This window comes from Ranitomeya variabilis, chromosome 3, assembly GCF_051348905.1.
Source record: "Ranitomeya variabilis isolate aRanVar5 chromosome 3, aRanVar5.hap1, whole genome shotgun sequence".
In the NCBI taxonomy this organism is placed as follows: Eukaryota; Metazoa; Chordata; class Amphibia; order Anura; family Dendrobatidae; genus Ranitomeya; species Ranitomeya variabilis.
Window position 1 is genome coordinate 507,337,664 of NC_135234.1, and position 72,089 is coordinate 507,409,752.

Genomic DNA, 72,089 nt, shown 5'->3' on the forward strand with positions numbered 1-72,089 from the left:
TCTGCTGATGATCTGTCTAATTGGGGCTGTGTAGAGGGAGAAGAGAAGGGGGCCAAGGACTGAGCCCTGAGGTACCCCGACAGCGAGAGGAAGAGGAGAGGAAGTGGAGCCAGAGAACAGAACACTGAAGTAGCAGTCAGAAAGGTAGGAAGAGAACTAGGAGAGAGCAGTGTCCTTAATGCCTAGTGACTGGAGCCTAGAGAGTAGGAAAGGGTGGTCAACAGTGTCGAAAGCTGCAGAAAGGTTGTGAAGAATGAGCAGAGAGTGGTCACCGTTACATTTTGCTGTCAGAAGGTCATTGGTCACTTTGATGAGTGCAGTTTCAGTCGAATGTAGGGGGCGGAAACCGGACTGTGAAGGGTCTAGGAGGGAGTGAATGGAGAGGGAAGGGGGTCGGTGGTGCATGTAGTCGGAAGAGAAGAGGAGCCTGGAGACTTCTTCTTCTGTGATGGGATCGAATGTGGAGAGTGAGCCAGGGGAAATGCAGGGGGGATGGGAGTCACTGAACTTTGTGAACTATAGTGAAGGAACATTATCATTATAGGGAAGCAAATGGGTATTATAATTATTATTAGTAGTAGTATTATTATCATCATCATAAGCAAGCGAGGGATGACATTTGTATTGTTTAAAGAAAGTACAGGATTATTATTATAAAGCATCATAGAGAAGTTCTTTTTAAATGATTATTATAAGGCAGCACAGGGGTCACTTATATATGATGCTACAGTGGGTACGGAAAGTATTTAGATCACTTTAAATTTTTCAATCTTTGTTTCATTGCAGCCATTTGGTAAATTCAAAAAAGTTCATTTTTTTCTCATTAATGTACACTCTGCACCCCATCTTTACTGAAAAAAGCAGAAATGTAGTAATTTTTGCAAATTTATTAAAAAAGAAAAACTGAATTATCATATGGTCATAACTATTCAGACCCTTTGCTCAGTATTGAGTAGAAACACCCTTTTGAGCTAGTACAGCCATGAGTCTTCTTGGGAATGATGCAACACGTTTTTCACACCTGGATTTGGGGATCCTTTGCCATTCTTCCTTGCAGATCCTCTCCAGTTCTGTCAGGTTGGATGGTGAATGCTGGTGGACAGCCATTTTCAGGTCTCTCCAGAGATGCTCAATTGGGTTTAGGTCAGGGCTATGGCTGGGCCAGTCAAGTATGGTCACAGAGTTGTTCTGAAGCCACTCCTTTGTTACTTTAGCTATGTGCTTAGGGTCATTGTCTTGTTGGAAGGTGAATCTTCGGCCAAGTATGACATCCTGAGTACTCTGGAAGAGGTTTTCATCCAGGATATCTCTGTATTTGGCTGCATTCATGTTTCCTTCAATGACAACCAGTCATCCTGTCCCTGCAGCTGAAAAACATCCCCATATCATGATGCTGCCACCACCATGTTTCACTGTTGGGATTGTATTGGGCAGGTGATGAGCAGTGCCTGATTTTCTCCACACATACCGCTTAGAATTATCACCAAAAAGGTCTATCGTAATCTCATCAGACCAGAGAATCTTATGTCTCATAGTTTGGGAGTCCTTCATGTGTTTTTATAGCAAACTCTATGCCGGCTTTCATATGTCTTGCACTGTGGAGAGGCTTCCGTCGGGCCACTCTGCCATAAAGACCTGACTGGTGGAGGGCTGCAGTGATAGTTGACTTTGTGGAACTTTCTCCCATCTCCCTACTGCATCTCTGGAGCTCAGCCACAGTGATCTTGGGGGTCTTCTTTACCTCTCTCACCAAGGCTCTTTTCCCATGATTGCTCAGTTTGTCTGAATGGCCAGGTCTAGGAGGACTTCTGGTGGTCCCAAACTTCTTCCATTTAAAGATTATGGAGGCCACTGTTCTCTTAGGAACCTTGAGTACTGCAGAAATTCTGTTGTAACCTTGGCCAGATCTGTGCCACAATTCTGTTTCTGAGCTCCTTGGCCAGTTCATTTGACCTCATGATTCTCATTTGGTCTGACATGCACTGTGAGCTGTGAGGTGTTATATAGACAAGTGTGTGTGTCTTTCCAAATCAAGTCCAATCGGTTTAACTAAACACAGCTGTACTCCAATGAAGGAGTAGAACTATCTCAAGGAAGATCATAAGGAAATGAACAGCATGTAACTTAAGTATGAGTGTCTGAGCAAAGGGTCTGAATACTTATGACCATGCGATATTTCAGTTTTTCTTTTTATTAAATTTGCAAAAATTTCTACATTTCTGATTTTTTTTGCAGTCAAGATGGGGTTCAGAGTGTACATTAATGTGGAATAAAATGAACTTTTTTGAATTTACCAAATGGCTGCAATGAAACAAAGAGTGAAAAATTTAAAGAGGTGTGAACACTTTCCATCCCCACTGTATATAAAAGACAAAATACAAAGAGGGGCATTATTGCTATTCTATTACTACACATAATAGAGGATGCATTATTACTGTATAGGGCATAGAAGGGGCACAGTTATTTTGTAGTGAACAAAAGAATGGCACTGTGGCATTAAAGTGGAATTAAAACTCTCTATAGCACAAGCTACAGCAATATGTGGTTTGTGTACGGGTCAAACATGAGAAGAGGGTGCTCGAAAAGCAGTAGGCCAAAAATGTCTGCAAATTTCATTTTTAAAGGATATGTTATGGATAGAAAATATAGTCATAGTGGTCTGGGTCAAATGATAGCATAAAAGGAAAATGAATGACTACAATAAGCAAGAACATCACTTGTATCTGTACAGTAAACATATACTATATATGGTCTGTTGACTACTGCTGTAAAACTGATATAACCATTATATGGTCATGCATGGTGGTAATATCAGTCCTAGTACTTTGACTTTGGTTAATGATCAGTGTAGCAGTATTATCGCTGATGTATATGCTGGTAATATTTAGTTATTTACTGGTGGCATTATTTGTCTCCCATATTGTAATATGATGCTAATATTGGTTTTGGTACAGTCCTGTTTGTTAAAATAGTTGTAGCCCTTTTTACTAAATTGTCAGCATGCACAATAGCTTGCTGAATCCTAATGTTGTGTAGGATTGTAGCAGTTGTCAATTGATCACAAGTATGCAATGTGCTGACTGGAATAGAAAAATTGAGCAATGAGGCTGAGATTCCAGCTAGCATGCGACTAGAGATGAGCGTACCTGAATGCTAAAGTTCAGGGTCCGTATCGAACACCTACTGTTCGAGCACAAACCCCCAAACATGGACTTCTCTAGGAAGTCTGTGTTGCTGTTTGGGTTCGACACCACTAACATCAGGTCTTTCCCATGCTGTCTTCTGCATGACAGTGCAAGAAACACCGGTGGCTCTGATTAGAGTTAAGATTATTACCACTGGTCAGAGTGCTGCTGCTTCCATGCTGTCAAGTGACAGTGTGAGCCAGCAGCTATGACCAGAGGTAAAAAGTTTACCTCCAGTCACAGGAATCGGCTGATGAGAGAGTACTACTTCCATCAGCCTACGTCTGTTGCCGCTGATAACAGCAAGAGCAGATGCTGGCTCATGGGAGTATCCCTCAGCCGGTGCCTGTGCTATGAATAAATTAAAAAAACAATGTGGGGTCTTTTCTAATTTTGATAACCAGTATGACAAAACTGACAGCTGTGGGTTGCAACCCTCAGCTGTCAGCTTTATCATGGCTGGTTATCAAGAAAAGAGGGGTATCCAAGTCATTTATTTTAACGACTTGGGTCATTTTTGACAACCAGTCAAACTAAAGCAGGCAGATGGGGGCTGGTATTCTCAGGCTTTGAAGGTGCCATGGCTCTTCCTACTTTCTCTGTAGCGGTGGCAAATGGGGTTAATATTTTGATGGATTGATGTCAGCTATTTTATGGCTGCTGACTTCAAGACCTTAAGTCGTCTCTCCATTATTAGCCCAATAGTGAGATTGTAAATAAACACACAGCCAGAATAAAGTCCTTTATTTGAAAAAAATACACACCATTTAACATTTTTATTTAAAAATAAAAAACAAAGTTATACTCACCTGATGCTCTTTCCATTTAAACCCTGATCCCCTGTAACAAACAGAAAATAATAAACAACAATTATACTCACCTAACGCCCACTCCATTGAAGCACTAGTCTCCTGTACAAAACAAAAATTAAAAACAACCACACTCCTCCCCTGTCTTACATACTGTCCCATGCCGTAATCCATGTCTGTGATAAGTGGTTTTCAACCTGGATGGTGCCAAGATGCGACTGTCCAGGCTGAAATCCATGGCTAGAATGAGTTGCTGTGAGCGCAGTATCAGTAACAAGCAGTGGCATCGCTGAGGTCACCACAGGTCACTGAGGCTGTGATCCCATGTCAATTGGCTTTAAGCCAGGCCAATGAAATATGGTGACCTTAGTGAGATCACCACTAGCAAAAAGTCTCATGGTGCAGCTCTGAGCTCAGTGAGTTTAACCCTGAGACATTTCTTATGGTGAACTGCGGTGATCTCTCTGAGCTTGGTGCTGCTCCATGAGACTTTTTATTTTAGTTTTATTTTACAGGAGACCAGGGCTTCAGTGGATCGGCAATTAGGTGAGTATTATTGATGTCTATTATTTTCAGTTTTTCTCTTTACAGGGGACGAGGGCTTCAATGGAATGGGCATAAGGTAAGTATAGTTATGATGATGACACCATCATCAGTGCTAACAATCTTAGTAGCTATTTCAAAACTGTGCAGTGATTTGTACCTTGTCTGTACTGTGTTGACCCTGGCTATGCTAAATTACATACTGCACCAGGACTCATCACTGCTGCCACAGTCGCTGCAACATGTACAGAGTGGAATTCCAGTGTGACGGCACATCGCATATCAACCGGTTAACTGGTAGGCCGAAAGACCTCTGTAGCAATGCATGTCAATTACCCTCGGGGGGCGAACTGCAGAAGTGAGAACACAGCGATCGTGCTTTCTGCAGCAGCGCATAATTGCCAGGATAGTGGTGGAGAAATTGCTGTACCACCAGGTTGAGGACATGAGCTATGCAACTCACATATGTGAGGCTGGTGTAGGGACACCACCAGGTTCGCACCATTATTGCACACAGCATTCCCTTGACCAGGTTCATTGGAGACAACCATTGCTCAATCTTAGCCTGGATAGCTGTCCATAACTTTTGAGCTGTGTGACTGCGATCTCCAAGGCATATTAATTTAAACACTGCCTGATTGTGTTGAGTTCTGGTTGTGCAATATGGAGGTGGGGGATTCTGTTTGCACTGTTAAAATGAGTGTCTCATTAAAGGAGAGGTGGAGGGTGTAGTGGAAACCCTGGAGGAGGTGGAGGAGAAATAATTAGTGGAGGAAGTGTTAGATACATAGGTTTGTCCCACAAACCTTGGGGATTTCAAGACTTGTGGAGCAGCCCCTTCTTCTCATACCCCAGCAGCCACCAGAGCTACCCAGAGCCCATTCAGAGAGATATAAAGCACCTGGCCATGCTTGGTGTCCAGGTATCAGTGGTGAAATGCACCCTGTCAGACACAGATTTTTTCAGGGAATAGGTGATGTTGTCTAGCATAGCATAGGCATAGCTTTCTTAGAGAAGTAATGGCAACTGGGCAACTGGTACTGGGGGAGTGGGTAAGAAAGCCATATTGAAGATGGGAGGCTGCTGTGCCTCAAGTGTAGAAATGTGGGTGGAGCAGACTGGGTTTGATGTAAAACTTCCAAAAGTCACAAAACGTTTTCACAACATTGAGATGCCCCCAAATTTTGTGACAATTCAAGAAGCTTTACTCCAGAATTCTAGTGAAAATTGCTTAATGAATTGGATCCTATGACTACAGACATCAGATGTCATATATAGGATATTATGTGATGGTATTTATATACCTATGGTATTTATATCCTATCATCATATTTACTATGATGATAGGATATTGGTTACCACAATCACATATTATAGCACATCCAGCATGCAGAACTATACATGACCAGTATACAGTATGTGAATACATATGTATGTGTATTGTGGAAGGTTGACTCAGCTGCTCCTCAAAGTAGACACAGAACCACGTTTGGGTAATGTTTTTGGGTGGTTTATTGCATCATAAACCAAAAACCCAAACTGGTAACAGAAAAACAGCCTTTTTGGCTCAAAAGAAAGTAAACAGTTTATACAAAGTCCTGCCCAGTACTTCTGGGACAACACATATGGCCGCTCTCACAGGAGTGTCAGTTTGGAGGCTTCCTTTCCGACACACCCACACAGAAAAAAAAATGGTTGGACATTTAACTTCCTCCAGCCACACCCTGGAGGTGGAAAAATGGTGGGTACGCGTCCCACCCATCTCTGACCTACCCACCATGAAAGTTAGGCCCAAATAGCAACTGGATTGCTCTGAGCATATATCATGCTGGAGAAAACACTTATGGCTCTCACATCACTCAGGAAAGCAGCCTTTGTGACACATATCTCCCCTCCCTTATGGCACCAGTGACCCTTTCACACTATATATATATATATATATATATATATATATATATATATATATATATATATATATATATATATATATATATATATATATATATATATATATATATATATATATATATACTATATATATATATATATATATATATACTATATATATATATATATATATATATATATATATATATATATATATATATATATATATATATATATATATATATATAGTATATATTACATACATACACATATTAGAGATGAGAAAATTGATTTGCTTGACCCTAGTCCAGTGGTCACCAAATGGTAGCATTTTCAGTTTTTATTCATTTTGGAGATTATACTGTTATCATTGTGAATTTTTTTCAATAAATTTCGATGTATACTCTAACGGGTGATGACTTTTATTAGACTGACTGTCATTTGCACCGACTAGAGTTTAGCGACTTTTACTTTTTTCGGATCGAGTCGGGTTTAGCGAAACCCGACTTTGTCAAAAGTCGGGTCGGGTGAAATTGGCCGATTATTGCGTAAAGTCGGGGGCCGAATGAAACACGAAACCCAATGCAAGTCAATGGGGAATCAAAGTCGGCAGTGAGTGGAGGACAGGAAGACACCTACAGTGCCCATTTTAATGCCAAAAACATCAATTCTTATTACTGAAACTTGTCAACCTTAATTTACTTTTTAATAATAGTTAGGCATTGAAAACTGGGGGTCATTTGGCTAAAGTTGGGGGGAGGTAGGGCTGGCTCAAGTTTTTCATCGGCCCAGGAAACGCGGAATCCATCACAGTGGTGGAGCAGGGAGAGGTCAGTATTTCAACTTTGCAAGTGCTGTGATCCTGAGCAAGCGGGGGGCCCACTCGTTGGCATTGGCACTGGCACAGGGCCCCTCATAGTACGGCGGTGTGTTTGACGGCAGGTGGCGCCTACCACCGGCAGAGACACTTTTGCGTACTATGAGGGGCCCTGTGCCAGTGACGTCGCCAACGAGTATGCCCCCCCACCTGATGAAGGAACCTGCACTTTCATCTGCACCTTCTTCTTTGTCCCCATGTAATGTGGTATAGTATGCGGGAAGGGGAACCTGACTTTCAGCAGGGTCAGATTCTGGCTGTGTAGAGTGAAAGGGGAATGTAGTGGTCTGGGTCAATGTACCAGCAGACTCATCTAGCAGTGGCTGGGCAATGGGCAGGATGAGGAGGAGACACAGATATAGGCCCAAATAATAAAGTGGGCTAAATGCAGTTCAAAACTGGTAAGAGGACTAACCAGGCGGCATTACTTTGTTCAGTGGAGGACAACTGTAAGGAGAGGCTGACACAGTGAGTGGGCCCAAATAAGTAAGTAGGCTAAATGCAGTTCAAAATTGGTAACAGGACTAAACAGGCGGCATTGCTTTGTTCAGTGGAGGATAACTGTAATGAGAGGCTGACACAGTGAGTAGGCCCAAATAAGTAAGTAGGCTAAATGCAGTTCAAAATTGGTAACAGGACTAACCAGGCGGCATTGCTTTGTTCAGCGGAGGACAACTGTAAGAAGAGGCTGACACAAATAAGTAAGTAGGCTAAATGCAGTTCAAAATTGGTAACAGGACTAAACAGGCGGCATTGCTTTGTTCAGTGGAGGACAACTGTAAAGAGAGGCTGACACAGTGAGTAGGCCCAAATATGTAAGTAGGCTAAATGCAGTTCAAAATTGGTAACGGGTCTAAACTGGCGGCATTGCTTTGTTCAGCGGAGGACAACAGTAAGGAGAGGTTGACACAGTGAGTAGGCCCAAATAAGTAGGCTATATGCAGCTCAAAAATGGTAACAGGACTAACCAGGCGGCATTGCTTTGTCCAGTGGAGGACAACTGTAATGAGAAGCTGACACAGTGAGTAGGCCCAAATAAATAAGTAAGCTAAATGCAGTTCATAAATGGTAACAGGACTAGCCAGGCGGCATTGCTTTGTTTAGTGGAGGACAACTGTAATGAGAAGCTGACACAGTGAGTAGGCCCAAATAAGTAAGTAGGCTAAATGCAGTTCAAAATTGGTTACAGGACTAAACTGGTGGCATTGCTTTTTTCAGTGGAGGACAACTGTAAGGAGAGGCTAACACAGTGAGTAGGTCCAAATAAGTAAGTAGGCTAAATGCAGTTCAAAATTGGTAACAGGACTAACCAGGCGTTGCTTTGTTCAGTGGAGGACAACTGTAAGGAGAGGCTGACACAGAAAGTAGGCCCAAATAAGTAGGCTAACTGTCTGCTGAAAATTGTTTCATAAATAAACAGGTGGCATAGCTAGGTACAGGGGTGGGCTCCTTTGCTGAGTAGCAGACAGTGGTAGTAGACGCAAAGTATTAACTGGTCTAAATGGAGGCCAGGGCCCTTGTATATTTTAACTATCATCTATCATTTCAACAAATTTGTATTGCCAGTGCCATTGAAGGATTTAACAGCACAGACTACGCAGTGGTGGAGCAGGAAGAGGTAAGTTTTGCAAGTGGTAGAGCACTGTTCGAGCTGGGGGGAACACTCTCTTGTGGGGGGCAGTACTGGCACAGGGCCCCTCATTTTACGACGGTGTGTCTGACGTTGGTTGTGCACCACCACCATCCGAGATACTTCATTGTACTATGAGGGACCCTGTACCAGTGCCGTCACCCAAGAGTGGGCACACCCACCTGTCCAAGCAAATGGCACTTGCACGGGTGCTTGCGCTAGGTGATGACCATGGCCCTGTGGGGGGAGTCAGCCCATTTAGGGAGGTAAAAAAATGGCCTATGGTGGACATTCAGCAGCCAAGAGGAGGCCAAAAGCAAGACATTTTTCAGGCAAGCTATGTGTCAGCAGGGGAAGGTGGGGCCAAATAATTTGAAATCCATGATTGGTTCATTTTAATGAAGGTTAGATCATCAAAATTTCGGGTAGCCAGACGTGTCCTTTTTTCGGTCAGTATTGAACCAGCAGCACTGAATACTCTTTCTGATAGCACAATAGCAGCAGCACATGCAAGCTCCTGTAATGCATATTCTGCCAATTCAGGCCAGGTGTCTATTTTAGATGCCCAGGGAGTGACCTGTGAGGGAGAACATCGATAAGGGTGGAAAAGTAGTTCATAACCATACTGGAAAAATTCTGTCTCCTGTCACTTTGGATCGATGCAGCAGTACCTGTCGTGTCTGCAGTCGTTGAGAAATCACTCCACAACCTGGTCATAAAACCCCTCTGTCCAACGCCACTTTGGATTTGTGCACCTCTAACACCTCTGCCATGTTGCCCCCTACGGCTCGTGTGAGAACCATCACCGCCGCTGTGTGCTGGGAATGCCTGAACCAAACGGTCTACAAGAGTTGCTTGTTTGGTAGCAAATAGGGTTGAGCGAAACGGGTCGTTCATTTTCAAAAGTCGCCGACTTTTGGCTAAGTCGGTGTCTCATGAAACCCGATCCGACCCCTGTGCTTGTCGGCCATGCGGTACGCGACTTTCGCGCCAAAGTCGCGTTTCAATGATGCGAAAAGCGCCATTTCTCAGCCAATGAAGGTGAACGCAGAGTGTGGGCAGCGTGATGACATAGGTCCTGGTCCCCACCATCTTAGAGAAGGGCATTGCAGTGATTGGCTTGCTGTCTGCGGCGTCACAGGGGCTATAAAGGGGCGTTCCCGCCGACCGCCATCTCACTGCTGCTGATCTGAGCTTAGGGAGAACTTGCTGCCGCTTCGTCAGAAGCAGGGATAGCGTTAGGCAGGGTCCACTAACCACCAAACTGCTTGTGCTGTAGCGATTTCCACTGTCCAACACCACCTTCAGTGTGCAGGGACAGTGGAAGCTACATTTTTTTATTTTTTTTTTCTCTCAGCGCTGTAGCTCATTGGGCTGCCGTAGAAGGCTCCGTGATAGCTGTATTGCTGTGTGTACGCCACTGTGTAAACCAACTGCTTTTTTCAAAGCACATATCCTCTTGTTCCTTCCTTTCTGCACAGCTATCTTTTTTGTTTGTCCACACTTTTTATTTAATATGTGCATCAGTCCACTCCTGTTGCTGCCTGCCATACCTGGCTGAGATTACTGCAGGGAGATAGTAATTGTAGGACAGTCCCTGTTTTTTTTTTTGTTTTTTTTTGTGGTAGATTAAGATTTGCATTTCTGCTAGAGTGCCATCCCTGTGTGTGCCATCTCTCACTGAGTGGGCCATAGAAAGCCTATTTATTTTTTTCCTTGATTTGGGTTCGAAAATCTACCTCACCAAAAAAACACTACATCAATCAGTGGAAGAAAAATATTGGCCTCAGTCAGGGCTTGTGTGCCACTTCAGTGTGTGCCATCTCTCACTCAGTGGGCCATAGAAAGCCTATTTATTTTTTTCCTTGATTTGGGTTCGAAAATCTACCTTAAAAAAAAACACTACATCAATCAGTGGGAGAAAAATATTGGCCTCAGTCAGGGCTTGTGTGCCACTCCTGTGTGTGCCATCTCTCATTCAGTGGGCCATAGAAAGCCTTTTTTTTTTTTTTTTTTTTTTAATTTGGTTTCTAAAGTCTCCCTTAAAAAAAAAATAAATAAATAAAAAAACAGTGGGAGAGTAATATTGCCCTTTCAGCTTGTGTGCCAGTCTTGACTCCTGGGTGTGCCACCTCTCTCTCTCAAATTGTGGGCCATAGAAAGCCTATTTATTTTTTTCCTTGATTTGGGTTCGAAAATCTACCTTAAAAAAAAAACACTACATCAATCAGTGGGAGAAAACTATTGGCCTCAGTCAGGGCTTGTGTGCCACTCCTGTGTGTGCCATCTCTCACTTAGTGGGCCATAGAAAGCCTATTTATTTTTTTCCTTGATTTGGGTTCGAAAATCTACCTTAAAAAAAACACTACATCAATCAGTGGGAGAAAAATATTGGCCTCAGTCAGGGCTTGTGTGCCACTCATGTGTGTGCCATCTCTCATTCAGTGGGCCATAGAAAGCCTTTTTTTTTTTTTTATTATTATTTGGTTTCTAAAGTCTCCCTTAAAAAAATGAATAAATTAAAAAACAGTGGGAGAGTAATATTGCCCTTTCAGCTTGTGTGCCAGTCTTGACTCCTGGGTGTGCCACCTCTCTCTCTCAAATTGTGGGCCATAGAAAGCCTATTTATTTTTTTCCTTGATTTGGGTTCTAAAATCTACCTCAACAAAAAAACACTACATCAATCAGTGGGAGAAAAATATTGGCCTCAGTCAGGGCTTGTGTGCCACTCCTGTGTGTGCCATCTCTCATTCAGTGGGCCATAAAAAGCCTTTTTTTTTTTTTTTTTTTTATTATTTGGTTTCTAAAGTCTCCCTTAAAAAAAATAAATAAATAAAAAAACAGTGGGAGAGTAATATTGCCCTTTCAGCTTGTGTGCCAGTCTTGACTCCTGGGTTTGCCACCTCTCTCTCTCAAATTGTGGGCCATAGAAAGCCTATTTATTTTTTTCCTTGATTTGGGTTTGAAAATCTACCTTAAAAAAAAACACTACATCAATCAGTGGGAGAAAAATATTGGCCTCAGTCAGGGCTTGTGTGCCACTCCTGTGTGTGCCATCTCTCACTCAGTGGGCCATAGAAAGTCTATTTATTTTTTTCCTTGATTTGGGTTCGAAAATCTACCTTAAAAAAAAAACACTACATCAATCAGTGGGAGAAAAATATTGGCCTCAGTCAGGGCTTGTGTGCCACTCCTGTGTGTGCCATCTCTCACTTAGTGGGCCATAGAAAGCCTATTTATTTTTTTCCTTGATTTGGGTTCGAAAATCTACCTAAAAAAAAACACTACATCAATCAGTGGGAGAAAAATATTGCCCTCAGTCAGGGCTTGTGTGCCACTCCTGTGTGTGCCATCTCTCATTCAGTGGGCCATAAAAAGCCTTTTTTTTTTATTATTTGGTTTCTAAAGTCTCCCTTAAAAAAAAAAAATAAATAAAAAAACAGTGGGAGAGTAATATTGCCCTTTCAGCTTGTGTGCCAGTCTTGACTCCTGGGTTTGCCACCTCTCTCTCTCAAATTGTGGGCCATAGAAAGCCTATTTATTTTTTTCCTTGATTTGGGTTTGAAAATCTACCTTAAAAAAAAACACTACATCAATCAGTGGGAGAAAAATATTGGCCTCAGTCAGGGCTTGTGTGCCACTCCTGTGTGTGCCATCTCTCACTCAGTGGGCCATAGAAAGTCTATTTATTTTTTTCCTTGATTTGGGTTCGAAAATCTACCTTAAAAAAAAAACACTACATCAATCAGTGGGAGAAAAATATTGGCCTCAGTCAGGGCTTGTGTGCCACTCCTGTGTGTGCCATCTCTCACTTAGTGGGCCATAGAAAGCCTATTTATTTTTTTCCTTGATTTGGGTTCGAAAATCTACCTAAAAAAAAACACTACATCAATCAGTGGGAGAAAAATATTGGCCTCAGTCAGGGCTTGTGTGCCACTCCTGTGTGTGCCATCTCTCATTCAGTGGGCCATAGAAAGCCTTTTTTATTATTATTATTTGGTTTCTAAAGTCTCCCTTAAAAAAAAAAAAAAAAAAAACAGTGGGAGAGTAATATTGCCCTTTCAGCTTGTGTGTCAGTCTTGACTCCTGGGTGTGTCACCTCTCTCTCTCAAATTGTGGGCCATAGAAAGCCTATTTATTTTTTTCCTTGATTTGGGTTCTAAAATCTACCTCAACAAAAAAACACTACATCAATCAGTGGGAGAAAAATATTGGCCTCAGTCAGGGCTTGTGTGCCACTCCTGTGTGTGCCATCTCTCACTCAGTGGGCCATAGAAAGCCTATTTATTTTTTTCCTTGATTTGGGTTCGAAAATCTACCTTAAAAAAAAACACTACATCAATCAGTGGGAGAAAAATATTGGCCTCAGTCAGGGCTTGTGTGCCACTCCTGTGTGTGCCATCTCTCACTCAGTGGGCCATAGAAAGCCTATTTATTTTTTTCCTTGATTTGGGTTCGAAAATCTACCTTAAAAAAAACACTACATCAATCAGTGGGAGAAAAATATTGGCCTCAGTCAGGGCTTGTGTGCCACTCCTGTGCGTGCCATCTCTCACTTAGTGGGCCATAGAAAGCCTATTTATTTTTTTCCTTGATTTGGGTTCGAAAATCTACCTTAAAAAAAAAACACTACATCAATCAGTGGGAGAAAAATATTGGCCTCAGTCAGGGCTTGTGTGCCACTCCTGTGTGTGCCATCTCTCATTCAGTGGGCCATAGAAAGCCTTTTTTTATTATTATTATTATTTGGTTTCTAAAGTCTCCCTTAAAAAAATAAATAAATAAAAAAACAGTGGGAGAGTAATATTGCCCTTTCAGCTTGTGTGCCAGTCTTGACTCCTGGGTGTGCCACCTCTCTCTCTCAAATTGTGGGCCATAGAAAGCCTATTTATTTTTTTCCTTGATTTGGGTTCTAAAATCTACCTCAACAAAAAAACACTACATCAATCAGTGGGAGAAAAATATTGGCCTCAGTCAGGGCTTGTGTGCCACTCCTGTGTGTGCCATCTCTCACTCAGTGGGCCATAGAAAGCCTATTTATTTTTTTCCTTGATTTGGGTTCGAAAATCTACCTTAAAAAAAAACACTACATCAATCAGTGGGAGAAAAATATCGGCCTCAGTCAGGGCTTGTGTGCCACTCCTGTGTGTGCCATCTCTCATTCAGTGGGCCATAGAAAGCCTTTTTTTATTATTATTATTATTTGGTTTCTAAAGTCTCCCTTAAAAAAATAAATAAATAAAAAAACAGTGGGAGAGTAATATTGCCCTTTCAGCTTGTGTGCCAGTCTTGACTCCTGGGTGTGCCACCTCTCTCTCTCAAATTGTGGGCCATAGAAAGCCTATTTATTTTTTTCCTTGATTTGGGTTCTAAAATCTACCTCAACAAAAAAACACTACATCAATCAGTGGGAGAAAAATATTGGCCTCAGTCAGGGCTTGTGTGCCACTCCTGTGTGTGCCATCTCTCACTCAGTGGGCCATAGAAAGCCTATTTATTTTTTTCCTTGATTTGGGTTCGAAAATCTACCTTAAAAAAAAACACTACATCAATCAGTGGGAGAAAAATATCGGCCTCAGTCAGGGCTTGTGTGCCACTCCTGTGTGTGCCATCTCTCATTCAGTGGGCCATAAAAAGCCATTTTTTTTTTTTATTTTTTTTTTTAATTATTTGGTTTCTAAAGTCTCCCTAAAAAAAAAACAAAAAAAAAAAACAGTGGGAGAGTAATATTGCCCTTTCAGCTTGTGTGCCAGTCTTGACTCCTGGGTGTGCCACCTCTCTCTCTCAAATAGTGGGCCATAGAAAGCCTATTTATTTTTTTCCTTGATTTGGGTTCTAAAATCTACCTTAAAAAAAAACACTACATCAATCAGTGGGAGAAAAATATTGGCCTCAGTCAGGGCTTGTGTGCCACTCCTGTGTGTGCCATCTCTCACTCAGTGGGCCATAGAAAGCCTATTTATTTTTTTCCTTGATTTGGGTTCGAAAATCTACCTTAAAAAAAAACACTACATCAATCAGTGGGAGAAAAATATTGGCCTCAGTCAGGGCTTGTGTGCCACTCCTGTGTGTGCCATCTCTCATTCAGTGGGCCATAAAAAGCCTTTTTTTTTTTTTTTTATTATTTGGTTTCTAAAGTCTCCCTTAAAAAAAAAAATAAATAAAAAAACAGTGGGAGAGTAATATTGCCCTTTCAGCTTGTGTGCCAGTCTTGACTCCTGGGTGTGCCACCTCTCTCTCTCAAATTGTGGGCCATAGAAAGCCTATTTATTTTTTTCCTTGATTTGGGTTCGAAAATCTACCTTAAAAAAAAACACTACATCAATCAGTGGGAGAAAAATATTGGCCTCAGTCAGGGCTTGTGTGCCACTCCTGTGTGTGCCATCTCTCACTCAGTGGGCCATAGAAAGCCTATTTATTTTTTTCCTTGATTTGGGTTCGAAAATCTACCTTAAAAAAAAACACTACATCAATCAGTGGGAGAAAAATATTGGCCTCAGTCAGGGCTTGTGTGCCACTCCTGTGTGTGCCATCTCTCATTCAGTGGGCCATAAAAAGCCTTTTTTTTTTTTTTTTTTTTTTATTATTTGGTTTCTAAAGTCTCCCTTAAAAAAAAAAAATAAATAAAAAAACAGTGGGAGAGTAATATTGCCCTTTCAGCTTGTGTGCCAGTCTTGACTCCTGGGTGTGCCACCTCTCTCTCTCAAATTGTGGGCCATAGAAAGCCTATTTAATTTTTTCCTTGATTTGGGTTCGAAAATCTACCTTAAAAAAAAACACTACATCAATCAGTGGGAGAAAAATATTGGCCTCAGTCAGGGCTTGTGTGCCACTCCTGTGTGTGCCATCTCTCATTCAGTGGGCCATAGAAAGCCTTTTTTTATTATTATTATTATTTGGTTTCTAAAGTCTCCCTTAAAAAAATAAATAAATAAAAAAACAGTGGGAGAGTAATATTGCCCTTTCAGCTTGTGTGCCAGTCTTGACTCCTGGGTGTGCCACCTCTCTCTCTCAAATTGTGGGCCATAGAAAGCCTATTTATTTTTTTCCTTGATTTGGGTTCTAAAATCTACCTCAACAAAAAAACACTACATCAATCAGTGGGAGAAAAATATTGGCCTCAGTCAGGGCTTGTGTGCCACTCCTGTGTGTGCCATCTCTCACTCAGTGGGCCATAGAAAGCCTATTTATTTTTTTCCTTGATTTGGGTTCGAAAATCTACCTTAAAAAAAAACACTACATCAATCAGTGGGAGAAAAATATCGGCCTCAGTCAGGGCTTGTGTGCCACTCCTGTGTGTGCCATCTCTCATTCAGTGGGCCATAAAAAGCCATTTTTTTTTTTTATTTTTTTTTTTAATTATTTGGTTTCTAAAGTCTCCCTAAAAAAAAAACAAAAAAAAAAAACAGTGGGAGAGTAATATTGCCCTTTCAGCTTGTGTGCCAGTCTTGACTCCTGGGTGTGCCACCTCTCTCTCTCAAATAGTGGGCCATAGAAAGCCTATTTATTTTTTTCCTTGATTTGGGTTCTAAAATCTACCTTAAAAAAAAACACTACATCAATCAGTGGGAGAAAAATATTGGCCTCAGTCAGGGCTTGTGTGCCACTCCTGTGTGTGCCATCTCTCACTCAGTGGGCCATAGAAAGCCTATTTATTTTTTTCCTTGATTTGGGTTCGAAAATCTACCTTAAAAAAAAACACTACATCAATCAGTGGGAGAAAAATATTGGCCTCAGTCAGGGCTTGTGTGCCACTCCTGTGTGTGCCATCTCTCATTCAGTGGGCCATAAAAAGCCTTTTTTTTTTTTTTTTATTATTTGGTTTCTAAAGTCTCCCTTAAAAAAAAAAATAAATAAAAAAACAGTGGGAGAGTAATATTGCCCTTTCAGCTTGTGTGCCAGTCTTGACTCCTGGGTGTGCCACCTCTCTCTCTCAAATTGTGGGCCATAGAAAGCCTATTTATTTTTTTCCTTGATTTGGGTTCGAAAATCTACCTTAAAAAAAAACACTACATCAATCAGTGGGAGAAAAATATTGGCCTCAGTCAGGGCTTGTGTGCCACTCCTGTGTGTGCCATCTCTCACTCAGTGGGCCATAGAAAGCCTATTTATTTTTTTCCTTGATTTGGGTTCGAAAATCTACCTTAAAAAAAAACACTACATCAATCAGTGGGAGAAAAATATTGGCCTCAGTCAGGGCTTGTGTGCCACTCCTGTGTGTGCCATCTCTCATTCAGTGGGCCATAAAAAGCCTTTTTTTTTTTTTTTATTTTTTATTATTTGGTTTCTAAAGTCTCCCTTAAAAAAAAAAAATAAATAAAAAAACAGTGGGAGAGTAATATTGCCCTTTCAGCTTGTGTGCCAGTCTTGACTCCTGGGTGTGCCACCTCTCTCTCTCAAATTGTGGGCCATAGAAAGCCTATTTAATTTTTTCCTTGATTTGGGTTCGAAAATCTACCTTAAAAAAAAACACTACATCAATCAGTGGGAGAAAAATATTGGCCTCAGTCAGGGCTTGTGTGCCACTCCTGTGTGTGCCATCTCTCACTCAGTGGGCCATAGAAAGCCTATTTATTTTTTTCCTTGATTTGGGTTCGAAAATCTACCTTAAAAAAAAACACTACATCAATCAGTGGGAGAAAAATATTGGCCTCAGTCAGGGCTTGTGTGCCACTCCTGTGTGTGCCATCTCTCACTCAGTGGGCCATAGAAAGCCTATTTATTTTTTTCCTTGATTTGGGTTCTAAAATCTACCTTAAAAAAAAACACTACATCAATCAGTGGGAGAAAAATATTGGCCTCAGTCAGGGCTTGTGTGCCACTCCTGTGTGTGCCATCTCTCACTCAGTGGGCCATAGAAAGCCTATTTATTTTTTTCCTTGATTTGGGTTCGAAAATCTACCTTAAAAAAAAACACTACATCAATCAGTGGGAGAAAAATATTGGCCTCAGTCAGGGCTTGTGTGCCACTCCTGTGTGTGCCATCTCTCACTCAGTGGGCCATAGAAAGCCTATTTATTTTTTTCCTTGATTTGGGTTCTAAAATCTACCTTAAAAAAAAACACTACATCAATCAGTGGGAGAAAAATATTGGCCTCAGTCAGGGCTTGTGTGCCACTCCTGTGTGTGCCATCTCTCACTCAGTGGGCCATAGAAAGCCTATTTATTTTTTTCCTTGATTTGGGTTCGAAAATCTACCTTAAAAAAAAACACTACATCAATCAGTGGGAGAAAAATATTGGCCTCAGTCAGGGCTTGTGTGCCACTCCTGTGTGTGCCATCTCTCACTCAGTGGGCCATAGAAAGCCTTTTTTTATTATTATTTGGTTTCTAAAGTCTCCCTTAAAAAAAATAAATAAATAAAAAAACAGTGGGAGAGTAATATTGCCCTTTCAGCTTGTGTGCCAGTCTTGACTCCGGGGTTTGCCACCTCTCTCTCTCAAATTGTGGGCCATAGAAAGCCTATTTATTTTTTTCCTTGATTTGGGTTCTAAAATATACCTCAACAAAAAAACACTACATCAATCAGTGGGAGAAAAATATTGGCCTCAGTCAGGGCTTGTGTGCCACTCCTGTGTGTGCCATCTCTCACTCAGTGGGCCATAGAAAGCCTATTTATTTTTTTCCTTGATTTGGGTTCGAAAATCTACCTTAAAAAAACACTACATCAATCAGTGGGAGAAAAATATTGGCCTCAGTCAGGGCTTGTGTGCCACTCATGTGTGTGCCATCTCTCATTCAGTGGGCCATAGAAAGCCTTTTTTTTTTTTTTATTATTATTTGGTTTCTAAAGTCTCCCTTAAAAAAATGAATAAATTAAAAAACAGTGGGAGAGTAATATTGCCCTTTCAGCTTGTGTGCCAGTCTTGACTCCTGGGTGTGCCACCTCTCTCTCTCAAATTGTGGGCCATAGAAAGCCTATTTATTTTTTTCCTTGATTTGGGTTCTAAAATCTACCTCAACAAAAAAACACTACATCAATCAGTGGGAGAAAAATATTGGCCTCAGTCAGGGCTTGTGTGCCACTCCTGTGTGTGCCATCTCTCATTCAGTGGGCCATAAAAAGCCTTTTTTTTTTTTTTTTTTTATTATTTGGTTTCTAAAGTCTCCCTTAAAAAAAATAAATAAATAAAAAAACAGTGGGAGAGTAATATTGCCCTTTCAGCTTGTGTGCCAGTCTTGACTCCTGGGTTTGCCACCTCTCTCTCTCAAATTGTGGGCCATAGAAAGCCTATTTATTTTTTTCCTTGATTTGGGTTTGAAAATCTACCTTAAAAAAAAACACTACATCAATCAGTGGGAGAAAAATATTGGCCTCAGTCAGGGCTTGTGTGCCACTCCTGTGTGTGCCATCTCTCACTCAGTGGGCCATAGAAAGTCTATTTATTTTTTTCCTTGATTTGGGTTCGAAAATCTACCTTAAAAAAAAAACACTACATCAATCAGTGGGAGAAAAATATTGGCCTCAGTCAGGGCTTGTGTGCCACTCCTGTGTGTGCCATCTCTCACTTAGTGGGCCATAGAAAGCCTATTTATTTTTTTCCTTGATTTGGGTTCGAAAATCTACCTAAAAAAAAACACTACATCAATCAGTGGGAGAAAAATATTGCCCTCAGTCAGGGCTTGTGTGCCACTCCTGTGTGTGCCATCTCTCATTCAGTGGGCCATAAAAAGCCTTTTTTTTTTATTATTTGGTTTCTAAAGTCTCCCTTAAAAAAAAAAAATAAATAAAAAAACAGTGGGAGAGTAATATTGCCCTTTCAGCTTGTGTGCCAGTCTTGACTCCTGGGTTTGCCACCTCTCTCTCTCAAATTGTGGGCCATAGAAAGCCTATTTATTTTTTTCCTTGATTTGGGTTTGAAAATCTACCTTAAAAAAAAACACTACATCAATCAGTGGGAGAAAAATATTGGCCTCAGTCAGGGCTTGTGTGCCACTCCTGTGTGTGCCATCTCTCACTCAGTGGGCCATAGAAAGTCTATTTATTTTTTTCCTTGATTTGGGTTCGAAAATCTACCTTAAAAAAAAAACACTACATCAATCAGTGGGAGAAAAATATTGGCCTCAGTCAGGGCTTGTGTGCCACTCCTGTGTGTGCCATCTCTCACTTAGTGGGCCATAGAAAGCCTATTTATTTTTTTCCTTGATTTGGGTTCGAAAATCTACCTAAAAAAAAACACTACATCAATCAGTGGGAGAAAAATATTGGCCTCAGTCAGGGCTTGTGTGCCACTCCTGTGTGTGCCATCTCTCATTCAGTGGGCCATAGAAAGCCTTTTTTATTATTATTATTTGGTTTCTAAAGTCTCCCTTAAAAAAAAAAAAAAAAAAAACAGTGGGAGAGTAATATTGCCCTTTCAGCTTGTGTGTCAGTCTTGACTCCTGGGTGTGTCACCTCTCTCTCTCAAATTGTGGGCCATAGAAAGCCTATTTATTTTTTTCCTTGATTTGGGTTCTAAAATCTACCTCAACAAAAAAACACTACATCAATCAGTGGGAGAAAAATATTGGCCTCAGTCAGGGCTTGTGTGCCACTCCTGTGTGTGCCATCTCTCACTCAGTGGGCCATAGAAAGCCTATTTATTTTTTTCCTTGATTTGGGTTCGAAAATCTACCTTAAAAAAAAACACTACATCAATCAGTGGGAGAAAAATATTGGCCTCAGTCAGGGCTTGTGTGCCACTCCTGTGTGTGCCATCTCTCACTCAGTGGGCCATAGAAAGCCTATTTATTTTTTTCCTTGATTTGGGTTCGAAAATCTACCTTAAAAAAAACACTACATCAATCAGTGGGAGAAAAATATTGGCCTCAGTCAGGGCTTGTGTGCCACTCCTGTGCGTGCCATCTCTCACTTAGTGGGCCATAGAAAGCCTATTTATTTTTTTCCTTGATTTGGGTTCGAAAATCTACCTTAAAAAAAAAACACTACATCAATCAGTGGGAGAAAAATATTGGCCTCAGTCAGGGCTTGTGTGCCACTCCTGTGTGTGCCATCTCTCATTCAGTGGGCCATAGAAAGCCTTTTTTTATTATTATTATTATTTGGTTTCTAAAGTCTCCCTTAAAAAAATAAATAAATAAAAAAACAGTGGGAGAGTAATATTGCCCTTTCAGCTTGTGTGCCAGTCTTGACTCCTGGGTGTGCCACCTCTCTCTCTCAAATTGTGGGCCATAGAAAGCCTATTTATTTTTTTCCTTGATTTGGGTTCTAAAATCTACCTCAACAAAAAAACACTACATCAATCAGTGGGAGAAAAATATTGGCCTCAGTCAGGGCTTGTGTGCCACTCCTGTGTGTGCCATCTCTCACTCAGTGGGCCATAGAAAGCCTATTTATTTTTTTCCTTGATTTGGGTTCGAAAATCTACCTTAAAAAAAAACACTACATCAATCAGTGGGAGAAAAATATCGGCCTCAGTCAGGGCTTGTGTGCCACTCCTGTGTGTGCCATCTCTCATTCAGTGGGCCATAAAAAGCCATTTTTTTTTTTTATTTTTTTTTTTAATTATTTGGTTTCTAAAGTCTCCCTAAAAAAAAAACAAAAAAAAAAAACAGTGGGAGAGTAATATTGCCCTTTCAGCTTGTGTGCCAGTCTTGACTCCTGGGTGTGCCACCTCTCTCTCTCAAATAGTGGGCCATAGAAAGCCTATTTATTTTTTTCCTTGATTTGGGTTCTAAAATCTACCTTAAAAAAAAACACTACATCAATCAGTGGGAGAAAAATATTGGCCTCAGTCAGGGCTTGTGTGCCACTCCTGTGTGTGCCATCTCTCACTCAGTGGGCCATAGAAAGCCTATTTATTTTTTTCCTTGATTTGGGTTCGAAAATCTACCTTAAAAAAAAACACTACATCAATCAGTGGGAGAAAAATATTGGCCTCAGTCAGGGCTTGTGTGCCACTCCTGTGTGTGCCATCTCTCATTCAGTGGGCCATAAAAAGCCTTTTTTTTTTTTTTTTATTATTTGGTTTCTAAAGTCTCCCTTAAAAAAAAAAATAAATAAAAAAACAGTGGGAGAGTAATATTGCCCTTTCAGCTTGTGTGCCAGTCTTGACTCCTGGGTGTGCCACCTCTCTCTCTCAAATTGTGGGCCATAGAAAGCCTATTTATTTTTTTCCTTGATTTGGGTTCGAAAATCTACCTTAAAAAAAAACACTACATCAATCAGTGGGAGAAAAATATTGGCCTCAGTCAGGGCTTGTGTGCCACTCCTGTGTGTGCCATCTCTCACTCAGTGGGCCATAGAAAGCCTATTTATTTTTTTCCTTGATTTGGGTTCGAAAATCTACCTTAAAAAAAAACACTACATCAATCAGTGGGAGAAAAATATTGGCCTCAGTCAGGGCTTGTGTGCCACTCCTGTGTGTGCCATCTCTCATTCAGTGGGCCATAAAAAGCCTTTTTTTTTTTTTTTATTTTTTATTATTTGGTTTCTAAAGTCTCCCTTAAAAAAAAAAAATAAATAAAAAAACAGTGGGAGAGTAATATTGCCCTTTCAGCTTGTGTGCCAGTCTTGACTCCTGGGTGTGCCACCTCTCTCTCTCAAATTGTGGGCCATAGAAAGCCTATTTAATTTTTTCCTTGATTTGGGTTCGAAAATCTACCTTAAAAAAAAACACTACATCAATCAGTGGGAGAAAAATATTGGCCTCAGTCAGGGCTTGTGTGCCACTCCTGTGTGTGCCATCTCTCACTCAGTGGGCCATAGAAAGCCTATTTATTTTTTTCCTTGATTTGGGTTCGAAAATCTACCTTAAAAAAAAACACTACATCAATCAGTGGGAGAAAAATATTGGCCTCAGTCAGGGCTTGTGTGCCACTCCTGTGTGTGCCATCTCTCACTCAGTGGGCCATAGAAAGCCTATTTATTTTTTTCCTTGATTTGGGTTCTAAAATCTACCTTAAAAAAAAACACTACATCAATCAGTGGGAGAAAAATATTGGCCTCAGTCAGGGCTTGTGTGCCACTCCTGTGTGTGCCATCTCTCACTCAGTGGGCCATAGAAAGCCTATTTATTTTTTTCCTTGATTTGGGTTCGAAAATCTACCTTAAAAAAAAACACTACATCAATCAGTGGGAGAAAAATATTGGCCTCAGTCAGGGCTTGTGTGCCACTCCTGTGTGTGCCATCTCTCACTCAGTGGGCCATAGAAAGCCTATTTATTTTTTTCCTTGATTTGGGTTCTAAAATCTACCTTAAAAAAAAACACTACATCAATCAGTGGGAGAAAAATATTGGCCTCAGTCAGGGCTTGTGTGCCACTCCTGTGTGTGCCATCTCTCACTCAGTGGGCCATAGAAAGCCTATTTATTTTTTTCCTTGATTTGGGTTCGAAAATCTACCTTAAAAAAAAACACTACATCAATCAGTGGGAGAAAAATATTGGCCTCAGTCAGGGCTTGTGTGCCACTCCTGTGTGTGCCATCTCTCACTCAGTGGGCCATAGAAAGCCTTTTTTTATTATTATTTGGTTTCTAAAGTCTCCCTTAAAAAAAATAAATAAATAAAAAAACAGTGGGAGAGTAATATTGCCCTTTCAGCTTGTGTGCCAGTCTTGACTCCGGGGTTTGCCACCTCTCTCTCTCAAATTGTGGGCCATAGAAAGCCTATTTATTTTTTTCCTTGATTTGGGTTCTAAAATATACCTCAACAAAAAAACACTACATCAATCAGTGGGAGAAAAATATTGGCCTCAGTCAGGGCTTGTGTGCCACTCCTGTGTGTGCCATCTCTCACTCAGTGGGCCATAGAAAGCCTATTTATTTTTTTCCTTGATTTGGGTTCGAAAATCTACCTTAAAAAAACACTACATCAATCAGTGGGAGAAAAATATTGGCCTCAGTCAGGGCTTGTGTGTTGTGAATTTGGATTCTGGGCTCCCCCGGTGGCTACTGGTGGAATTGAACTTGTGACATCATCTTCCCTGTTCACCTGTTCTGATTAGATCTGGGTGTCGCTATATAACCTGGCTTCTCTGTTAGATGCTTGCCGGTCAACAATGTTATCAGAAGCCTCTCTGTGCTTGTTCCTGCTCCCAGACATCTACTAGATAAGTTGGACATTCGTCCATGTTTTGTTTTTGTATTTTGGTTCCAGTTCACAGCTGCAGTTTCGTTACTGTGTCTGGAAAGCTCTTGTTGATCAGGAATTGCCACTCTGGTATTATGAGTTAATGCCAGAGTCCTAAAGTAATTTCTGGATGTGTTTTGTTAGGGTTTTCTACTGACCATGAAAGTATGCTTTCTGTCTTCTGCTATCTAGAAAGCGGACCTCAAATTTGCTAAAACTATTTTCCTGCTGCGTTTGTTGTTTCATCTCATATCACCGCCAATATATGTGGGGGGCTTCTGTCTCCTTTTTGGGCATTTCTCTAGAGGTGAGTCAGGTCTTATATTTCCCTCTGCTAGCATTATTTAGTTCTCCGGCCGGCGCTGGGCATATAGGGATAAAAAGTAGGACATGCTACCTGGCTACTTCTAGATGATGCGGTAGGTTTAGTTCATGGTCAGTACAGTTACATCTTCCAAGAGCTTGTTCCTATTGAGGCTTATGCTAGTTCTCTGGCCATGGAGATCATGACAGTTTGACCGGCCCACTAAAGGGTTAAAATCCTTGGCTGAGAAAGGAGAGAAATAAGAAGTCTGCTGAAAATTTTTTTTTTTTTTTTTTTTTTCTCTAGTAGTTAGTGTGCTCTTAATTGGATCACTTGCCAGTCTGTCTATGCTGCAGTCTTTCTTTTTTTTCTCTCTCCTTCTAATCTTTGAATGGCTCTATGTTCACCTGTCTATAATGGATCTACAGAGTGTAACTGCAGGTTTGAATAATCTCGCCACGAAAGTACAAAGTTTGCAAGATTTTGTTGTTCATGCTCCGGTATCAGAGCCGAGAATTCCTTTGCCGGAATTCTTCTCAGGGAATAGATCTAGCTTTCAGAATTTTAGAAATAATTGTAAGTTATTTTTGTCCCTGAAATCTCGTTCTGCTGGAGACCCTGCACAGCAGGTTGGGATTGTGATTTCCTTGCTCCGCGGCGACCCTCAAGATTGGGCTTTTGCATTGGCACCAGGGGATCCTGCGTTGCGCAATGTGGATGCGTTTTTTCTGGCCTTGGGCTTGCTTTATGAGGAACCTCATTTGGAACTTCAGGCAGAAAAAACTTTGATGTCCCTATCGCAGGGGCAAGATGAAGCTGAAATTTACTGCCAAAGATTCCGTAAATGGTCTGTGCTTACTCAGTGGAATGAGTGTGCCTTGGCGGCTACTTTCAGAGAGGGTCTTTCTGATGCCATTAAGGATGTTATGGTGGGGTTCCCTGTGCCTGCAAGTCTGAATGAGTCCATGACAATGGCCATTCAGATCGATAGGCGTCTGCGGGAGCGCAAACCAGTGCACCATCTGGCGGTGTCCACTGAGAAGACGCCAGAAAACATGCAGTGTGATAGAATTCTGTCCAGAAGCGAGCGGCAGAATTTTAGACGGAAAAATGGGTTGTGTTTCTATTGTGGGAATCCTCGGATTGTCCTGGAGTGGATGCGGTGGTGGAGAGATTGCATCATATCTGGGGGCAGGTGATGGACAATTTAAAGTTGTTCCAGGAGAAGACTCAGCTTTTTGCCAACCGTCACCGTCGTGTTGGTCCTCGGCTTTGTGTTGGAGATTTGGTGTGGTTGTCTTCTCGTTTTGTCCCTATGAGGGTCTCATCTCCTAAGTTTAAGCCTCGGTTCATCGGTCCGTATAAAATATTGGAGATTCTTAACCCTGTTTCCTTCCGTTTGGACCTCCCTGCATCCTTTTCTATTCATAACGTTTTTCATCGGTCGTTATTGCGCAGGTATGAGGCACCGGTTGTGCCTTCCGTTGAGCCTCCTGCTCCGGTGTTGGTTGAGGGTGAGTTGGAGTACGTTGTGGAAAAAATCCTGGACTCCCGTGTTTCCAGACGGAGACTCCAGTATCTGGTCAAGTGGAAGGGATACGGCCAGGAGGATAATTCTTGGGTCACTGCATCTGATGTTCATGCCTCTGATCTGGTTCGTGCCTTTCATAGGGCCCATCCTGATCGCCCTGGTGGTTCTGGTGAGGGTTCGGTGCCCCCTCCTTGAGGGGGGGGTACTGTTGTGAATTTGGATTCTGGGCTCCCCCGGTGGCTACTGGTGGAATTGAACTTGTGACATCATCTTCCCTGTTCACCTGTTCTGATTAGATCTGGGTGTCGCTATATAACCTGGCTTCTCTGTTAGATGCTTGCCGGTCAACAATGTTATCAGAAGCCTCTCTGTGCTTGTTCCTGCTCCCAGACATCTACTAGATAAGTTGGACATTCGTCCATGTTTTGTTTTTGTATTTTGGTTCCAGTTCACAGCTGCAGTTTCGTTACTGTGTCTGGAAAGCTCTTGTTGATCAGGAATTGCCACTCTGGTATTATGAGTTAATGCCAGAGTCCTAAAGTAATTTCTGGATGTGTTTTGTTAGGGTTTTCTACTGACCATGAAAGTATGCTTTCTGTCTTCTGCTATCTAGAAAGCGGACCTCAAATTTGCTAAAACTATTTTCCTGCTGCGTTTGTTGTTTCATCTCATATCACCGCCAATATATGTGGGGGGCTTCTGTCTCCTTTTTGGGCATTTCTCTAGAGGTGAGTCAGGTCTTATATTTCCCTCTGCTAGCATTATTTAGTTCTCCGGCCGGCGCTGGGCATATAGGGATAAAAAGTAGGACATGCTACCTGGCTACTTCTAGATGATGCGGTAGGTTTAGTTCATGGTCAGTACAGTTACATCTTCCAAGAGCTTGTTCCTATTGAGGCTTATGCTAGTTCTCTGGCCATGGAGATCATGACACTTGTGTGCCACTCCTGTGTGTGCCATCTCTCATTCAGTGGGCCATAAAAAGCCTTTTTTTTTTTTTTTTTTTTTATTATTTGGTTTCTAAAGTCTCCCTTAAAAAAAATAAATAAATTAAAAAACAGTGGGAGAGTAATATTGCCCTTTCAGCTTGTGTGCCAGTCTTGACTCCTGGGTGTGCCACCTCTCTCTCTCAAATTGTGGGCCATAGAAAGCCTATTTATTTTTTTCCTTGATTTGGGTTCAAAAATCTACCTTAAAAAAAAACACTACATCAATCAGTGGGAGAAAAATATTGGCCTCAGTCAGGGCTTGTGTGCCACTCCTGTGTGTGCCATCTCTCACTCAGTGGGCCATAGAAAGCCTATTTATTTTTTTCCTTGATTTGGGTTCTAAAATCTACCTTAAAAAAAAACACTACATCAATCAGTGGGAGAAAAATATTGGCCTCAGTCAGGGCTTGTGTGCCACTCCTGTGTGTGCCATCTCTCACTCAGTGGGCCATAGAAAGCCTATTTATTTTTTTCCTTGATTTGGGTTCGAAAATCTACCTTAAAAAAAACACTACATCAATCAGTGGGAGAAAAATATTGGCCTCAGTCAGGGCTTGTGTGCCACTCCTGTGTGTGCCATCTCTCACTCAGTGGGCCATAGAAAGCCTATTTATTTTTTTCCTTGATTTGGGTTCGAAAATCTACCTTAAAAAAAAACACTACATCAATCAGTGGGAGAAAAATATTGGCCTCAGTCAGGGCTTGTGTGCCACTCCTGTGTGTGCCATCTCTCACTCAGTGGGCCATAGAAAGCCTATTTATTTTTTTCCTTGATTTGGGTTCGAAAATCTACCTTAAAAAAACACTACATCAATCAGTGGGAGAAAAATATTGGCCTCAGTCAGGGCTTGTGTGCCACTCCTGTGTGTGCCATCTCTCATTCAGTGGGCCATAAAAAGCCTTTTTTTTTTTTTTTTTATTATTTGGTTTCTAAAGTCTCCCTTAAAAAAAATAAATAAATTAAAAAACAGTGGGAGAGTAATATTGCCCTTTCAGCTTGTGTGCCAGTCTTGACTCCTGGGTGTGCCACCTCTCTCTCTCAAATTGTGGGCCATAGAAAGCCTATTTATTTTTTTCCTTGATTTGGGTTCAAAAATCTACCTTAAAAAAAAAAACACTACATCAATCAGTGGGAGAAAAATATTGGCCTCAGTCAGGGCTTGTGTGCCACTCCTGTGTGTGCCATCTCTCACTCAGTGGGCCATAGAAAGCCTATTTATTTTTTTCCTTGATTTGGGTTCTAAAATCTACCTTAAAAAAAACACTACATCAATCAGTGGGAGAAAAATATTGGCCTCAGTCAGGGCTTGTGTGCCACTCCTGTGTGTGCCATCTCTCACTTAGTGGGCCATAGAAAGCCTATTTATTTTTTTCCTTGATTTGGGTTCGAAAATCTACCTTAAAAAAAACACTACATCAATCAGTGGGAGAAAAATATTGGCCTCAGTCAGGGCTTGTGTGCCACTCCTGTGTGTGCCATCTCTCACTCAATGGGCCACAGAAAGCCTTTTTTTTTATTATTATTTTGTTTCTAAAGTCTCCCTTAAAAAAAAAAAAATAAATAAAAAAACAGTGGGAGAGTAATATTGCCCTTTCAGCTTGTGTGCCAGTCTTGACTCCTGGGTTTGCCACCTCTCTCTCTCAAATTGTGGGCCATAGAAAGCCTATTTATTTTTTTCCTTGATTTGGGTTCTAAAATCTGCCTCAACAAAAAAACACTACATCAATCAGTGGGAGAAAAATATTGGCCTCAGTCAGGGCTTGTGTGCCACTCCTGTGTGTGCCATCTCTCACTCAGTGGGCCATAGAAAGCCTATTTATTTTTTTCCTTGATTTGGGTTCGAAAATCTACCTTAAAAAAAAACACTACATCAATCAGTGGGAGAAAAATATTGGCCTCAGTCAGGGCTTGTGTGCCACTCCTGTGTGTGCCATCTCTCACTCAGTGGGCCATAGAAAGCCTATTTATTTTTTTCCTTGATTTGGGTTCGAAAATCTACCTTAAAAAAAAACACTACATCAATCAGTGGGAGAAAAATATTGGCCTCAGTCAGGGCTTGTGTGCCACTCCTGTGTGTGCCATCTCTCACTCAGTGGGCCATAGAAAGCCTATTTATTTTTTTCCTTGATTTGGGTTCAAAAATCTACCTTAAAAAAAAACACTACATCAATCAGTGGGAGAAAAATATTGGCCTCAGTCAGGGCTTGTGTGCCACTCCTGTGTGTGCCATCTCTCACTCAGTGGGCCATAGAAAGCCTATTTATTTTTTTCCTTGATTTGGGTTCGAAAATCTACCTTAAAAAAAACACTACATCAATCAGTGGGAGAAAAATATTGGCCTCAGTCAGGGCTTGTGTGCCACTCCTGTGTGTGCCATCTCTCACTCAGTGGGCCATAGAAAGCCTATTTATTTTTTTCCTTGATTTGGGTTCGAAAATCTACCTTAAAAAAAACACTACATCAATCAGTGGGAGAAAAATATTGGCCTCAGTCAGGGCTTGTGTGCCACTCCTGTGTGTGCCATCTCTCACTCAGTGGGCCATAGAAAGCCTATTTATTTTTTTCCTTGATTTGGGTTCGAAAATCTACCTTAAAAAAAACACTACATCAATCAGTGGGAGAAAAATATTGGCCTCAGTCAGGGCTTGTGTGCCACTCCTGTGTGTGCCATCTCTCACTCAGTGAGCCATAGAAAGCCTATTTATTTTTTTCCTTGATTTGGGTTCGAAAATCTACCTTAAAAAAAAACACTACATCAATCAGTGGGAGAAAAATATTGGCCTCAGTCAGGGCTTGTGTGCCACTCCTGTGTGTGCCATCTCTCAATCAGTGGGCCATAGAAAGCCTATTTATTTTTTTCCTTGATTTGGGTTCGAAAATCTACCTTAAAAAAAACACTACATCAATCAGTGGGAGAAAAATATTGGCCTCAGTCAGGGCTTGTGTGCCACTCCTGTGTGTGCCATCTCTCACTCAGTGGGCCATAGAAAGCCTATTTATTTTTTTCCTTGATTTGGGTTCGAAAATCTACCTTAAAAAAAACACTACATCAATCAGTGGGAGAAAAATATTGGCCTCAGTCAGGGCTTGTGTGCCACTCCTGTGTGTGCCATCTCTCACTCAGTGGGCCATAGAAAGCCTATTTATTTTTTTCCTTGATTTGGGTTCGAAAATCTACCTTAAAAAAAAACACTACATCAATCAGTGGGAGAAAAATATTGGCCTCAGTCAGGGCTTGTGTGCCACTCCTGTGTGTGCCATCTCTCACTTAGTGGGCCATAGAAAGCCTATTTATTTTTTTCCTTGATTTGGGTTCGAAAATCTACCTTAAAAAAAAACACTACATCAATCAGTGGAAGAAAAATACTGGCCTCAGTCACGGCTTGTGTGCCACTCCTGTGTGTGCCATCTCTCATTCAGTGGGCCATAGAAAGCCTTTTTTTTTTTTTTTTTATTATTTGGTTTCTAAAGTCTCCCTTAAAAAAAAAATAAATAAAGAAAGAAACAGTGGGAGAGTAATATTGCCCTTTCAGCTTGTGTGCCAGTCTTGACTCCTGGGTGTGCCACCTCTCTCTCTCAAATTGTGGGCCATAGAAAGCCTATTTATTTTTTTCCTTGATTTGGGTTCGAAAATCTACCTTAAAAAAAAACACTACATCAATCAGTGGGAGAAAAATATTGGCCTCAGTCAGGGCTTGTGTGCCACTCCTGTGTGTGCCATCTCTCACTCAGTGGGCCATAGAAAGCCTATTTATTTTTTTCCTTGATTTGGGTTCGAAAATCTACCTTAAAAAAAACACTACATCAATCAGTGGGAGAAAAATATTGGCCTCAGTCAGGGCTTGTGTGCCACTCCTGTGTGTGCCATCTCTCACTCAGTGGGCCATAGAAAGCCTATTTATTTTTTTCCTTGATTTGGGTTCGAAAATCTACCTTAAAAAAAAACACTACATCAATCAGTGGGAGAAAAATATTGGCCTCAGTCAGGGCTTGTGTGCCACTCCTGTGTGTGCCATCTCTCACTCAGTGGGCCATAGAAAGCCTATTTATTTTTTTCCTTGATTTGGGTTCGAAAATCTACCTTAAAAAAAACCACTACATCAATCAGTGGGAGAAAAATATTGGCCTCAGTCAGGGCTTGTGTGCCACTCCTGTGTGTGCCATCTCTCACTCAGTGGGCCATAGAAAGCCTATTTATTTTTTTCCTTGATTTGGGTTCGAAAATCTACCTTAAAAAAAACACTACATCAATCAGTGGGAGAAAAATATTGGCCTCAGTCAGGGCTTGTGTGCCACTCCTGTGTGTGCCATCTCTCACTCAGTGGGCCATAGAAAGCCTATTTATTTTTTTCCTTGATTTGGGTTCGAAAATCTACCTTAAAAAAAACACTACATCAATCAGTGGGAGAAAAATATTGGCCTCAGTCAGGGCTTGTGTGCCACTCCTGTGTGTGCCATCTCTCACTCAGTGGGCCATAGAAAGCCTATTTATTTTTTTCCTTGATTTGGGTTCGAAAATCTACCTTAAAAAAAAACACTACATCAATCAGTGGGAGAAAAATATTGGCCTCAGTCAGGGCTTGTGTGCCACTCCTGTGTGTGCCATCTCTCACTCAGTGGGCCATAGAAAGCCTATTTATTTTTTTCCTTGATTTGGGTTCGAAAATCTACCTTAAAAAAAAACACTACATCAATCAGTGGGAGAAAAATATTGGCCTCAGTCAGGGCTTGTGTGCCACTCCTGTGTGTGCCATCTCTCACTTAGTGGGCCATAGAAAGTTTATTTATTTTTTTCCTTGATTTGGGTTCGAAAATCTACCTTAAAAAAAAACACTACATCAATCAGTGGGAGAAAAATACTGGCCTCAGTCAGGGCTTGTGTGCCACTCCTGTGTGTGCCATCTCTCATTCAGTGGGCCATAGAAAGCCTTTTTTTTTTTTTTGTTTTTTTTTTTTATTATTTGGTTTCTAAAGTCTCCTTTAAAAAAAAATAAATAAAGAAAGAAACAGTGGGAGAGTAATATTGCCCTTTCAGCTTGTGTGCCAGTCTTGACTCCTGGGTGTGCCACCTCTCTCTCTCAAATTGTGGGCCATAGAAAGCCTATTTATTTTTTTCCTTGATTTGGGTTCGAAAATCTACCTTAAAAAAAAACACTACATCAATCAGTGGGAGAAAAATATTGGCCTCAGTCAGGGCTTGTGTGCCACTCCTGTGTGTGCCATCTCTCACTCAGTGGGCCATAGAAAGCCTATTTATTTTTTTCCTTGATTTGGGTTCGAAAATCTACCTTAAAAAAAAACACTACATCAATCAGTGGGAGAAAAATATTGGCCTCAGTCAGGGCTTGTGTGCCACTCCTGTGTGTGCCATCTCTCATTCAGTGGGCCATAGAAAGCCTTTTTTTTTTTTTTTTTTTTTATTATTTGGTTTCTAAAGTCTCCCTTAAAAAAAATAAATAAATAAAAAAACAGTGGGAGAGTAATATTGCCCTTTCAGCTTGTGTGCCAGTCTTGACTCCTGGGTGTGCCACCTCTCTCTCTCAAATTGTGGGCCATAGAAAGCCTATTTATTTTTTTCCTTGATTTGGGTTCTAAAATCTACCTCAACAAAAAAACACTACATCAATCAGTGGGAGAAAAATATTGGCCTCAGTCAGGGCTTGTGTGCCACTCATGTGTGTGCCATCTCTCATTCAGTGGGCCATAGAAAGCCTTTTTTTTTTTTTTTTAGTATTTGGTTTCTAAAGTCTCCCTTAAAAAAAAAATAAAAAAACAGTGGGAGAGTAATATTGCCCTTTCAGCTTGTGTGCCAGTCTTGACTCCTGGGTGTGCCACCTCTCTCTCTCAAATTGTGGGCCATAGAAAGCCTATTTATTTTTTTCCTTGATTTGGGTTCGAAAATCTACCTTAAAAAAAAACACTACATCAATCAGTGGGAGAAAAATATTGGCCTCAGTCAGGGCTTGTGTGCCACTCCTGTGTGTGCCATCTCTCACTTAGTGGGCCATAGAAAGCCTATTTATTTTTTTCCTTGATTTGGGTTCGAAAATCTACCTTAAAAAAAAACACTACATCAATCAGTGGGAGAAAAATATTGGCCTCAGTCAGGGCTTGTGTGCCACTCCTGTGTGTGCCATCTCTCATTCAGTGGGCCATAGAAAGCCTTTTTTTTTTTTTTTATTATTTGGTTTCTAAAGTCTCCCTTAAAAAAAAATTAATAAATAAAAAAACAGTGGGAGAGTAATATTGCCCTTTCAGCTTGTGTGCCAGTCTTGACTCCTGGGTGTGCCACCTCTCTCTCTCAAATTGTGGGCCATAGAAAGCCTATTTATTTTTTTCCTTGATTTGGGTTCGAAAATCTACCTTAAAAAAAAACACTACATCAATCAGTGGGAGAAAAATATTGGCCTCAGTCAGGGCTTGTGTGCCACTCCTGTGTGTGCCATCTCTCACTTAGTGGGCCATAGAAAGCCTATTTATTTTTTTCCTTGATTTGGGTTCTAAAATCTACCTCAACAAAAAAACACTACATCAATCAGTGGGAGAAAAATATTGGCCTCAGTCAGGGCTTGTGTGCCACTCCTGTGTGTGCCATCTCTCACTCAGTGGGCCATAGAAAGCCTTTTTTTTATTATTATTATTTGGTTTCTAAAGTCTCCCTTAAAAAAAAAAAAAAAAAAAAACAGTGGGAGAGTAATATTGCCCTTTCAGCTTGTGTGCCAGTCTTGACTCCTGGGTGTGCCACCTCTCTCTCTCAAATTGTGGGCCATAGAAAGCCTATTTATTTTTTTCCTTGATTTGGGTCCTAAAATCTACCTCAACAAAAAAACACTACATCAATCAGTGGGAGAAAAATATTGGCCTCAGTCAGGGCTTGTGTGCCACTCCTGTGTGTGCCATCTCTCATTCAGTGGGCCATAGAAAGCCTTTTTTATTATTATTATTATTTGGTTTCTAAAGTCTCCCTTAAAAAAAATAAATAAATAAAAAAACAGTGGGAGAGTAATATTGCCCTTTCAGCTTGTGTGCCAGTCTTGACTCCTGGGTGTGCAACCTCTCTCTCTCAAATTGTGGGCCTTAGAAAGCCTATTTATTTTTTTCTTTGATTTGGGTTCTAAAATCTACCTCAACAAAAAAACACTACATCAATCAGTGGGAGAAAAATATTGGCCTCAGTCAGGGCTTGTGTGCCACTCCTGTGTGTGCCGTCTCTCATTCAGTGGGCCATAGAAAGCTTTTTTTTTTTTTTTTTTTTTATTATTTGGTTTCTAAAGTCTCCCTTAAAAAAATAAAAATAAATAAAAAAACAGTGGGAGAGTAATATTGCCCTTTCAGCTTGTGTGCCAGTCTTGACTCCTGGGTGTGCCACCTCTCTCTCTCAAATTGTGGGCCATAGAAAGCCTATTTATTTTTTTCCTTGATTTGGGTTCTAAAATCTACCTTAAAAAAAAACACTACATCAATCAGCGGGAGAAAAATATTGGCCTCAGTCAGGGCTTGTGTGCCACTCCTGTGTGTGCCATCTCTCACTCAGTGGGCCATAGAAAGCCTATTTATTTTTTTTCCTTGATTTGGGTTCGAAAATCTACCTTAAAAAAAAACACTACATCAATCAGTGGGAGAAAAATATCGGCCTCAGTCAGGGCTTGTGTGCCACTCCTGTGTGTGCCATCTCTCATTCAGTGGGCCATAAAAAGCCTTTTTTTTTTTTTTTTTTTAATTTGGTTTCTAAAGTCTCCCTTAAAAAAAAAAAATAAATAAAAAAACAGTGGGAGAGTAATATTGCCCTTTCAGCTTGTGTGCCAGTCTTGACTCCTGGGTGTGCCACCTCTCTCTCTCAAATTGTGGGCCATAGAAAGCCTATTTATTTTTTTCCTTGATTTGGGTTCGAAAATCTACCTAAAAAAAACCCTACATCAATCAGTGGGAGAAAAATATTGGCCTCAGTCAGGGCTTGTGTGCCACTCCTGTGTGTGCCATCTCTCATTCAGTGGGCCATAGAAAGCCTATTTATTTTTTTCCTTGATTTGGGTTCGAAAATCTACCTTAAAAAAAACACTACATCAATCAGTGGGAGAAAAATATTGGCCTCAGTCAGGGCTTTTGTGCCACTCCTGTGTGTGCCATCTCTCATTCAGTGGGCCATAAAAAGCCTTTTTTTTTTTTTTTTTTATTATTTGGTTTCTAAAGTCTCCCTTAAAAAAATAAATAAATAAAAAAACAGTGGGAGAGTAATATTGCCCTTTCAGCTTGTGTGCCAGTCTTGACTCCTGGGTGTGCCACCTCTCTCTCTCAAATTGTGGGCCATAGAAAGCCTATTTATTTTTTTCCTTGATTTGGGTTCGAAAATATACCTTAAAAAAAACACTACATCAATCAGTGGGAGAAAAATATTGGCCTCAGTCAGGGCTTGTGTGCCACTCCTGTGTGTGCCATCTCTCACTTAGTGGGCCATAGAAAGCCTATTTATTTTTTTCCTTGATTTGGGTTCGAAAATCTACCTTAAAAAAAAACACTATATCAATCAGTGGGAGAAAAATATTGGCCTCAGTCAGGGCTTGTGTGCCACTCCTGTGTGTGCCATCTCTCACTCAGTGGGCCATAGAAAGCCTTTTTTTTATTATTATTTGGTTTCTAAAGTCTCCCTTAAAAAAAATAAATAAATAAAAAAACAGTGGGAGAGTAATATTGCCCTTTCAGCTTGTGTGCCAGTCTTGACTCCTGGGTTTGCCACCTCTCTCTCTCAAATTGTGGGCCATAGAAAGCCTATTTATTTTTTTCCTTGATTTGGGTTCTAAAATCTACCTCAACAAAAAAACACTACATCAATCAGTGGGAGAAAAATATTGGCCTCAGTCAGGGCTTGTGTGCCACTCCTGTGTGTGCCATATCTCACTCAGTGGGCCATAGAAAGCCTATTTATTTTTTTCCTTGATTTGGGTTCGAAAATCTACCTTAAAAAAAAACACTACATCAATCAGTGGGAGAAAAATATTGGCCTCAGTCAGGGCTTGTGTGCCACTCCTGTGTGTGCCATCTCTCACTCAGTGGGCCATAGAAAGCCTATTTATTTTTTTCCTTGATTTGGGTTCGAAAATCTACCTTAAAAAAAAACACTACATCAATCAGTGGGAGAAAAATATTGGCCTCAGTCAGGGCTTGTGTGCCACTCCTGTGTGTGCCATCTCTCACTCAGTGGGCCATAGAAAGCCTATTTATTTTTTTCCTTGATTTGGGTTCGAAAATCTACCTTAAAAAAAAACACTACATCAATCAGTGGGAGAAAAATATTGGCCTCAGTCAGGGCTTGTGTGCCACTCCTGTGTGTGCCATCTCTCACTCAGTGGGCCATAGAAAGCCTATTTATTTTTTTCCTTGATTTGGGTTCGAAAATCTACCTTAAAAAAAACACTACATCAATCAGTGGGAGAAAAATATTTGCCTCAGTCAGGGCTTGTGTGCCACTCCTGTGTGTGCCATCTCTCACTCAGTGGGCCATAGAAAGCCTATTTATTTTTTTCCTTGATTTGGGTTCGAAAATCTACCTTAAAAAAAACACTACATCAATCAGTGGGAGAAAAATATTGGCCTCAGTCAGGGCTTGTGTGCCACTCCTGTGTGTGCCATCTCTCACTCAGTGGGCCATAGAAAGCCTATTTATTTTTTTCCTTGATTTGGGTTCGAAAATCTACCTTAAAAAAAAACACTACATCAATCAGTGGGAGAAAAATATTGGCCTCAGTCAGGGCTTGTGTGCCACTCCTGTGTGTGCCATCTCTCACTTAGTGGGCCATAGAAAGCCTATTTATTTTTTTCCTTGATTTGGGTTCGAAAATCTACCTTAAAAAAAACCACTACATCAATCAGTGGGAGAAAAATATTGGCCTCAGTCAGGGCTTGTGTGCCACTCCTGTGTGTGCCATCTCTCATTCAGTGGGCCATAGAAAGCCTTTTTTTTTTTTATTATTATTTGGTTTCTAAAGTCTCCCTTAAAAAAAATAAATAAATAAAGAAACAGTGGGAGAGTAATATTGCCCTTTCAGCTTGTGTGCCAGTCTTGACTCCTGGGTGTGCCACCTCTCTCTCTCAAATTGTGGGCCATAGAAAGCCTATTTATTTTTTTCCTTGATTTGGGTTCGAAAATCTACCTTAAAAAAAAACACTACATCAATCAGTGGGAGAAAAATATTGGCCTCAGTCAGGGCTTGTGTGCCACTCCTGTGTGTGCCATCTCTCACTTAGTGGGCCATAGAAAGCCTATTTATTTTTTTCCTTGATTTGGGTTCTAAAATCTACCTCAACAAAAAAACACTACTTCAATCAGTGGGAGAAAAATATTGGCCTCAGTCAGGGCTTGTGTGCCACTCCTGTGTGTGCCATCTCTCATTCAGTGGGCCATAGAAAGCTTTTTTTTTTTTTTTTTTATTATTTGGTTTCTAAAGTCTCCCTGAAAAAAATAAATAAATAAAAAAACAGTGGGAGATTAATATTGCCCTTTCAGCTTGTGTGCCAGTCTTGACTCCTGGGTGTGCCACCTCTCTCTCTCAAATTGTGGGCCATAAAAAAAATAAAAAAAATAAATAGGCTTTCTATTATTTGGTTTCTAAATTGTCCCTGAAAAAAACATTTTATCTTATTTGGTTTCTAAAGTCTCCCTGAGAAAAAAAAAAAAAAAAAAATAGGTGGGAGATTAATATTGACATTTGTGCTTGAGTGACAGTCCTGTGTGTGTGTCATCTCTGTGATTTGGTGCCACAGAAAACAGAGTGTGTAACATTGTGCCTGATTTTCCTTGTGGTCTCACCAACCTGTTAAGGGATATAGAAATCATACTGAAGTTATAGCTCACCGTGTAAGTTTTTTGACAGCAACAAATAAAGTTACTTTGGTTAAGTTTTTAAAACAATGAGGAAGTCTGGTGCAAGAGGTCGTGGCCGTGGGCGTTCATTGTCAGCTGGTAATGATGGTAGTGGTAGTGGAGCATCAGGTGGTCGTGGGGATAAAAATATTCCACCTAAGTCTGGAGCTGTGGAGCCAGTTTCGTCGCCTGGCTACACAAGGCCTCGAAAGCTTTCTTTTCTGGGAGTAGGAAAACCGCTTTTAAAGCCGGAGCAGCAACAGCAAGTTTTGGCTTACATTGCAGACTCAGCCTCTAGCTCTTTTGCCTCCTCTTCTGAAACTGGTAAATGTAAAAGCAGCGCGTCGCTTGTGGATGTTCACGGTCAGGGACAAGTCGCTTCCTTGTCCTCCTCAGCAAAAACAACAACAAGAGAGAAGGATGCAGCAGGCGACACAACGGGTTACTCCATGGAGCTCTTTACACATACCGTCCCTGGCTTAGAAAGTGAAACACTTAACAGGCCATGCCCATTACAAGTAGATTCTGACATGGAGTGCACTGATGCACAGCCACAGCCAGAGTACTATGCTGCTCCTTTGACTCAGACCACCACATTGCCCTCTCAGGGTACTGATCCACAATCAGACCCTGATGAAACTATGTTGCCCCGCCACGAATGCTATACCACCGACCGACACAGTGACACAGACGAAGTTGCACACAAGCTCGAAGAGGAGGTAATAGATGACCCGGTTGTTGACCCCGATTGGCAGCCATTGGGGGAACAGGGTGCAGGCGGCAGTAGTTCAGAAGCGGAGGTGGAGGAGGGGCCGCAGCAGGCATCAACATCGCAACAGGTTCCATCTGCCGGGCCCCTATCTGGCCCAAAACGCGTGTCAAAGCCAAAACCTGTTGGAGGACAGCGTGGCCATTCGGTTAAAGCTCAGTCTGCAATCCCTGAAAAGGGATCCGATGCTAGGAAGAGTGCAGTCTGGCATTTTTTTAAACAACATCCAATTGATCAGCGCAAAGTCATCTGTCAAAAATGTTCAACTAGCTTAAGCAGAGGTCAGAATCTGAAAAGTCTCAATACTAGTTGCATGCATAGACACTTAACCACCATGCATTTTCAAGCCTGGACTAACTACCAAACGTCCCTTAAGGTTGTAGCACCCTCAGCCAATGAAGCTAGTCAGCAACGCAACATCCCTTCCGTCACTGTAAGGCCACCATTTTCCGCACCACCGGCAGTATCTGTGCAGGTTTCTTTGACAGCCAAAAGCAGTCAGGGTCAGGGAATCACCAGTTTTGTAGGAGGAAATATTGCATCTAGGGCACCGGCGGAAACAATTCCTTCTCCAACCGTCTCTCAGTCTGCCATGTCCACCGGCACACCCGCAAGTTCCACGATCTCCATCTCTCCAGTTCAGCTCACACTACATGAGACTCTGGTTAGAAAAAGGAAGTACTTATCCTCGCATCCGCGTACATAGGGTTTTAACGCCCACATAGCTAGACTAATCTCGTTAGAGATGATGCCCTACCGGTTAGTTGAAAGCGAAGCTTTCAAAGCCCTGATGGAGTACGCTGAACCACGATACGAGCTACCCAGTCGACACTTTTTTTCAAGAAAAGCCATCCCAGCCCTGCACCAGCATGTTAAACAGCGCATCGTCCATGCACTCAGGCAATCTGTGAGTACAAAGGTGCACCTGACTACAGATGCATGGACCAGTAGGCATGGCCAGGGACGTTATGTGTCCATCACGGCACACTGGGTGAATGTGGTGGATGCAGGGTCCACAGGGGACATCAATTTCGGGACAGTTGTGCCTAGCCCACGGTCTAGGAAACAGTTGGCTGTAGGCATTCGCACCCCCTCCTCCTCCTCCTCCTCGTCCTCCTGCAGAAGCTACAGCTCTTCCACAGAGTGCAGTCGGCCAACCACTCCATCGGCAGATGACACTGTTGCACACCAGTTGTCCCATTATGGGCCAGCTACTGCCAAGCGTCAGCAGGCTGTATTGGCTATGAAGTGCTTGGGCGACAACAGACACACCGCGGAAGTTCTGTCCGAGTTCTTGCAACAAGAAACGCAGTCGTGGCTGGGCACAGTAGATCTTGAGGCAGGCAAGGTAGTGAGTGATAACGGAAGGAATTTCATGGCTGCCATCTCCCTTTCCCAACTGAAACACATTCCTTGCCTGGCTCACACCTTAAACCTGGTGGTGCAGTGCTTATTGAAAACTTATCCTGGGTTCTCCGACCTGCTCCTCAAAGTGCGTGGACTTTGCTCACATATCCGATGTTCGCCTGTACACGCCAGCCGTATGCAGACCTATCAGCGGTCTTTGAACCTTCCCCAGCATCGCCTAATCATAGACGTTGCAACAAGGTGGAACTCAACACTGCACATGCTTCAGAGACTGTGCCAACAGAGGCGGGCTGTTATGTTTTTGTGGGAGGATACACATACACGGGCAGGCAGTAGGATGGCAGACATGGAGTTGTCAGGTGTGCAGTGGTCCAAGATACAAGACATGTGTCAAGTCCTTCAGTGTTTTGAGGAATGCACACGGCTGGTTAGTGCAGACAACGCCGTAATAAGCATGAGCATCCCCCTAATGCGTCTGCTGATGCAAAGTTTGACGCACATAAAGGAGCAGGCGTCTGCACCAGAGGAAGAGGAAAGCCTTGATGACAGTCAGCCATTGTCTGGTCAGGGCAGTGTACAGGACGAGGTAGCGGGCGAAGAGGAGGTGGAGGACGAGGAGGATGATCGGGATGAGTATATTTTTAATGCGGAAGCTTTCCCGGGGGCACTGGAAATTGGTTGCGTGGCAAGGCCGGGTTCTGTTTTTTTGAGGGACACAAGTGACGTAGATTTGCCTGAAACTGCCCCTCAACCAATCACAACCGGAGATTTGACAACTGGAACTTTGGCCCACATGGCGGATTATGCCTTACGTATCCTAAAAAGGGACACACGCATTACGAAAATGATGAACGATGACGATTACTGGTTGGCCTGCCTCCTTGATCCATGCTATAAAGGCAAATTGCAAAATATTATGCCACATGAGAACTTGGAACTAATATTAGCAACCAAACAATCAACTCTTGTTGACCGTTTGCTTCAGGCATTCCCAGCACACAGCGCACGTGATCGTTCTCACACGAGCTCCAGGGGGCAGCAGACTAGGAGTGTTAGGGGTGCACACATCAGAAGTGGCGTTGGACAGAGGGGTTTTCTGACCAGGTTGTGGAGTGATTTTGCTATGACCGCAGACAGGACAGGTACTGCTGCATCAATTGAAAGTGACAGGAGACAACATTTGTCCAGTATGGTTACTAACTATTTTTCATCCCTTATCGATGTTCTCCCTCAACCGTCATTCCCATTTGATTACTGGGCATCAAAATTAGACACCTGGCCAGAATTGGCAGAATATGCATTGCAGGAGCTTGCTTGCCCGGCAGCAAGTGTCCTATCAAAAAGAGTATTCAGTGCTGCAGGTTCAATATTAACCGAAAAAAGGACTCGTCTGGCTACCCAAAATGTTGACGATCTAACATTCATTAAAATGAACCACAACTGGATTTCGAAATCTTTTGCCCCACCTTGCCCGGCCGACAACTAGCTTTCCTATGAAAAGCTCTTACCTGTGGACTACTGTGAATTACTTTTCTAATGTCTAATTTTCTGCAGCTGACTGTCCAGCCTACGACATGTTTACACCTCACTAAATGGCCAAACTCCCCACACGGGGCCTTGGTATCGCGACTTGGCGCAAGCACCCGTGAGACTGCTGTTTGTCTGAAGAGGTGGGTGTGCTCGCTTTTGGTCGACGGCATTGCTACTGGGTCCCTCATAGTACAATAAAGTGTCTCTGGCGGTGGTGGTGCGCACCCAACGTCAGACACACTGTTGTAACATGAGGGGCCCTGGGCCTGTACCGCCGGCCACAAGAGAGTTCACCCACCCCCAGGTCAAACATTGCTCTACCACTTCCACAGTTATCTCTCACACTTCCACCAATGTTTAGTCTATGCGCTGACATCCTTCCATACCTGCCACTGACAATACCATTGTGTTAACATGTATGATGGTACTTAACATAGTCAGGGGCAGTGTCCTCTATTTACCACAGTAAATACTTTGCGCTAAATTATTAGGTCTGAAACAACGCAGAGGATCCCACCCCTGAACCTAATGATTGCACCCTTTAGTGTTTTTGTTTTGTTTTAATGCGAGACATTCACATTTATTTGTTGTTTTGGACTACTAACTGGCAGACACTCATTACAATCGGCCTCCACTAACCAGACCACTGCTGCCCGTGTACCCCTGGAACCAATTATAAAGTGCCTACAGCCAGCCCATTTTATTATGTTAGGCCTTCGAAGCCTGTCTGCGGTCCCTCCTTCCACTAGGCCTCCACTGACCAGACCACTGCTGCCCGTGTAACCCTGGAACCAATTATAAAGTGCCTACAGCCAGCCCATTTTTTTATGTTAGGCCTTCGAAGCCTGTCTGCGGTCCCTCCTTCCACTAGGCCTCCACTGACCAGACCACTGCTGCCCGTGTACCCCTGGAACCAATTATAAAGTGCCTACAGCCAGCTTATTTTTTTATGTTAGGCCTTCGAAGCCTGTCTGCGGTCCCTCCTTCCACTAGGCCTCCACTGACCAGACCACTGCTGCCCGTGTAACCCTGGAATCTATTTTACAGTGCCTACAGCCAGCCCATTTTATTATGTTAGGCCTTCGAAGCCTGTCTGCGGTCCCTCCTTCCACTAGGCCTCCACTGACCAGACCACTGCTGCCCGTGTACCCCTGGAACCAATTATAAAGTGCCTACAGCCAGCCCATTTTATTATGTTAGGCCTTCGAAGCCTGTCTGTGGTCCCTCCTTCCACTAGGCCTCCACTGACCAGACCACTGCTGCCCGTGTACCCCTGGAACCAATTATAAAGTGCCTACAGCCAGCTTATTTTTTTATGTTAGGCCTTCGAAGCCTGTCTGCGGTCCCTCCTTCCACTAGGCCTCCACTGACCAGACCACTGCTGCCCGTGTACCCCTGGAACCAATTATAAAGTGCCTACAGCCAGCTCATTTTTTTATGTTAGGCCTTCGAAGCCTGTCTGCGGTCCCTCCTTCCACTAGGCCTCCACTGACCAGACCACTGCTGCCCGTGTACCCCTGGAACCTATTTTACAGTGCATAGAGCCTATTTTTTTATTTAATATTAATGAAGCCAGGATGGACTACGATGTACCACGCTATGAGCTACCCAGTTGACAATTCTTTTGCGAGAAAAGCCATCCCACCCTTCCACCAGCATGTTAAAGACCGCATTGTCCTTGCATTGTCAATCTGTGAGTCCAAAGGTACACCTGACAACAGATACATGGACCTGTAGGCATGGCCACGGAAGGTTACGTGTCCTTTGTGGCTCAATGGGTTAATGTATTGGATGCATGGTCCACACAGGGGACAGCCTGCTAAGTCTAATCCATAATGTAAAAAAGAGGACAGCGCCACAACGGTCAGTGATAAGAAAAAAACTTCAAGTGTGCTTGATAAAGGTTTATACCGAAACGTCGCCGCAGTTGGCAGATTAAAGCTGTAAGTTTTTTTCTTATCACTGACCGTTGTGGCGCTGTCCTCTTTTTTACATTATGGATTGGACTTTTTAGCTGGGCTGACCCCCTGGCAAGGACTTGCGTCCACAGGCCTAGGAAGGCTATAAGGGACATAGGGTGCGGTTTAACCTATTTTTTTGAGCCTGCTAAGTCTGTCTGCAGTCCCTAATTCATGTTGTCCTCAACTGAATAAAGCTGAGCTTCTACCTTCTGGTTCTGATTAACTGCTGTTTTTTTAAAAAAAATGGTGGTTCCGGCCTACTAAAGGTGTCTGCCCCTGCCTGGTGTTGTCCTCAACTGAATAAAGCTGAGCTTCTACCTTTCTGCCTCTTATTAACTGCTGTTTTTTTAAAAAATTGGCTGTTCCGGCCTACTAAAGGTGTCTGCCCCTGCCTTGTGTTGTCCTCAACTGAATAAAGCTGAGATTCTACCTTCTGCCTCTTATGAACTGCTGTTTTTTTTTTAAATTGGCTGTTCCGGCCTACTAAAGGTGTCTGCCCCTGCCTGGTGTTGTCCTCAACTGAAAAAAGCTGAGCTTCTACCTTCTGCCTCTTATTAACTGCTGTTTTTTTAAAAAATTGGCTGTTCCGGCCTACTAAAGGTGTCTGCCCCTGCCTGGTGTTGTCCTCAACTGAATAAAGCTGTGCTTCAACCTTCTGTTCCAAATTACGATTTTCAAAAATGAAATTGGCTGTTCCGGCCTACTAAAGGTGTCTGCCCCTGCCTGGTGTTGTCCTCAACTGAATAAAGCTGAGCTTCTACCTTCTGCCTCTTATTAACTGCTGTTTTTTTAAAAAATTGGCTGTTCCGGCCTACTAAAGGTGTCTGCCCCTGCCTGGTGTTGTCCTCAACTGAATAAAGCTGAGCTTCTACCTTCTGCCTCTTATTAACTGCTGTTTTTTTAAAAAATTGGCTGTTCCGGCCTACTAAAGGTGTCTGCCCCTGCCTGGTGTTGTCCTCAACTGAATAAAGCTGAGCTTCTACCTTCTGCCTCTTACTAACTGCTGTTTTTTTAAAAAATTGGCTGTTCCGGCCTACTAAAGGTGTCTGCCCCTGCCTGGTGTTGTCCTCAACTGAATAAAGCTGTGCTTCAACCTTCTGTTCCAAATTATGATTTTTAAAAATGAAATTGGCTGTTCCGGCCTACTAAAGGTGTCTGCCCCTGCCTGGTGTTGTCCTCAACTGAATAAAGCTGAGATTCTACCTTCTGCCTCTTATGAACTGCTGTTTTTTTTTTAAATTGGCTGTTCCGGCCTACTAAAGGTGTCTGCCCCTGCCTGGTGTTGTCCTCAACTGAAAAAAGCTGAGCTTCTACCTTCTGCCTCTTATTAACTGCTGTTTTTTTAAAAAATTGGCTGTTCCGGCCTACTAAAGGTGTCTGCCCCTGCCTGGTGTTGTCCTCAACTGAATAAAGCTGTGCTTCAACCTTCTGTTCCAAATTACGATTTTCAAAAATGAAATTGGCTGTTCCGGCCTACTAAAGGTGTCTGCCCCTGCCTGGTGTTGTCCTCAACTGAATAAAGCTGAGCTTCTACCTTCTGCCTCTTATTAACTGCTGTTTTTTTAAAAAATTGGCTGTTCCGGCCTACTAAAGGTGTCTGCCCCTGCCTGGTGTTGTCCTCAACTGAATAAAGCTGTGCTTCAACCTTCTGTTCCAAACATACAACCAAAAAATGGTACAGTACAAAAATTGGCCACCAGCTACAAAAACTTTCTCCTGCAAGTAGTTAACTGAAAGGTTTTTTTCCATTGAAAACACAGATATGGCATCCACCGAGTGTTGTCCTGTCGCGTCTTCTTTATATTATTGCCAAGAAGCTGCAACTGAATAAAGCTGTGCTTCAACCTTCTGTTCCAAATTACGATTTTTAAAAATGAAATTTGCTGTTCCGGCCTACTAAAGGTGTCTGCCCCTGCCTGGTGTTGTCCTCAACTGAATAAAGCTGTGCTTCAACCTTCTGTTCCAAATTACGATTTTTAAAAATGAAATTGGCTGTTCCGGCCTACTAAAGGTGTCTGCCCCTGCCTGGTGTTGTCCTCACCTGAATAAAGCTGAGCTTCTACCTTCTGCCTCTTATTAACTGCTGTTTTTTTTAAAAATTGGCTGTTCTGGCCTAATAAAGATGTCTGCCCCTGCCTGGTGTTGTCCTCAACTGAATAAAGCTGAGCTTCTACCTTCTGCCTCTTATTAACTGCTGTTTTTTAAAAAAATTGGCTGTTCCGGCCTACTAAAGGTGTCTGCCCCTGCCTGGTGTTGTCCTCAACTGAATAAAGCTGAGCTTCTACCTTCTGCCTCTTATTAAATGCTGTTTTTTTTAAAAATTGGCTGTTCCAGCCTACTAAAGGTGTCTGCCCCTGCCTGGTGTTGTCCTCAACTGAATAAAGCTGTGCTTCAACCTTCTGTTCCAAATTACGATATTTAAAAATGAAATTGGCTGTTCCGGCCTACTAAAGGTGTTTGCCCCTGCCTGGTGTTGTCCTCAACTGAATAAAGCTGAGCTTCTACCTTCTGCCTCTTATTAACTGCTATTTTTTTTAAAAATTGGCTGTTCCGGCCTACTAAAGGTGTCTGCCCCTGCCTGGTGTTGTCCTCAACTGAATAAAGCTGAGCTTCTACATTCTGCCTCTTATTAACTGCTGTTTTTTTAAAAAATTGGCTGTTCCGGCCTACTAAAGGTGTCTGCCCCTGCCTGGTGTTGTCCTCAACTGAATAAAGCTGAGCTTCCACCTTCTGCCTCTTATTAACTGCTGTTTTTTTAAAAAATTGGCTGTTCCGGCCTACTAAAGATGTCTGCCCCTGCCTGGTGTTGTCCTCAACTGAATAAAGCTGTGCTTCAACCTTCTGTTCCAAATTACGATTTTTAAAAATGAAATTGGCTGTTCCGGCCTACTAAAGGTGTTTGCCCCTGCCTGGTGTTGTCCTCAACTGAATAAAGCTGAGCTTCTACCTTCTGCCTCTTATTAACTGCTGTTTTTTTAAAAAATTGGCTGTTCCGGCCTACTAAAGGTGTCTGCCCCTGCCTGGTGTTGTCCTCAACTGAATAAAGCTGAGCTTCTACCTTCTGCCTCTTATTAACTGCTGTTTTTTTAAAAAATTGGCTGTTCCGGCCAACTAAAGGTGTCTGCCCCTGCCTGGTGTTGTCCTCAACTGAATAAAGCTGTGCTTCAACCTTCTGTTCCAAACATACAACCAAAAAATGGTACAGTACAAAAATTGGCCACCAGCTACAAAAACTTTCTCCTGCAAGTAGTTAACTGAAAGGTTTTTTCCATTGAAAACACAGATATGGCATCCACCGAGTGTTGTCCTGTCGCGTCTTCTTTATATTATTGCAAAGAAGCTGCAACTGAATAAAGCTGTGCTTCAACCTTCTGTTCCAAATTACGATTTTTAAAAATGAAATTGGCTGTTCCGGCCTACTAAAGGTGTCTGCCCCTGCCTGGTGTTGTCCTCAACTGAATAAAGCTGTGCTTCAACCTTCTGTTCCAAATTACGATTTTTAAAAATGAAATTGGCTGTTCCGGCCTACTAAAGGTGTCTGCCCCTGCCTGGTGTTGTCCTCAACTGAATAAAGCTGAGCTTCTACCTCCTGGCTCTTATTAACTGCTGTTTTTTAAAAAATTGGCTGTTACGGCCTACTAACGGTGTCTGCCCCTCCCTGGTGTTGTCCTCAACTGAACAAAGCTGAGCTTCCACATTCTGGCTTTCGGCCTATACTATCAGATATTAAACTGCATTTGGCCTACTAGTGTGGTTAGGCCCTTGAAACAGTGTCTGCTGCTCTTGGGTTTGCTACTCCACTGAACAAAGCAATGCCGCCTGTTTAGTCCTGTTACCAATTTTGAACTGCATTTAGCCTACTTTATTCTTTGGCCCTATATCTGTTTCCTCCTCATCCTGCCCATTGCCCAGCCACTGCTAGATGAGTCTGCTGGTACATTGACCTAGACCACTACATTCCCCTTGCACTCTACACAGCCAGAATCTGACCCTGCTGAAAGTAAGGTTCCCCTTCCCGCATGTTATACCACCTTACACAGGGACAAAGAGGAAGGTGCAGATGAAAGTGCAGGTTCCTTCATCAGGTGGGGGGGCATACTCGTTGGCGACGTCACTGGCACAGGGCCCCTCAGAGTACGCAAAAGTGTCGCTGCTGGTGGGAGGCGCCCCCGCCATGCAAACACACCGCCGTACTTTGAGGGGCCCTGTGCCAGTGCCAATGCGAACGAGTGGGCCCCCCCTGCTTGCTCAGGATCACAGCACTTGCAACGTTGAAATACTTACCTCTCCCTGCAACACCGCCGTGATGTAGTCCGCATTTCCTGGGCCAACGAAAAACTTGAGCCAGCCCTACTCCCCCCACAACTTTTGCCAAATGACCCCCAATTTCCTATGCCCAACTATTATTATAAAGTTAATTAAGATTGACAAGCTTCAGAAACAAGAATGGATGTTTTTGGCATTAAAATGGGCACTGTAGGTGTTTTCCTGGCCTCCACTCACTGCCGACTATGCTTCCCCATTGACTTGCATTGGGTTTCGTGTTTCGGTCGATCCCCGACTTTTAGCGATAATCGGCCGACTGCACTCGACTCGACTCTGGACAAAGTCGGGTTTCACAAAACCCAACTCGATCTTAAAAAAATGAAAGTCGCTCAACCCTAGTAGCAAATATTTGCTCAAGGTTTTCATGTGGCATGATATTTTGTAATTTTCCTTTATATCGTGGATCCAGGAGGCAGGCCAACCAGTAATCGTCATCGGTCATCATTTTGATAATGCGGGGGTCCCTTTTTAGGATACGCAAGGCATATTCAGCCATGTGTACCAATGTTCCAGGTGTCAATTCACTGCTTGTGCTGGGTTGAGGAGCACTTTCTTGCAAATCAACATCACTTGTGTCCAGCAAAAACCCTGTAACTGACCTTGCAACTCCACCAGTTTCTATTGCCCCCTGAGAAGCATCCTTTTCCATAAATATTCATCCCCATCATCCTCCTCCTCCACCTCTTCATCCGCCACCTCGTCCAGGAGAGTTCCCTGAGCTGACAATGGCTGACTGTCATCAAGGCTTCCCTCCTCTTCGGCTGCAGATGCCTGCTCCTTAATGTGTGTCAAACTTTGCATCAGCAGACGCATTAGTGGGATGCTCATGCTGTCTGGACTCTGAACATTTTTTATTACCTTTTGTGCATTACTGCCCTTTTCCAAGATGGCATCTTTGGTCTCATGTGAACTGTGTCTTCCTGCTATAAAACTCCACCCCAGCCTTCAGTCTGTGTTAGAGTATTCTGCCTTGCATCCAGCTCCTGACCGCTGGTTACTCCCTGGCTATATACCTGCTCCTGTGAACCTGTGGGGTTATCCTGCTACTCTGCTCTGAGATCCTGCTGCATACACCAGTTCCAGTAATCCTCCTTCATCTGCTGCTCGTGTTTATTTCCATCTGCTTTTGCTGGACATGTAAGCTGTTGCTGCTTTGCAAGAACCTGAGACTATTACCCAGGCCTCCCTGGTTGAGCTAAGGTATTATTTGAACTGCCTTATAAGCATATCTATCTGTGTTTTGGACTAAGCAAGGACTTATTCGTGTCAAGTATCCTCAAGAATAATTGTGCTTCATAGACTTTCTGCGTGATTGCATTTTCCTCTGAAGTTTCCTATAGACTGCTAAGCTGCATTTAATATTTACTCCAAGTGTTGTGGACTTCAGTTTCTCTCTGCACCTGTTTGAATCACCGTGTGATAATATAGACTTTACCACTTATAAAACTGTGTCCTGTAGTTGTTTTGTTCCACGCAAAGAGTCTCCTGAGTTATCCCCTATAATTATTACAAGATACTCTAGCCTAAAAAAAAGGAGACTGCTGGAACAATGACTGCAGAAAGTAGACTAGAGCAGGTGTTTTCCATAATTAGATCACTGCAGAAAGATGTGGAAGGTCTGCAAAAGAAGTTTGGAAGCTTTGAACACAATCAACAAGTGTTTGGACAGACTTTGCAGGACTTATGCACCCGCATGGCAGCCCAGGAAAACAAACTTGCTGGCATAGAGTGCCAGTATGGACGGGCTTTTCAGGACATAAGCACGCAAATAGCTGTACAAGTGACTTTTCCCTCTGGGCAACCGCCATCAGCTAGCCCACCTAAGCCAAATTTCATGGCTTTGTGAATCAATGTATGCTATATTTTGATGTGCATGCTGACCGTTTTCCTAATGAGAGATCCAAAGTATTGTGTGTAATAATGCTGCTGACTGCACGAGCGCTTGCCTGGGCGAATCCGATGATTGAGTCTCGTGACCCACAGTTAAATAACTTGGATGATTTGTTGGCCACTATGGCATTAATGTTTGATGATCCTAATCGCTGTGCAACCACTGAATCTGCTTTATTGTCTTTACGCCAGGCAAAACGTTCTGTTATTGAGTATGCTACTGAATTCAGGAGATTAGCGGTAGATACCAATTGGGACAGTTATGCACATTTGCCTATTTTTAAAAGGGGTCTGTCTAGTATTGTAAAAGATGAACTAGCTCGCTCTGAGTCACAACAAGAGCTAGAGACATTTATACAGCATTGTGTGCGCATTGACATACACCTTACTGAGTGTAGGCAGGGGAAGTTTGCTGCAGATAACCATATTTCTAACTTTTCCCTTCCTTCCAAAGAACCTGCAGGTAAAACATCTCGTGAGGTGGAAGAGGTGCCCATGCAAATTGATTCCATTCAGAGGCACGAGATCAATGAGCGCCGGGAGCATCGCCTTCGTGAAAGTCTATGTTTCTTGTTGTGAAATTGGATTCTGGGCTCCCCCGGTGGCCACTTGTGGAATTGAACTTGTGTGCATCATCCCCTCTGTTCACCTGCTCCTATCAGGATGTGGGAGTCGCTATATAACCTTGCTCCTCTGTCAGTTTCTTGCCGGTCAACAATGTAATCAGAAGCCTTCTGTGCTTGTTCCTGCTACTAGACAACTCCCAGCTAAGTTGGACTTTTGTCCTTGTGTGTTTTTGCATTTTGTTCCTGTTCACAGCTGCTGTTTCGTTACTGTGTCTGGAAAGCTCTTGTGATCGGAAATTGCCACTCTGGTGTTATGAGTTAATGCTAGAGTCTTAAAGGAATTTCTGGATGGTGTTTTGATAGGGTTTTCTGCTGACCATGAAAGTGTCCTTTCTGTCTTCCTGCTATCTAGAAAGCGGACCTCGATTTTGCTAAACCTATTTTCATACTACGTTTGTCATTTCATCTAAAATCACCGCCAATATATGTGGGGGCCTCTGTCTGCCTTTTGGGAAAATTTCTCTAGAGGTGAGCCAGGACTGTCTTTTCCTCTGCTAGGATTAGGTAGTTCTCCGGCTGGCGCTGGGCATCTAGGGTTAAAAAACGTAGGCATGCTACCCGGCCACTTCTAGTTGTGCGGCAGGTTTAGTTCATGGTCAGTATAGTTTCCATCTTCCATGAGCTAGTTCTCATATATGCTGGGCTATGTTCTCTCGCCATTGAGAATCATGACAGTTTGACTGGCCCAAAAAAGGGTTAAATTACTGGCTGAGAAAGGAGAGAAAAAAGAAGTCTGCTACAATTTTTTTTTTCCTCTAGTTCTGAGTGTGCTCTTAATTGAATCACTTGCTAGTCTGCCTATACTGCAGCCTTCCTCTCTTTCTCTCCTTCTAATCCTTGAATGGCTCTGTGTTCACCTGTTTCAAATGGATCTTCAGAGTGTAGCTACAGGTTTGAATAATCTCGCCACAAAGGTACAAAATTTGCAAGATTTTGTTGTTCATGCACCTATGTCTGAGCCTAGAATTCCTTTGCCTGAATTCTTCTCGGGGAATAGATCTCACTTTCAAAATTTTAAAAATAATTGCAAATTGTTTTTGTCCCTGAAGTCTCGCTCTGCCGGAGACCCTGCACAGCAGGTCAGGATTGTAATTTCCTTGCTCTGGGGCGACCCTCAAGACTGGGCTTTTGCATTGGCACCAGGGGATCCTGCGTTGCTCAATGTGGATGCGTTTTTTCTGGCCTTGGGGTTGCTTTATGAGGAACCTCATTTAGAGCTTCAGGCGGAAAAGGCCTTGATGTCCTTGTCTCAGGGGCAAGATGAAGCTGAAATATGCTGCCAAAAATTCCGCAAATGGTCTGTGCTTACTCAGTGGAATGAGTGCGCCCTGGCGGCGATTTTCAGAGAAGGTCTCTCTGATGCCATTAAGGATGTTATGGTGGGGTTCCCTGTGCCTGTGAGTCTGAATGAGTCCATGACGATGGCTATTCAGATCGATAGGCGTCTGCGGGAGCACAAACCTGTGCACCATTTGGCGGTGTCTACTGAGAAAACGCCAGAAAATATGCAATGTGATAGAATTCTGTCCAGAAGCGAGCGGCAGAATTTTAGACGAAAAAATGGGTTGTGCTTCTATTGTGGTGATTCAACTCATGTTATATCAGCATGCTTTAAGCGTACTAAGAAGCCTGACAAGTCTGTTTCAATTAGCACTTTACAGTCTAAGTTTATTCTATCTGTGACCCTGATTTGTTCTTTGTCATCTATTACCGCGGACGCCTATGTCGACTCTGGCGCTGCTTTGAGTCTTATGGATTGGTCCTTTGCCAAACGCTGTGGGTATGATTTGGAGCCACTGGAGGCTCTGATACCTCTTAAAGGGATTGACTCCACCCCATTGGCTAGTAATAAACCACAATACTGGACACAAGTGACTATGCGTGTTAATCCGGATCACCAGGAGGTTATTCGCTTTCTGGTGCTGTATAATCTACATGATGTTTTGGTGCTGGGATTGCCATGGCTGCAATCTCATAACCCAGTCCTCGACTGGAGAGCTATGTCTGTGTTAAGCTGGGGATGTAAAGGAACTCATGGGGACGTACCTTTGGTTTCCATTTCATCATCTATTCCCTCTGAGATTCCTGAATTCTTGTCTGACTTTCGTGACGTTTTTGAAGAACCCAAGGTTGGTTCACTACCTCCGCACCGGGAGTGCGATTGTGCCATAGACTTGATTCCGGGTAGTAAATACCCTAAGGGTCGTTTATTTAATCTGTCTGTGCCTGAACACGCTGCTATGCGAGAATATATAAAGGAGTCCTTGGAAAAGGGACATATTCGTCCTTCGTCATCTCCCTTAGGAGCCGGTTTTTTCTTTGTGTCTAAGAAAGACGGCTCTTTGAGGCCGTGTATTGATTATCGACTTTTGAATAAAATCACGGTTAAATATCAATATCCGTTACCACTGCTTACTGATTTGTTTGCTCGTATAAAGGGGGCCAAGTGGTTCTCTAAGATTGATCTCCGTGGGGCGTATAATTTGGTGCGAATCAAGCAGGGGGATGAGTGGAAAACCGCATTTAATACGCCCGAGGGCCATTTTGAGTATTTGGTGATGCCTTTTGGTCTTTCAAATGCCCCTTCAGTCTTCCAGTCCTTTATGCATGACATTTTCCGCGATTATTTGGATAAATTTATGATTGTTTATCTGGATGATATTCTGATTTTTTCGGATGACTGGGACTCTCATGTCCAGCAGGTCAGGAGGGTTTTTCAGGTTTTGCGGTCTAATTCCTTGTGTGTGAAGGGTTCTAAGTGTGTTTTTGGGGTTCAAAAGATTTCTTTCTTGGGATACATTTTTTCCCCCTCTTCCATCGAGATGGATCCTGTCAAGGTTCAGGCTATTGGTGATTGGACGCAACCCTCTTCTCTTAAGAGTCTTCAGAAATTTTTGGGCTTTGCTAACTTTTATCGTCGATTTATTGCTGGTTTTTCTGATGTTGTAAAACCATTGACTGATTTGACTAAGAAGGGTGCTGATGTTGCTGATTGGTCCCCTGATGCTGTGGAGGCCTTTCGGGAGCTCAAGCGCCGCTTTTCTTCCGCCCCAGTGTTGCGTCAGCCTGATGTTGCTCTTCCTTTTCAGGTTGAGGTCGACGCTTCTGAAATCGGAGCTGGGGCGGTGTTGTCGCAGAGAAGTTCCGACTGCTCCGTGATGAGACCTTGTGCTTTTTTTTCCCGTAAATTTTCGCCCGCCGAGCGGAATTATGATATTGGGAATCGGGAGCTTTTGGCCATGAAGTGGGCTTTTGAGGAGTGGCGTCACTGGCTTGAGGGGGCCAGACATCAGGTGGTGGTATTGACTGACCACAAAAATTTAATTTACCTTGAGTCTGCCAGGCGCCTGAATCCTAGACAGGCGCGCTGGTCGTTGTTTTTCTCTCGGTTTAATTTTGTGGTGTCGTACCTACCGGGTTCTAAGAATGTTAAGGCGGATGCCCTTTCTAGGAGTTTTGAGCCTGACTCCCCTGGTAATTCTGAGCCCACAGGTATCCTTAAAGATGGAGTGATATTGTCTGCCGTTTCTCCAGACCTGCGGCGGGCCTTGCAGGAGTTTCAGGCGGATAGACCTGATCGTTGCCCACCTGGTAGACTGTTTGTTCCTGATGATTGGACCAGTAGAGTCATCTCTGAGGTTCATTCTTCTGCGTTGGCAGGTCATCCTGGAATCTTTGGTACCAGGGATTTGGTGGCAAGGTCCTTCTGGTGGCCTTCCCTGTCACGAGATGTGCGAGGCTTTGTGCAGTCTTGTGACGTTTGTGCTCGGGCCAAGCCTTGTTGTTCTCGGGCTAGTGGATTGTTGTTGCCCTTGCCTATCCCGAAGAGGCCTTGGACGCACATCTCGATGGATTTTATTTCGGATCTGCCTGTTTCTCAGAAGATGTCTGTCATCTGGGTGGTGTGTGACCGTTTCTCTAAGATGGTCCATCTGGTTCCCTTGCCTAAGTTGCCTTCTTCTTCCGAGTTGGTTCCTCTGTTTTTTCAAAATGTTGTTCGTTTGCATGGTATTCCTGAGAATATCGTTTCTGACAGAGGGACCCAATTCGTGTCTAGATTTTGGCGGGCATTCTGTGCTAGGATGGGCATAGATTTGTCTTTTTCGTCTGCTTTCCATCCTCAGACTAATGGCCAGACCGAGCGGACTAATCAGACCTTGGAGACATATTTGAGGTGTTTTGTGTCTGCGGATCAGGATGATTGGGTTGCTTTTTTGCCTTTGGCGGAGTTCGCCCTCAATAATCGAGCCAGCTCTGCCACCTTGGTGTCCCCGTTTTTCTGTAATTTGGGGTTTCATCCTCGATTTTCCTCCGGTCAAGTGGAATCTTCGGATTGTCCTGGAGTGGATGCTGTGGTGGAGAGGTTGCATCAGATTTGGGGGCAGGTGGTGGACAATTTGAAGTTGTCCCAGGAGAAGACTCAGCTTTTTGCCAACCGCCGTCGTCGTGTTGGTCCTCGGCTTTGTGTTGGGGACTTGGTGTGGTTGTCTTCTCGTTTTGTCCCTATGAGGGTTTCTTCTCCTAAGTTTAAGCCTCGGTTCATCGGCCCGTACAAGATATTGGAGATTCTTAACCCTGTGTCCTTCCGTTTGGACCTCCCTTCATCCTTTTCGATTCATAATGTTTTTCATCGGTCATTGTTGCGCAGGTATGAGGTACCGGTTGTGCCTTCCGTTGAGCCTCCTGCTCCGGTGTTGGTTGAGGGTGAGTTGGAGTACGTTGTGGAAAAGATCTTAGACTCTCGTGTTTCCAGATGGAGACTCCAGTATCTGGTCAAATGGAAGGGATACGGTCAGGAGGATAATTCTTGGGTCACTGCCTCTGATGTTCATGCCTCCGATCTTGTCCGTGCCTTTCATAGGGCTCATCCGGATCGCCCTGGTGGTTCTGGTGAGGGTTCGGTGCCCCCTCCTTGAGGGGGGGGGTACTGTTGTGAAATTGGATTCTGGGCTCCCCCGGTGGCCACTTGTGGAATTGAACTTGTGTGCATCATCCCCTCTGTTCACCTGCTCCTATCAGGATGTGGGAGTCGCTATATAACCTTGCTCCTCTGTCAGTTTCTTGCCGGTCAACAATGTAATCAGAAGCCTTCTGTGCTTGTTCCTGCTACTAGACAACTCCCAGCTAAGTTGGACTTTTGTCCTTGTGTGTTTTTGCATTTTGTTCCTGTTCACAGCTGCTGTTTCGTTACTGTGTCTGGAAAGCTCTTGTGATCGGAAATTGCCACTCTGGTGTTATGAGTTAATGCTAGAGTCTTAAAGGAATTTCTGGATGGTGTTTTGATAGGGTTTTCTGCTGACCATGAAAGTGTCCTTTCTGTCTTCCTGCTATCTAGAAAGCGGACCTCGATTTTGCTAAACCTATTTTCATACTACGTTTGTCATTTCATCTAAAATCACCGCCAATATATGTGGAGGCCTCTGTCTGCCTTTTGGGAAAATTTCTCTAGAGGTGAGCCAGGACTGTCTTTTCCTCTGCTAGGATTAGGTAGTTCTCCGGCTGGCGCTGGGCATCTAGGGTTAAAAAACGTAGGCATGCTACCCGGCCACTTCTAGTTGTGCGGCAGGTTTAGTTCATGGTCAGTATAGTTTCCATCTTCCATGAGCTAGTTCTCATATATGCTGGGCTATGTTCTCTCGCCATTGAGAATCATGACAGTTTCTACTGCGGCCAGTCTGACCACTTCTTGATCAATTGTCCTAAGTGTCCTAGACGGCCTAGCAGGGTGCTAGCAGCAGTAGGGAAGTATGACAACTGTGATGATGAATCTGACATCTCTGAATGTAGCCTGCCTTTAAACACAGTATTCCATTCACTTTCTATGACTTCACCCCCAAGGAGCTTAAGGAAAAGAACTCTCACTGTTCTCTCCCTATTAAGATCCTGTGTTCAGGACAGTGGATTTCCAGTGCAGCTATGATTGACTCTGGTGCAGGTGGAAATTTCATGGATATCGCATTTGCCAAGGAACATGGTATTGAAATTCAGCAAAGAGCCTCTCCAATTACCATGGAAACAGTGGATGGGTCACCTTTAATCTCTGGGCCTGTGGATCAGGAGACCATACCCCTTGAAATTTTGTTGGAGCCTTATCATCAGGAGCAACTTTCTTTCTTGCTAATTTCTTCTCCTCATTTTCCTGTGATATTAGGCATTCTTTTGTTGCGTTCTCAGAACCCAATTATCAACTGGAAGACCAAGGAGATTATCTTTCCAACAAGAAGCAACTCAGCATTAACAGAAGCTGTCCCTGAGTCCACGGCTACGGAACCACATGTACAGGTATTTTCTTTACCTCCAGCATATAAAGAGTTCTCTGACATCTGTGATAAGAAGAATGCAGATCAACTTTCTCCACACAGGCATTATGACTGTCCCATTAAGTTGCTTCCTGGGGCAGCTATTCCTTTTGGTAACGTATACCTTTTGGCGGCACCTGAGCTTCAAGCCTTAAAGGAGTATATTGATGAAAATCTGGCCAAAGGCTTCATACGACCTTCTTCATCACCAGCAGGGGCATATATCTTTTTTGTAAAGAAGAAGGATGGGACCCTGAGACCCTGTGTTGACTATCGGGAACTCAATAAGGTAACCGTACAAAACCGTTACCCTTTGCCTCTGATTCCCGAATTACTGGAAAGAGTCCGCCATGCTAAGGTGTTCTCTAAACTGGATCTTCGTGGGGCTTATAATTTGGTGCGTATTCGTCCAGGGGATGAGTGGAAGACAACATTCAGATGCCGATATGGACACTTTGAATCTCTTGTGATGCCCTTTGGGCTTTGTAATGCCCCTGCAACGTTTCAACACCTTGCTAATGACATTTTCAGAGATTTGTTGGACCAGTTTGTAGTGATCTATTTGGACGATATACTAATCTTTTCTGACTCTCTACAGGAACATGAAGAACATGTCAAAACTGTTTTAAGATGTCTGAAAGAGAACCATCTGTATATTAAGCCAGAGAAATGCGAGTTCCATCGTTCTGAGATACAGTTCTTAGGTTATATCATCTCTCCCCAGGGGTTGAACATGGAATCTGGTAAGACTCAGGCTATCCTTGACTGGCCGGTACCCAAGAACGTTAAGGAGGTCCAACGCTTTATTGGTTTTGCAAATTTCTACAGACGCTTCATTCGAAATTTTTCTGATATTGTTCGTCCCATTACTTCCTTGACAAAGAAGGAAAAGCCCTTTAAGTGGTCATCACATTCTCAAAAAGCTTTTGATCGGCTTAAGATCTGTTTCACATCAGCACCGCTGTTGATACACCCAGATCCAACACTTTCTTTCATTGTGAAGGTGGACACTTCTGATAATGCTTTGGGGGCTATTCTCTCCCAAAGAACCTGAGAGAAGGGTCTGCTACATCCTTGTGCTTTCATTTCAAGTAGACTAACCTCAGCAGAGAAGAATTACGACTAGTGTTAAGCGATACCGTCCGATACTTGAAAGTATCGGTATCGGATAGTATCGGCCGATACCCAAAAAGTATCGGATATCGCCGATACCGATACCCGATACCAATACAAGTCAATGGGACACCAAGTATCGGAAGGTATCCTGATGGATCCCAGGGTCTGAAGGAGAGGAAACTCTCCTTCAGGCCCTGGGATCCATATTAATGTGTAAAATAAAGAATTAAAATAAAAAATATTGATATACTCACCTCTCCGGAGGCTCCTGCACCTTACCGCTGTTAACCGGCAGCCTTCTTTGCTTAAAATGAGCGCGTTCAGCACCTTCCATGACGTCACGGCTTCTGATTGGTCGCGTGCCGCTCATGTGACCGCCACGCGACCAATCACAAGCCGTGACGTAATTCTCAGGGCCTAAATTCCTAATTCTAGGAAGGTGCTGGACGCGCTCATTTTAAGCAAAGCAGGCTGCCTGTTACTACCAGGGCGCGTCAGAGGGTGAGTATATCCCTATTTTTTATTTTAATTCTTTATTTTTTACCTGGATATGGATCCCAGGGCCTGAAGGAGAGTTTCCTCTCCTTCAGACTCTGGGAACCATACACTGGGAACTTCCGATTCCGATTCCCGATACCACAAAAGTATCGGATCTCGCTATTGGAATTCCGATACCGCAAGTATCGGCTGATACCCGATACTTGTGGTATCGGAATGCTCAACACTAATTACGACGTGTGAGACAAGGAATTGCTGGCTATTATTGCGGCTTTCAAAGATTGGAGGCATCATCTGCAAGGAGCTGCACAACAGATCATAGTGCTAACTGACCATCGCAATTTAGAGTTCCTTAGATCTGCTAGACGTCTTTCTCCTTGTCAGGCTCTTTGGAACTTATTTTTAAATTAATTTAACTTTGTTATCTCATACCGTCCAGGTTCTCGTAATGGGAAGGCTGATGCTTTATCCCGAATCCATGCTGCGGATTCCGTACCTGGAGCCCCGTCCAAGACCATTCTATCTGATGCCAATTTCATCTGAGTTATCCACGATCAGGACTTGTGGAAGGAGTGCAGGGAGGCCTATGATGGTGATGTATTTCTGGCCAACCCACCTGTGGATATTAATCTTGTCTTTAAGGGTGGCATGTGGTTCAGAGATCGACGTATCTATGTCCCTGAGGTCGTCCGTCTGCAGATCCTCAAGTAAGTTCATGACTCCAAGTTGGCTGGTCACAGGGGGGTACAGAAGACACAAGAGTTCCTGAGCCAATTCTTCTGGTGGCCAACTTGCCTGAAGGATACTAAGGACTATGTTCTCTCTTGCGAGGTATGTGCTTGTTACAAGACTCCTCATGTGTCACCTACCGGTCTTCTACAACCATTACCTGTTCCATCCCGCCCTTGGGGGTCTATATGAATGGACTTTATTGTGGAGCTGCCTACATCGAGGGGAATGAATACAATCATGGTGGTAGTTGATCACCTGACTAAAGCTGCTCATTTTGTTCCGTGCACTGGCCTCCCCTCAGCTAAAGATACGGTGAACTTGGTTATACAGAATGTCTTTCGGTTTTTCATATAACAATTCTCAGAGTGCCTCCACTAAATTTACACCTTTCTTTGCCAATCTGGGTTATTATCTGTGTATCTTACCTAGGTCTCCAATTAATTCTCCAGTTCCGGCAGTGGAGGAAAGGCTGACTGCGATGAGGCAAAATCTGGAGGTTCTGAAGGAATCCCTGACCACAGCTCAAGAACGTTATAAGAGATCGGCTGATAGATTCCGTAAACCTGCACCCATGTTCAAGGTAGGAGATTCCTTGTGGTTAGCAACTAAGAATCTGAAGCTAAACGTTCCTTCACAAAAACTTGGACAGAAATTCATTGGCCCTTTCAAGATCAACGGTATTGTGAGCTCTGTGGCCTGCCGGCTGAAGCTGCCTAGGACTATTAAGGTACACCCAGGTTTTCATGTATCTTTACTAAAGCCTGTATCTCCTAATACCTTCCAGGGACGTGTTGTGCCACCTCCGCAGCCTGTGGTGATTGATGGGCAAGAACAATTTGTGGTGGAGGAAATAGTTGATTCCAGGATTCGCAGGAATCGGCTCCAATATCTGATATATATTTTTTATTACCTTTTTGTGCATTACTGCCCTTTTCCAAGATGGCATCTTTGGTCTCATGTGCACTGTGTCTTCCTGCTATAAAACTCCACCCCAGCCTTCAGTCTGTGCTAGAGTATTCTGCCTTGCATCCAGCTCCTGACCTCTGGTTACTCCCTGGCTATATACCTGCTCCTGTGAACCTGTGGGGTTATCCTGCTACTCTGCTCTGAGATCCTGCTGCATACACCAGTTCCAGTAATCCTCCTTCATCTGCTTCTCGTGTTTACTTCCATCTGCATTTGCTGGACATGTAAGCTGTTGCTGCTTTGCAAGAACCTGAGACTGTTACCCAGACCTCCCTGATTGAGCTAAGATATTGTTTGAACTGCCTTATAAGCATATCTATCTGTGTTTTGGACTAAACAAGGACTTATTCGTGTCAAGTGTCCTCAAGAATAATTGTGCTTCATAGACTTTCTGCGAGATTGTATTTTCCTCTGAAGTTTCCTATAGACTGCTGAGCTGCATTTGATATTTGCACCAAGTTTTGTGGACTTGAGTTTCTCTCTGCACCTGTTTGAATCACCGTGTGATAATATAGACTTTACCACTTATAAATCTGTGTCCTGTAGTTGTCTTGCTCCACGCAAAGAGTCTCCTGAGTTATCCCCTATAATTATTACACATTCATGTGTTGGCAGCGTTCTGTAATGAACGCTGTGCACCGTGCACTTGAGGTTAATGGGCCAGCAGCTGGCAGGATACGGCTGCTGCCCCAGCATTGCTGACTCAGTGGACCTGCCCGCGGGCCACATGAAAAGTGTTCCACAACCCTGGTTTAAATGTATTGGTGTCATGATAATGTGAAAGCAGTGTGAGACCCTTCAGGATCCATAGAAAATGAGCTCACCTGTTGTGAAATTGGATTCTGGGCTCCCCCGGTGGCCACTTGTGGAATTGAACTTGTGTGCATCATCCCCTCTGTTCACCTGCTCCTATCAGGATGTGGGAGTCGCTATATAACCTTGCTCCTCTGTCAGTTTCTTGCCGGTCAACAATGTAATCAGAAGCCTTCTGTGCTTGTTCCTGCTACTAGACAACTCCCAGCTAAGTTGGACTTTTGTCCTTGTGTGTTTTTGCATTTTGTTCCTGTTCACAGCTGCTGTTTCGTTACTGTGTCTGGAAAGCTCTTGTGATCGGAAATTGCCACTCTGGTGTTATGAGTTAATGCTAGAGTCTTAAAGGAATTTCTGGATGGTGTTTTGATAGGGTTTTCTGCTGACCATGAAAGTGTCCTTTCTGTCTTCCTGCTATCTAGAAAGCGGACCTCGATTTTGCTAAACCTATTTTCATACTACGTTTGTCATTTCATCTAAAATCACCGCCAATATATGTGGGGGCCTCTGTCTGCCTTTTGGGAAAATTTCTCTAGAGGTGAGCCAGGACTGTCTTTTCCTCTGCTAGGATTAGGTAGTTCTCCGGCTGGCGCTGGGCATCTAGGGTTAAAAAACGTAGGCATGCTACCCGGCCACTTCTAGTTGTGCGGCAGGTTTAGTTCATGGTCAGTATAGTTTCCATCTTCCAAGAGCTAGTTCTCATATATGCTGGGCTATGTTCTCTCGCCATTGAGAATCATGACACTCACCCATGAATAAATGTGTTGTGAATTCTGCTCTTGGGCTCCCTCCGGTGGTTGTAAGTGGTAGTGCTGCTGTCTCTGAATCGCAGCATTTATCAGGTGTGTTCACTTTTTGCAATTTTGACTGGGCTATTTAGTCTTGCTTCACCCTTTAGTCAGTGCCAGTTGTCCATTGTTCCTGGAGGATTCACATCCCTGCCTGGTCTCTTCTGCTTTGCAGTTCATTTCAACAAAGATAAGTTCTGGCCTTGATTTTTTGCTGTCCACATGCTGTGGCCTTATTGTTCAGTTCTTTTCCATGTTTTTGTCTTGTCCAGCTTGGTCTGTATAAGGATTTGTTTAGCCAAGCTGGTATCTCTGGAGATGCAGATATACCCTCCATATCTTTAGTTAGCTGTGGAGATTTTGTATTTTCTGTGGTGGATATTTTCTAGTGTTTTAATACTGACCGCATAGTACTCTGTCCTATCCTTTCTATTTAGCTAGAAGTGGCCTCCTTTGCTAAATTCTCATTTCAGTCTGTGTATGTTTTTTCCCTCTCCTCTCACGGTCAATATTTGTGGAGGGGGCTGTCTATCCTTTGGGGATTTTCTCTGAGGCAAGATAGTTTTCCCTTTTCTATCTCTAGGGGTAATTAGTCCTCCGGCTGTGTCGGGATGTCTAGGGAGCGCTAGGTACATTCCACGGCTACTTCTAGTTGCGGTGTTAAGTTCAGGGTCTGCAGTCAGTACAGGTACCACCTTCTCCAGAGTACGTCTCATGCTGCTCTTAGGCCACCAGATCATAACAGTACAACTGGCCAACAATGAGTTAACCGCATCTCAGAAGAAGGGAAGGAAAGTGCTGAGCCATTTTTTTTTCTGTAGTCTGTTGTGTTTTTTTTTTCTTCCCTCTTTACCTCTGGGTGGCTCAGGAGTTCGGCGCTGGTATGGATGTTCAGGGATTGGCTTCTCGTGTGGATCAACTTGCCGCTAGAGTACAGGGTATTTCCGATTATATCGTTCAGTCTCCGGTTTTAGAGCCTAGAATTCCAACTTCTGATTTGTTTTTTTTGGGGATAGGTCCAAATTTCTGAGCTTTAAAAATAACTGTAAACTGTTTTTCGCTCTGAAACCCCGTTCCTCTGGTGATCCCATCCAGCAGGTTAAAATTGTTATATCTCTGCTGCGTGGTGACCCCCAGGATTGGGCATTTGCCCTGGAACCTGGGAATCTGGCGTTGTTTAATGTAGACACCTTTTTTCAGGCGCTTGGGTTATTGTATGACGAACCTAATTCAGTGGATCATGCTGAGAAGACCTTGTTGGCCCTTTCTAAGGGTCAAGAAGTGGCAAAATCATATTGCCAGAAGTTTAGAAAATGGTCTGTACTGACTAAATGGAATGAGGATGCCTTGGCGGCAATCTTCAGAAAGGGTCTTTCTGAATCCGTTAAAGATGTTATGGTGGGGTTCCCCATGCCTGCTGGTCTGAGTGATTCTATGTCTCTGGCCATTCAGATTGATCGGCGCTTGCGTGAGCGCAGAGTTGTGCACACTATGGCATTGTCTTCCGAGCGGAGTCCTGAGCCTTTGCAGTGTGATAGGATTGTGTCTAGAGCTGAACGACAAGGATTCAGACGTCAGAATAGGTTGTGTTTTTACTGCGGCGATTCTGCTCATGTTATTTCTGATTGCCCTAAGCGTACCAAGAGAATCGCTAGTTCTGTTACCATCAGTACTGTACAACCTAAATTTCTGTTATCTGTGACCCTGATCTGCTCATTATCGTCATTTTCTGTCATGGCATTTGTGGATTCAGGCGCCGCTCTAAACTTAATGGACTTAGAATTTGTCAGACATTGTGGTTTTCCCTTGCAGCCTTTGCAGAGTCCTATTCCTTTGAGGGGCATTGATGCTACACCGTTGGCTAAAAATAAATCTCAGTTTTGGACACAGCTGACCATGTGCATGGCGCCAGCCCATCAGGAAGATTGTCGTTTTCTGGTGTTGCATAATTTGCATGATGCTATTGTGCTGGGTTTCCCATGGTTACAGGTGCATAATCCGGTATTAGATTGGAAATCTATGTCTGTGACTAGTTGGGGTTGTCAGGGGGTTCATGGTGATGTTCCTTTGATGTCAATTGCCTCCTCCCCCTCTTCTGAAATTCCTGAGTTTTTGTCAGATTTCCAGGATGTATTCAATGAGCCAAAGTCCAGTTCCCTTCCACCGCATAGGGACTGTGATTGTACTATTGACTTGATTCCAGGCTGTAAGTTCCCTAAGGGCCGACTTTTCAACCTGTCTGTGCCAGAACATACCGCCATGCGGAGCTATGTTAAGGAGTCCTTGGAGAAGGGGCATATTCGGCCATCTTCTTCACCATTGGGAGCAGGTTTTTTTTTGTTGCCAAAAAAGATGGCTCCTTGAGACCCTGTATTGATTATCGCCTCTTGAATAAGATCACGGTCAAATTCCAATACCCTTTGCCTTTGCTTTCTGATCTGTTTGCTAGGATTAAGGAGGCTAGTTGGTTTACTAAGATTGACCTTCGAGGGGCATATAATCTTGTTCGTATTAAGCAGGGTGACGAATGGAAAACTGCGTTTAATACGCCCGAAGGCCATTTTGAATACCTTGTGATGCCATTCGGACTCTCTAATGCTCCATCTGTGTTTCAGTCCTTCATGCATGATATATTTCGGAATTATCTTGATAAATTCATGATTGTATATTTGGATGATATTTTGATTTTTTCAGATGATTGGGAGTCTCATGTGAAACAAGTCAGGATGGTATTTCAGATCCTTCATAATAATGCCTTGTTTGTGAAGGGGTCTAAGTGCCTCTTTGGAGTACAGAAGATTTCTTTTTTGGGCTTCATTTTTTCTCCCTCATGTATAGAAATGGATCCGGTTAAGGTTCAGGCCATTCATGATTGGATCCAGCCCACATCCGTGAAGAGCCTTCACAAATTTTTAGGCTTTGCTAATTTTTATCGCCGTTTCATTGCCAACTTCTCCAGTGTGGTTAAACCCCTGACTGATTTGACGAAGAAAGGCGCTGATGTGACGAATTGGTCCTCTGCAGCTGTTTCTGCCTTTCAGGAGCTTAAACGCCGATTTACTTCTGCCCCTGTGTTGCATCAGCCGGATGTTTCTCTTCCTTTTCAGGTTGAGGTTGACGCTTCTGAGATTGGGGCAGGGGCCGTTTTGTCTCAGAGGAATTCTGATGGTTCCTTGATGAAACCGTGTGCTTTCTTTTCTCTAAAGTTTTTGCCTGTGGAACGCAATTATGATTTTGGCAATCGTGAGTTGTTGGCTATGAAGTGGGCATTTGAGGAGTGACGACATTGGCTTGAGGGGGCCAAGCACCGTATTGTGGTCTTGACCGATCATAAGAATCTGATTTATCTCGAGTCTGCCAAACGGCTGAATCCTAGACAGGCCCGATGGTCCCTGTTTTTCTCCCATTTTGATTTTGTGGTCTCGTATCTTCCGGGTTCTAAGAATGTTAAGGCTGATGCCCTCTCTAGGAGCTTTTTGCCTGATTCTCCTGGGGTCCTTGAGCCGGTCGGTATTCTGAAGGAAGGGTTGATTCTTTCTGCCATCTCCCCTGATTTACAATGGGTTCTTCAGGAATTTCAGGCTGATAAACCTGACCGCTGTCCAGTGGGGAAATTGTTTGCTCCTGACAGATGGACTAGTAAAGTGATTTCGGAGGTTCATTGTTCTGTATTAGCTGGTCATCCTGGGATTTTTGGTACCAGAGATTTGGTTGGTAGGTCCTTTTGGTGGCCTTCTTTGTCACGGGATGTGCGTTCTTTTGTGCAGTCCTGTGGGACTTGTGCGCGGGCCAAGCCTTGCTGTTCCCGCGCTAGTGGGTTGCTTTTGCCTTTGCCGGTCCTGAGAGGCCTTGGACGCATATTTCTATGGATTTTATTTCGGATCTTCCGGTTTCCCAGAGGTTGTCAGTTATCTGGGTGGTTTGTGACCGGTTTTCTAAGATGGTTCATTTGGTACCTTTGCCTAAGTTGCCTTCCTCTTCTGATTTGGGTCCGTTGTTTTTTCAGCATGTGGTTCGTTTGCATGGCATTCCGGAGAATATTGTGTCCGATAGAGGTTCCCAGTTTGTTTCTAGGTTTTGGCGGGCCTTTTGTGCTAGGCTGGGCTTTAATTTGTCTTTTTCTTCCGCATTTCATCCTCAGACAAATGGCCAAACCGAGCGAACTAATCAGACTTTGGAAACTTATTTGAGATGCTTTGTGTCTGCTGATCAGGATGATTGGGTGGCTTTCTTGCCATTGACTGAGTTTGCCCTTAATAATCGGGCTAGTTCTGCTACCTTGGTTTCACCCTTCTTTTATAACTCTGGTTTTCATCCTGGTTTTTCTTCGGGGCAGGTTGAGCCTTCTGATTGTCCTGGGGTGGACTCTGTGGTTGACAGGTTGCAGCAAATTTGGGCTCATGTTGTTGACAATTTGGTGTTGTCTCAGGAGGGGCTCAGCATTTTGCTAACCGTCGTTGGTGTGTTGGTTCCCGGTTTCGGGTTGGGGATTTGGTCTGGTTGTCTTCCCGTCATGTCCCTATGAAGGTTTCTTCCCCTAAGTTTAAGCCTCGGTTTATTGGCCCTTATAGGATTTCTGAGATTATCAATCTAGTGTCTTTTCGTTTGGCCCTTCCAGCCTCTTTTTCCATCCATAATGTTTTTCATAGATCTTTGTTGCAGAAATATGTGGTGCCCGTTGTTCCCTCTGTTGATCCTCCTGCCCCGGTGTTGATTGATGGGGAGTTGGAGTATGTGGTTGAGAAGATTCTGGATTCTCGTTTTTCGAGGCGGAAGCTTCAGTATCTTGTCAAATGGAAGGGTTATGGCCAGGAGGATAATTCTTGGGTTGTTGCCTCCGATGTTCATGCTAATGATTTGGTTCATGCTTATCATTTGGCTCGTCCTGATCGGCCTGGGGGCTCTGGTGAGGGTTCGGTGACCCCTCCTCAAGGGGGGGGGTACTGTTGTGAATTCTGCTCTTGGGCTCCCTCCGGTGGTTGTAAGTGGTAGCGCTGCTGTCTCTGAATCGCAGCATTTATCAGGTGTGTTCACTTTTTGCAATTTTGATTGGGCTATTTAGTCTTGCTTCACCCTTTAGTCAGGGCCAGTTGTCCATTGTTCCTGGAGAATTCACATCCCTGTCTGGTCTCTTCTGCTTTGCAGTTCATTTCAACAAAGATAAGTGCTGGCCTTGATTTTTTGCTGTCCACATGCTGTGGCCTTATTGTTCAGTTCTTTTCCATGTTTTTGTCTTGTCCAGCTTGGTCTGTATAAGGATTTGTTTAGCCAAGCTGGTATCTCTGGAGATGCAGCTATACCCTCCACATCTTTAGTTAGCTGTGGAGATTTTGTATTTTCTGTGGTGGATATTTTCTAGTGTTTTAATACTGACCGCATAGTACTCTGTCCTATCCTTTCTATTTAGCTAGAAGTGGCCTCCTTTGCTAAATTCTCATTTCAGTCTGTGTATGTTTTTTCCCTCTCCTCTCACAGTCAATATTTGTGGGGGGCTGTCTATCCTTTGGGGATTTTCTCTGAGGCAAGATAGTTTTCCCTTTTCTATCTCTAAGGGTAATTAGTCCTCCGGCTGTGTCGAGATGTCTAGGGAGCGCTAGGTACATTCCACGGCTACTTCTAGTTGCGGTGTTAAGTTCAGGGTCTGCGGTCAGTACAGGTACCACCTTCTCCAGAGTACGTCTCATGCTGCTCTTAGGCCACCAGATCATAACATAAATGGATCCCTGTTGTCCGGACAGTCCTGTACATTGCAAATTTCCACCGCAAAAAATGAACTGAATATAAATCCAGTGTCAGAGCGCCACCTGCCGCCGCTCCTGCCGCCGCACCTGCCACTCACTTTGTGCGCCTACATACTAACCCGTCCCGGCACGCTCCAGCAGTGTGCACGTGCCTTCCGGTCTCTTCTCCTGACTTGCCACCGGTCCCTGGCTCTCGTCGGGTGCGCGTGCGCAGTACTTCCTCTCTCTGGTCTGCAGACGCTCTGTTCCTCCACTCTATGATTCTGGAGGATCTTGACCCAGAAGTTCTGCAGCACTCAGTCTATTTAAGGTAACTCCTTCCTCTGCTCCATGCCCGATTGTCATTTGTCCTTATTTGACCCAGGTCCCACTGTACCTTGCTCTGTCCTGTGCGTCCGCAATTCCTTGCTCTGTCCTGTGCATCCACCATACCTTGCTCTGTCCCATGCGTCCGTCATACCCTGCCTGTCCTGTGTTTCCACCATACCCCGCCTGTCCTGTGTTTCCGCCATATCCAGCCCGTCCTGGGCATCCGCCATATCCAGTCTGTCCTGGGCATTCGCCATAACCTGCCTGTCCTGTGTTTCTGCCATACTCTGTCTGTCCTGTGTTTCCACCATATCTAGTCTGTCCTGGGCGTCCGCCATATTCTGCCTTTTCTTAGTCTCAGTCATTGCCAGTCTGTCCTGTGTCTCCGTTATAGCCAGTTCTGCATCTTTTCCACTCCTACTTCCTGTCCCCGGGTATCAGTTTCTGTGGCAATAGTCTCCCTCGGGCCTGCCCCTAACACTCCCTGTATTGGGGGTGGTCCACCAGGCCAGCTCATCCTTGGGAGGTTTGTTGTCATGGTTCTGCGGGTTCATTTTAGGAGTTCCAAAAGATCTGACAGTCAGCATTGGACACTTTACTAGATTTATATATTTTTTATCATTATAATTCTGCATGATTAAAAATATCTTCCATGCTGTGCCCCTGAATAAATAATTGCCCCTTACTGTTCTTCCTGCACCAAATATCCCCCCACACTGACCTCCATAATACTCTCCCACACTGCGCCTGTCCATAATGTACCCTGGCCTTGCCCACTGCCCCACTTTCTAATATTTCCACAAACTGACCTTCTCTAAAATATTTACCTCACACTGCCCCTCTCCATAATGTGTCCGACACAGGCCTTCTCTATAATATCCCCCACATTAGCCCTCTTCATAATATATCACACCACACACTGCCACTCTCCATAATATCCCCACAAACACTGCCCTTCTCCTCAATATACCCACACACACTGCTCCTCTCCATAATATACCCCCACACTGCCCTTCTCCATAATGTCCTCCCTATACTGCTCCTCTCCATAATTACTCCCCACACTGTAAATTTCCATAATGTTTGCCCATAATACTCCTATCCATAATGTTCCCCTCACACTGCCACTCTCCAAAAAATATCCCTCACACTGCTCCTCTGCATATTTTATCCCCTTCACAATCCCTCTTGACCCATAACTTGCCCTCACAGTAACAACAAACCATCCCAGCCTTCCTATAATAGTCAGAATATTTAATCTTTGGCTCCTCTATGGAGCACTTACTGTTTCCCATCACTTTTTTGCCACCACTGTGCTGTGGTGTCAGCACCAGCAGCATTGTGATGAGGTCACAGTGAGATGACCTCATCACGCTACAGCGCACCTGGATGGCGGCTGATGAGTCTAAGTGCCAAAGCATCCAAATGTATTTGTGTTGCAAAGACATCAATACAGTTGAATATACGGTAAGAAGATGAGAACTGGAGTCTCTTCTGTTCTTTGTGGGCCACAAAACATCTTTTGGCAAGGCCGCATACGACACTAGGGCCGTATGTAGAGCAGGCCTGTCCTTTACACACGTACTAGCTGTTTGTATTTACTTTTATGAGGATCTCATTATCATATACATTCATCCTTAACATTGTGAGGATTATTAGATTTTTACAATGACAGTTAGATTTTATAATGGGATTTTTATGTTTACCACTTTGGATTTACAGATATTAGGTGATATAGAAACTGGACTGATAAAAACCTGACCCTGGCTACAGGAATAAATGGACTATATAATTTGTTATATACAGGTCCTTCTCAAAAAATTAGCATATAGTGTTAAATTTCATTATTTACCATAATGTAATGATTACAATTAAACTTTCATATATTATAGATTCATTATCCACCAACTGAAATTTGTCAGGTCTTTTATTGTTTTAATACTGATGATTTTGGCATACAACTCCTGATAACCCAAAAAACCTGTCTCAATAAATTAGCATATCAAGAAAAGGTTCTCTAAACGACCTATTACCCTAATCTTCTGAATCAACTAATTAACTCTAAACACATGCAAAAGATACCTGAGGCTTTTAAAAACTCCCTGCCTGGTTCATTACTCAAAACCCCCATCATGGGTAAGACTAGCGACCTGACAGATGTCAAGAAGGCCATCATTGACACCCTCAAGCAAGAGGGTAAGACCCAAAAAGAAATTTCTCAACAAATAGGCTGTTCCCAGAGTGCTGTATCAAGGCACCTCAATGATAAGTCTGTTGGAAGGAAACAATGTGGCAGAAAACACTGTACAACGAGAAGAGGTGACCGGACCCTGAGGAAGATTGTGGAGAAGGACCGATTCCAGACCTTGGGGAACCTGAGGAAGCAGTGGACTGAGTCTGGTGTGGAAACATCCAGAGCCACCGTGCACAGGCGTGTGCAGGAAATGGGCTACAGGTGCCGCATTCCCCAGGTAAAGCCACTTTTGAACCATAAACAGCGGCAGAAGCGCCTGACCTGGGCTACAGAGAAGCAGCACTGGACTGTTGCTAAGTGGTCCCAAGTACTTTTTTCTGATGAAAGCAAATTTTGCATGTCATTCGGAAATCAAGGTGCCAGAGTCTGGAGGAAGACGGGGGAGAAGGAAATGCCAAAATGCCTGAAGTCCAGTGTCAAGTACCCACAGTCAGTGATGGTGTGGGGTGCCATGTCAGCTGCTGGTGTTGGTCCACTGTGTTTCATCAAGGGCAGGGTCAATGCAGCTAGCTATCAGGAGATTTTGGAGCACTTCATGCTTCCATCGGCTGAAATGCTTTATGGAGATGAAGATTTCATTTTTCAGCACGACCTGGCACCTGCTCACAGTGCCAAAACCACTGGTAAATGGTTTACTGACCATGGTATTACTGTGCTCAATTGGCCTGCCAACTCTCCTGACCTGAACCCCATAGAGAATCTGTGGGATATTGTGAAGAGAAAGTTGAGAGACGCAAGACCCAACACTCTGGATGAGCTTAAGGCCGCTATTGAAGCATCCTGGGCCTCCATAACATCTCAGCAGTGTCACAGGCTGATTGTCTCCATGCCACGCCGCATTGAAGCAGTCATTTCTGCCAAAGGATTCCCGACCAAGTATTGAGTGCATAACTGAACATTATTATTTGATTGTTTTTTTGTTTGTTATTATAAAACACTTTTATTTGATTGGACGGGTGAAATATGCTAATTTATTGAGACAGGTTTTTTGGGTTATCAGGAGTTGTATGCCAAAATCATCAGTATTAAAACAATAAAAGACCTGACAAATTTCAGTTGGTGGATAATGAATCTATAATATATGAAAGTTTAATTGTAATCATTACATTATGGTAAATAATGAAATTTAACACTATATGCTAATTTTTTGAGAAGGACCTGTATATGAAGACGGAGTGAGACATAATCTAACCTGTGCTGTCCTGAGATTTATGGCAGCTGCTATGAAGTCTCATACACATCAGGTGATGCTCGGGTGACTCGCACTGACAGAGACACAAATCTGTTTAGAAATTCAAGCAGCCGCCATGAATCTACTGTTCCTTGGATTGAGAATGCAGAGATGCCACCTCCTCACTAAAATAGGTCACATGACAGTTAATCAAACCATGTGATGGGGACGGAACTGAAATATTGCCTCGAGAGCCAAAAAACCTACATCCAACTGGGCCAAATAGGTCCCATATGAATCATAGGACTCATCTGCGTCCCTATGCTTTGCTATGCATCATATCCATTAAGCCCATTAATTTCACTTGTCTGTTCCTAAAATAGAAAAGACAAATAGAATTCCCTAATGTAAATGTGGAAGATCCTTTGCAGATTTAGAAATTCTACCTCAAACATCTTCCATATCTTCTTGGATATCGGTCGGATGCCTCCCACACAGCCAAGCCAAATCTCTACTTTGCACTGACGAGGGGCAGTACCCCAAAACACAGTGTCTGCAAATTGAGATTCTGGTTTGGCTATTATCCTGTCATGTGACAAAGCTCGTTAAAGGGTCAACATTCACTTGTAGGATTGCTACTTCCAATAGGTGGCACTAGAGTTCTAGTTCTCTTCCTCTCTGAAGAGACAATTTGCATAATTAATAAATCACTAAAATGTCCCACATTAAACTAAAGGTACTTCTCAAAGCATGACACACTAGAGCAACCACCAATAAGTAGTTGACACAATGAAGCTCACCAATAAAGAAATCATTTAAAATTTAACATTTATTGGAAACATAAAAGATCCATATAACCACCTAAAACATTTAGACACGAACAATGACCCTAAATCAGAGGGGAACATCCACCCACAGACTAGCACATATAAATTTAATACGTATCAGGGAAATCAAAAATAACTGGCAAGGAAAGGCTGCACTGTGTGATATGCTAGAGCTACAACACCTAAAGCACATAAGTGCATCACTCTGATACCCATCAGATTAGTTTATAACGAGTGAGAAAAAACACATCTCTGTAGTATGTAAACTAATGGGGACCGCTGTGAGTGCCAAAGATAAATACCAAGTGAAAATGCCCTATTCAATAATTAAACAGCCAACACCTTACCAAATGAGTGCCCATATAGTGGGTGTCCTCCTCCGGTGCCCCGAATAGGGGTTAAAACATGATTAGATAGGTTCAC